Consider the following 72089-nt stretch of genomic DNA (forward strand, 5'->3'; position numbering starts at 1 on the left):
GGAACAGGACCATGAAACTGCCAACAAATAAAGACCCAGCAAATGAATGCAGCGAGGATGGAAACCGGCTGTTTTGTCCAATTGCATCAAGAAATAAAAACGTCCGTGAATCCATCTTGTCCGATTTGGTTGCCGTTCCTTTTAGAGGACATTTCCCTGGAAAGGCTAATTCTCCTGCTTTCATTCTTGCTTCTTTCTGCCACCACAAGAGGGATTGAGAGGTCTGGCTCTGTAATCTTTCCATCTCTCCCAGCTTCCTCCAATGAATGGCAGAGATTACTTCAGGAGCTAATATGCTGTCTTTGGAAAAGTCCTGCCTCATTCAGAACATGTTTGAGAAGGCTGACAAGGAAACATGATTAGCAGGGGTATTGTATAGTTCAGGAAACAACCCATCCTTTCAACAACTAACATTCCAGACACTTTAACTGAGCACATTTTATGTACCAGGTATTGTATTCGGCACAGGGCAGGGATCCCACAGCTCCAAAGAGGGCAGGGAGGTGTGGAGGGCTTACGGCATTGGGGGAATTATAAGTAGCTCTGAATAGCTAGAAGAAGGCTGCATATGATTTTTAAAATTGTTTTCCAAGATGAAAAAGACAAAAACATTTTTCCTCATGGAGTTCCCATTTTAATGAAAAGGACAGAGAAGGAAACAACCTTTATGTTCTTTAATAAAAGTAGGTGTGCGATGCTTTGGGAGCTGAGAAGAAAGAAGGACTGAATTAAATCAGCTGTGGTGGGGAGCTGGGGGTTGGGGGAGGGCAGGGAGGATGTCAGAGGCCAGAGAGGGTTTCAGAGCACAGAGGAAAACTGAACTGAGTGTAGATGGGTGAGTAGATTTTTCTCAAGAAAACAATGGCTGAGGGAACTCTAGACAGTGGAAGCAAGACATGCAAATACTGAAATGTATGAGGAAACGTGGCTGTGGGGAAATCGCAGATGTAATGCGATGGTTCTGAACAGCCAGTATGTAGACTGTGCGTCCCAAAAGATCTCGTGTGTCATGGGGCAGTAAGAGCCTTGGCTCTGGGGTCAGCACTGAGTTCACACCTGATCCGACAGTGGGGTAGCTGAATGATCTTGGGCAAGTCTCTGGGTCTTAGTTTCATCCTTTAGAAAACGGTGACAATAATGTCCACGTCACAGGTGTTGTAAGAAGTAAATGGATGCTCTAAAGTACGGGCACGTGCTAACCCCAAAGTGTGGCTTCCCCTCCCCCACTTCTCTTCCCTGGTTGTGCAGGGCACAGGTGACCCCTGAAGAAGGGCTAGGCTGGGGGCAGGCTTCCCCCCAGGGTCAGGCTGGGTCCAGGGCTGGGGCTGCAGGGAAGAGTCCAGGGGAGCAGAAAGGCAGTCGGACTGACCTTCCACCTGGGGCTTCGGCGGCTATGGATAGATCAACACCCACGGCCAATCCCAGCAACGATATCTCAGAGTTCCCCATGCTTATTTACTCTGGTGATATTCAGGGAACTCAGAGGGGAAGCTGCCAGCTCTTTAAGGCAATGCCACATTTTGAGGGGCACAGACTCTTCTGGATGTCCCCCCAGACACAGGCACTTTCACACCAAAGCCTGCAGACAATTCAGGGCGTTTGCAGACCCCTCTGAGGGACATCCTAGCCCCCAGGTAGCCTCTGATGATTTCACAAGCAGGGGAAGAACCGTCCCCCGGAGAGGCAGGCGTATTTCCCGACAGGACGACGCCTTCGCGGGTCGCAAATGCCCTTCCAGTCTCGCATTTCCCTGGACTCGGTCACCCGAGCGAGAGACGCAGCCAGAGCGCACCCGTTTCCCCGGCTTCTCATGCTGCCACCACTTCGCGTCTTTATTCGGTTTTCTGAGTGGCAGCAGTACACATTAGGTCATTGCAAGTGATTTCACTTGTGCGCGGCAAGTGATGGCAGGAAGCCGCTAAGCCGCCGCAGCCCCAAGCGGGTGTCCGCGGGCCATCGGTCCATAGCAGCTCCAGGACCTGACCTCGCTTCATGGGGTCAGGCACTGCGCTGGAAGGAGTTTTAATTAGAACACCGAAGTGCGTTTGTCTTCTAAAGCACATCAGGGATAAAATATTAAAAGGGCAAATGCTCTTTTCCAAGAGAATGAGTTTTTCTGCCAGTGTATTTTATTGGAATAATCCTGACGAAATGAAAGGAACACCCAAGTTCCTGCCAGGGGAAGCCGATAAAAGGAAAGGTAACTTTGTCATTCCTGCTATCCTTTATTCATTCCGAGTATATGCCAGCCATATTCTACATCTATTGGATTATTTAACCCTCCTGATGACCCTACCAGGACCCGTCTTACAAGTGGGGAGTCTGAGGCTCAGAGAGATTTGTCCAAGGTCACACAGCCAGGAAATGGCAGAGGTGGAATTTAAACCAGGGCCACCTAATTATAAAGCATATCATCTTTTTCTTTTTAACCATTTTAAACTGTAATCCTTTTCCCTCAAGGTAACAGATAGACATAGTCTAAAAGATCAGAAATGTCAAGCAGGCTCATAACAAAAAATATCTATCTTCTGCTGGGTGCCTCACCCCCATTCCCATTCCAGGTGACATCCACTGTATTGGTCAGGGTTCTCCAGAAAGACGGGACAAAGAGGGTGTGTCTACAGAGAGAAAGAGATTCATTTTTAGGAATTTGCTCATGCCATTATGGAGTCTGGAAATTCCAAAAGCTGCAGGGTAGGTGGCTGTGCTGGAAAGCCAGAGAAGAAGAGATGATGCAGTTCAAGTTTGAAGGCTGTCTGCTGGCAGAATTTCTTGTTTTGGGGAAGTCAGTCTCTGTTCTAGGAAGACCTTCAACTGATTGGATGAAGCCTACCCACATCATGGAAGGTAACCTGCTTTACTCAGAGTCCACTGATTTAAATGTTAACCTCATCCAAAAAGACCCTCATAGAAATAATCTTTGACGAAATATCTGAGTCAACGATATCCGATAGTTAATTTTATGTTGATACATAAAGTTAACTATCACAACCACTTTCAACTCTATTAGATGTTTAATCTGATACTTAACTTCCATATTTCTTAAAAACATACTTTTATTGCTATTTCTTTTTGCTTCTGCTTTAAATATTGCCTATTGACTTTTTACCAATACACCTGTAGACTTAGCTCTCTCATGCTCCTCCTCAGAAGTCCTGTCCCTGCATCATCCTCGCAACACTGTCAAACCGCCCTTCAAATCAAGAGTCAGAGTTTACATTCTTATGATTATTAGTCACAGATGAATCATATGGGTACTCCATTACATTTCCTCTCTCATTCATCTTTTTGCTCATTTCTGGAGTTAAAAATCACCTTGTGTTTAGTTTGCTTAGTTTACTACTTAGTACCCATCACTGATTAATCCCCGCACTGTCAGAACTGAGAATTCTCTCAGGAAACGACCTGTGTTGAAGATCCTATCCGTTCCTCCCTCCCATTCTTTTCTCCCTTCCTTCCTTCCATGTGCTGCTCACCTCTGGATTGGTTTTTCTCTGCACAGCTGTGACCCTGAAAATTCCCAGCACCACATCCTGGGAATTCCCTCCTTTCTGTGTGTTCATTCCCTACTTCCTGGAAGATGGAAATATTTTCTTCTTTCTTGATTTTTCTCTATTTTGGTGGAGCTCATTTTCTAGTAGTTTCCTGAGAAAAGGTACATGGAAGTGCATTTTTTTCAGAACTTGCATGTCTGAAAATGTCCTTCTTCTGCCCCCATACTTTACTGATAACTTGAATAGGCATAGAATTCTATATTGAAAATAATTTTTGTTCAGAATGTTTTATTTATTTATTTATTGGCCACACTGCTCTGTGTGTAGGATCTTAGTTCCCAGACCAGGGATCAAACCTGCCGCCTGCTGCAGTGGAAGCCTGGAGTCTTAACCACTGGACAGCCAGGGAAGTCCCTTGTTTAGAATTTTAAAATCTGTGTTCCATTGTCTTCTAGCTACCAGTGTTGCTATTGAGAAGTCATTGCTATTCTGATTCCTGATCAGCCTTGGAAATTTGTATGTGATCTCTTTTCCAATTTCCCCTTTCTAGAAGATTAGGATATTTTCTTTACCCTTGGTGCCCTGAAACTCCATGATTATGAACTTTGGTGTGGGCTTTGTTTTTCATTCATTACACACTTGAGGGGCCCTTTCAGACTGGAGGCCTATGTTCCTCTGTCCTGTGAAATTTTCATGTATTGTTCCGTTGGTAATTTCTTCCCCTTTATCTTCTTTGCTTTCTCTTTCTGGAATGTCTGTTATTCAAATGTTGATCCTCCTTGATGGATTCTCTCATTTTATTTTTCCTTTTCCATTTATTTGTTCTTTTGATTCTAACTTTCTAGAAAATGTCCTCAATTTTATCTTTCAATATTCCTATTGAGTTTAAATTTTTTTAAATCATATTTTTGACTTCCAAGAGCTCTTTATTATTTTCTGAATATTTATTTTTTTACAGTCTCTTATTCTCAAACTCAGGGGTGCAATTATTTTACTCTGAGGGTAATATCTATAGATTTTAGAATTTCTTCTGTTCCCTTTACTGTCTCTTCTTCCAAGTTTCTTTTATCTGCTAGTTTGTTTGGCTCTCTTTTTACATTATAGGTATTCCCCAAATGTCAGGTAATCCTTGATTGCCCATTTTTAAGACACTAAGGCATCATCAGTGTTTTAAGGTGCTACAATACAAAATTCTGTGTACATACTAGAGGCTTGTTGTCCAGGGGGCTTTGCTGCGCAGTGGTGGTCAGATGGGGCCAGGCTGCTTTGTTGGAGGTCTTCCAAAGTCAGTACCGGTAGGCATTTCCTCTTGAGCTGGTTAGTTTCCCTGGAGAGGAAGTCTTACCTGAGGAATATACGCCTGCTTCTGGCATTCTGGAGCAGAGTAGGGGAAGAGGGCTGGGGCTTACAGTATGCTGGCTTTCACGCAATCCCTGTTTTCATTAGAGAGGCTAACAGCCATCATCAGTTGGACCCAGTATCCCCAAGTTTGGAGTCTGACTGGTTCACCTTACCAGAGGGTAAATCCCCAGCCTTCTGCTGGAGTGGGTAGGGAGTAATTGTCTTCTTGGCAAGGCAAGGGAAAGGATGGGTGGGTCTAGTTGCTTCTTTCAGTCTTGTAATCACTTGTCCTTTTTCCAGCCCCACTGGAACTGGGGAGACTCCAATTCTTGAGCCTTCTAGGGATCTGCAATACACATAGGCTTGTTTCATCTTAACTTCCTCTCTCTCTCTCTGCTGGCTCTGTTCCTGGTTACCTCTGGTCGACCTGCTCTTCAGCTTTGGAAATTTTACAGACATTTTAATATCTGCTGAATTTTGTCCCCTATAATCTTAGTTTCTGTAGGTTTTTTGTTTTTAATACTATCATCTTAGTGGACTTTTGGTGGGAAACAGAGATGAAGATATGGGTTCTAGTTGCTATGTTTAACCAGAAGTTCCCCACAGCAGCCACTCTTCACTCCTGGGTATAGAAGAGGCTGATGGGATAAATGTCTCTTGGTTGTAGAACTTGAGCCCATCTTATCCCCACGCTAAACAACACTGCTCTGTTTCACAGTACGTGTGAGATTTGCTGTATTAACTAATCTTTTAGCAATGCTCTTTGTGGCTCGCTTTCTGGAGAGGTTCAAGAAGTCAGATTTTAAGCACCAGGTAGAGCACCCTTAATGGAACAGGAGTCATTTGGCCACGTTGGCTGTAAAGTGAATCCCTTTCCCCATTATTCTGTTGCCAGCTGGCTTGGCTCACCAAACACGTGGTTAAACAGCTAAAGTGGCTGGTCCATTGTAAGTGGCCAGCAGTCGGCCCTCTAGGACTTCTTGGCAGGTCTCAGAACTAGCATGTTTCTTTGGTCTCAGGGGAAATCCAGGTTTTAGCTTGGCCGAGTACGGCTTTATCCCTGAGAGTATAAAATCATCTTGGATACCTGTCTAAATACTGCTCTCTTTCTCTGCTTGTTGTCTGACAAGCTTCCCATTTTTTAAGGTCCAGATGAAATGTCAACTCTTCTACAGCACACTTCCTCTAGCCCTCATCCCCGTGTCTGCAGGGGTTTTTTATGGAGCATTAGGACAACCTTTCCTATAGGATTCATTCACTCATTCATCAGTTGCTCCCTCTTGTTGAGCAGTGAGCTCATCGAGGCCAGACATTCTGTCTTCCCTTTACCCCAGTGCTTATCAGGGCGCCTGACTCGTGCACTGTGGCCGTCAATGTGTATTTGTTGACTGACTGAGAGAAAGCTCCTCTATCAGCAGAGCCTGTGTGTCCTTTTGCCAGGAATGGTGAGGCATTTCTGTTGATCTGCCTTTTGGCTCCACACTGTAACCTCTAGAGGCAACTCAAGGTTTTCCGTGGCAACACCCCCTCCCTCAACCCACCTGCCAGGAGAAGGGGCTTGGGTATGAGTCAAGAACAAAATAGAATACCAAGACACAATTAGTCTCTGCACTGGGGGTGCACTCGGAAGGAAGGATAGGAGACTGGGGTCCACACTTTTGGTTTTCTCCTTGGATCCTCCTCCCAGCAGGGAACATGGCCTGCTCCCCTGCTGCTGGTTTGATGACACAGGCCTGGGGCTCCCTGGCTCTCCTTGTTCTGGTCCCTCTTGTGATCAGCAGTGGTGGGTTGGGATCTGCAAACATCCTATGCTCAAAGGAGGTCATCGGCCCAAAGGAGGTCATCAGCCTGTGTATCTACTCCAGTTGGAATATTCCTTTATTTCAAGACATCGGTACTGGAAAACAGATGATTGCTTTGCTCTAGCATTTGGGTTTACCTCTAATGAGGCATGCCTGTGTACAGGATCATAATGGACTCTTTGCCATTATGTTGGAAGAGGCTGTCTTTTCAAAGGGGCCCTGTAGAAGATGTTTCAAGGGGCCCAGCTGTTACTGCAAAGGGATATTTCTGGTAAAGATTAACAAAGAATATCTTCAAAGAAATGGGATCAACCTCCTCCTTTACCTAGAACATTTAAAAAAATAGGCCACTAACAATCCAAATCATGGTGAATGGATAAACACAATGTGGTATACCCGTATAACACATCACTTCTTAGCAATAAGGAGGAACCACCACCGATATATGCAACAACATGCACGGATCTCAAAAACTCTATGCTGAGTGAAAGGAGCCAGAAACAAAAGGCTACATGGTGTACGATTCTATTCATGTGAAATTTCTACAAAAGGCAAATCTGTGAAGACAGAAACTAGATGAGTGTTTGCCCAGGGCTAGAGGTGGGAGTGGGCACTGATTCCACACGGCACAACATTTCTATTTGAAGTAAGGAAACTGTCCTAAAACTGGATTGTGGTGACGGTTATGCAGCTATATAAATTAACTAGAAATTGTTAAACTGTATACCTTTAATGGGGAATTATATGATATGTAATCTATGTCTCAATGAAGCTGCTAAGTGTGAGAAAAAATGAAGCCAGACAAAAAAAATCACTGAAAAGCTCTTTTGCCAACTTAGGAAATGGATGGAAAAGAATAGTAGGGATTCCACAGCTCTCTGCTGATTTAGATTTGAGGTGTGCATCAGGCTTAAAATCTTTTTTCCTTTTCATTTAACTACTCTGTCTTCTTGCCCTTGGAGAGGAGGAAATGGCACAGAATCCTCCTTCTGCTAAAGACAGTGGAAGCAGGAAAGCAAAGCGAGAGGAACGTGTTGGGCTCCCCTGAGCTGCCTCACCCCCATGTAACCTCTTCCACTCTCGGGCCCGGCAGTGTCTTCAGCTCCTCTTTTAGCTGTGACTTTAGTCATCCGAGCACCGAGCACAAAGACCTAAATTATCAGTGCAAGCAAGTTCAACCTACACACTTCAGCTCCAGTCTCTTAAAGACCCTTGTGCTTCCTTGAGAGACAGTCCTGAAGGGCAGCCCTGAACCAGGACATGAGATGGGGGCCTGGCCAGCCTGAGGAAGTGCTTTGCTCGCCAGTTGCTGCTGTGTCTGTGCGGGTCAAGGAAGTCCAGATCACTGAGAAAAAGTCAGGCCCACCAGGATGGAGAAGGGAATAGAAATAAAGGAAGAGTAGAATAGAAAACCTCCTCATAACAATAGCTCGCATCTCTCTGTACTTTTTTATACTTTGCAGACCTCTTTCACATTATCTTACTTAACCCTCACAAACTCTAGGCAAGATTGCCATTAATATCCCCAGGAAACTGAGGGAAAGAAGTAAGAGAATCAGTGACAGAGCTGGGGACTCAAAGTCAGTCCTTTTGACAAGTACCATATGATATAAAGTATATGTGGAATCTAAAATATGACACAAATGAACTTATCTACAAAACAGAAACAGACTCACAGACATACAGAATAGGCTTCTGGTTGCCAAAGAGGAGAAGGGGTGGGCGAGGGATGGATTGAGAGTTTGGGATTAGCAGATGGAAACATGTATAGAATGGATAAGCAACAAGGTCCTACTGTGTAGCCCCAGGAACTAAACTCAATATCCTGTGATAAACCATAATGAAAAAGAATATGTAAAAGAATATATATAACTGAATCACTTTGCTATATAACAGAAATTAACACAATGTTGTAAATCAACTATACTTCAATAAAATAAATTGAAAAAATTCAGCCCTTTGGAGTTTAATTAGGTATACTATGCTGTACTATACTATATATGTTTATATATATACCTATATGGTACATGTACTATATATGTGTACGTATATATGTATATACATATCTAAGTGTGTGTATATGTATAGATTGATCTATCTGTATCTATCTATTGATCTATCATGTATATGTATGTATTAGGCCTTCTTTTAAGCCTCTTACATTGAGTCTTCCCTACTACTCTGTGAAGCTGGTACAGATGAGGAAACTGAGGCACAGAGAGATTACTTTGCCTAAGGTCACACGGTGCCCAAGTGGCAGAGCTGTGATTTGAACCTACACCCTACAGTGTGCTTTTCATGACACCATGCTGCCGGCCTCCAGACCCGCCATGTTGGTGAGTTTTGGATTTGATTTCTGGGTACAGACTGCGCTCAAATCCTGGCTCTCATCGCTCCAGCCTGTCATGCCTGCATTGCCTTCATCTGCAAGGACTCCGCTTCCTGCTATCATAGCAGCTCTCCTACAGTCAGTCTCCTAAACGCTTAGCAGTTTGTCTCACTCCCAGGCTTGGCTTCTGTTTCTGCTGCTGCCAGGATCATGGTACGGTCCCAGGAGGAACTGGAAATGCATGTGGATTTTACAAGCCTATGGATTTTTGAAGAGAGATGAGTGTTGATTTACTAGCTTCTCTGCGTGTTGAAATGGTCTTCTGAAAACTTTTACGGATATATTTACATGGAAGTCTCCCAACTAAAGAATGTACTGTAAAGAAATTTGCTGCCAATATTGTTTCGTTGCAAAGCGACATTGAATCAGGTCTGAGTAAATATTGATGATTTCTTTTGAAATGTGACAGACTCATGACATGGTAATTAATTTTACTGTAGGCCGAATTCAGAATGACTTCAGTGATATATGAGTAGGTGTGTAAAATGTTTATAGGGCTTTCAAAAGTAAGCCCAAGGTTTAAATGAAACCTTAACCAGACAACCGAGGAAGAATAAAATTGCAATTCTAATTTTGCTGGTAGAATTTCTGTGAGAAGCAAGGCGTTTTAGTGATTGATATTCATTGCAGAGAATCAGCATATCATGTATTTTATGTACTGTTAGACTAGTTGGAAACTTCAAATACACTTACTTTTCAAGAAATGCATGCCTTGAGCAATGGTTAAAAAAGAAAGGCTAAGTTTAGAAAATTGTCTTTGGTTTACGGCAAAAGCTGCAAGGAACACATATTTCATAGTTCTGTGCAGTAGGCTAAAGGGTAGTGGCTCCACCGAGGCCTCCAATTTTGGGTGTTTCTTTTTTTCACCCCACATTGAATCTGTCAGAAAATCCTGCATTTTCCGCCTTAAAAAGGTATCCAGAATCTGGCTACTTCTCACCACCTCCACCTCTCATTACCACACGTCCAAGCCCCATCATCTCTCACCTGGGTTACTGTAACATCCCCCTCCCTGGTGTCCCCCCTTCCCCACGGAATCCATGACCGACCTGGCAGCAGCACGATCGGGTTAGAGCGTAAGTGAGTTCACGTCACTCCTCTGTCTCCACTGGCTTCCGGTCTCACTCAGACTATAAGCCAAATAAGTTCAGAGCCTACAGGCCCTGCTGGATACGGCTCCTTCCTTGCTTCCTATTGTACTTCCCCCTGCTCACTCCTCCCTGTCACAGGCACCCTCCTGTCTCAGGTCTGCAGCTTTGGTCCCTCTATCTGGCGAACTCTTCTTCCTGTATCCTGCTGGCTGCATCCTCTCCTCCTCCAGGTTTTGTGCAGGTCGCCTTCCCAGTGAAACCTCACGTGACCACCCTTTTAACATGTGCAACCCGCCCCCACCCCGCCAAACTCCCCGTCCCCCTTGTCTGCTTTACTCTGTACTTTAGCACTTATCACTATCTGACGTTATACATTTTAGTTATTTATTTTATCTAGGATGTAAGCTCCATGAGGTCAGGAATTTGGGTCTGTTTTGTTCACTATTGTATACTCCATATCTACAGTAATGCCAGGTATATCGTAGGCATAAGAGAAAACACATAACTTACGGAATGGATGGATGGATGGATGGATGGAAAGGCATTTTCATCACTGCTGTGTAAGGGATAGGGGTTCTGAAAAAGGAGCCAAATGCTTAGTGAATGTTCTAGAAAGGACCATTGAAGGGGTGTGGAGACCTCTGGAATCTCAGTGTACGAGCTGCTGAATAATGGGTCAGTGGTTAGACTATTTCTATGGAATAATAGCTAATGTAGCAGCACCAAATGAACTAGCTAGAAAGGATGTTATAAAGCTGATTCTAGAATCGGGGATGCAAGTGTAGAGAGAATAAAACTATACATCTTACACCTTACCTGAGTAACATGCCATCTAATTTAAAAACAGCTTTCTAAGTACAGAGCCCAGTTTCTTGTGCAGCCCACAGAATGGTAAGAGGGCCTGTGCACGCTCGGGACTCGGTATTTCTAAGGAGATTAGTTTCTACAATGGAAACAGAGGAATTCAAAACCATAAATTAATGTACTCTTTTGCAGTGTACAAAGTACTGTTGAAAAATATCAATAAAATTGCTCACTGATTGAGCAATTCTATAATCTTACACAATAATATGTATATTTATTGAGAAATTACCCTGTGCTAAGTGCTTAACTTCTAGCATCTCTCTTGATCCTTACAGGTTATTATAATTATCCCCAAGAGTGTATTCACTCAACAACATTTATGGAGCACCTCCTATGCCAGGCACCATGCTAGGCACCGAGGCTGCGAAACTGTATTGGTTCTGCCTCAAGGAACCTGCAGTCCTGTGAAGGAGACAAATGCAAAAACATGAACTATTGTAGCCAATGGTGGTACGTGTTGTGGAGCAGGATGAGGCATAACGACATCACAAGACCTGTGGGAAAAAGGAACAGTAGCTTAAAAAAAAATCCCATTATCCCCTTCCTCAATATGTATGGTTGTTTGTTAATTTCCTTTTTTGTCTTATGAATGCACTCTTCCAGGGAAGTCAATTAATCTATAACCACTATTTTTATTTACAATGCCCAGAAATTGGATTAGTGGCTGTCCTGTGGCTAAGGGTGAGGGAGAGCTGATGGAAAACCTTGCGCATCTCTTCCTTTCCCTTCTAGAGGCTTTCCAAAGAAGTCTTTGTTACCATGATGCAAGGTTTGAGGTCTCTTTATAGGTGACCTGACTCAGAGGGGGATCAAAACCCCACCAACCTACCCACAGACATGGACTCCAATGGCACCTAAATCTAGGAGGACATGGCCCTGGTAGCCCAGAGTGGGGACTGGGCAGCTCAGGAAGGGCAAAATGTTCTATAGGGGATACAGGAAGAAAATATTGGAATGTTTGCATATATCTTAACTAAAAATAAGAGTCAAGCTTTAATTTCATTTACCACACAGAGTGATCCATACATGCTTGTTTGGTCTGTATGTCTGTTGGTCCCATGTCACACAGAACGTAAGGGGTCTCCTGAGGCACACTGAGTGTCACATGTACACATGTGCATGAACACACACACAGGCTGATGGTTGTATCTTCCTTCACTCCTCTGCTTTCAGAGTATTATAATATCCTCTTTTGCGCTCCTTGTGAGGATATACAGATTGTACTGTTTTGTTTTAATTAAATGAACCCTCACAAATGGAGGAGTAGCTTAAGAACCCTGCAAAGAAAGAAAGAGTGTGTTGAAGATAACACAAATCCAAGTCAACAACAAGAAAATGGCACTGTCCCTAATCTGATATATGCTTACTATCAGATATATTATGAAGTGAGAAACAAAGACCATCTAATCAGATCAGACAATAAGTTGGCAAAAACAAATTTAGAAATTATCAAGAGGACAGTGCCTTTTTCTCCACTGGTGTTTACGGTAAGCCACACTCTAAGTGTATATTAAGCCTTGAGATATTAGCAAATGATAGAGGTACACTTACCTATAACTTATAGATAAATAAATATAGTACTTATATTAGGTACATGTACAAATATTTTTACTGCTGAAGTTGTGTGATTGAAAAAAATTGAAGGCCACTGTATTAGGGAACTAGGCTTGCTTTAAGAAATCCTGGCCCTTTAAGATAACGTTCTCTGTCACGTGGGCAGAAGCAGATGGCTGGTCTGCGTGGACCCGAGATCAAGGACTTGTTGCTTATTTACTTACAAGCTGCATTTTTAAACAAGCTATCTGCATGCTGGTATTCCGTGAAGAAGCTCCCTGTGTGCTGTGAGCCTTTGGAAAAATAATTCCATATTTTATAACAAATAACCATTGAAAACTGTACAGTAATGGGAAATACTGAAGTGTAGTTTTATATAATTTTGTCTTCATCTTGTGAGATTTAATTTATATTTTTAAAGTCTCCTGTCTCCTATATGTGTTATTTTTGTTTGTATCTTTTCTTAGTCTGACAATGATTTTTCTTTCTGGGGAAGAAAATTTACATAACCGCTCCATATGTAAAACAGTGTTGCTTGGTGAGTCATGGTCACAAAAAGTTCCTTTGGAACATGTGACTGAATCTCTGCCTCAGCCAGTTTTTTTTTTTTTTTTTTCCCATGGCCTTCTTTGACACTCTAAGCCCAGAAGCTCCCCACTCGCCTGGCCCCTGCTCTATGAAGGCCACATCAGGTGTTACTGGCTTTCCCAGCTGCCTCCTGGCCCTCGAGGGTGAGAACAAACCTCTGGGGACAGGGCAAGAGGTCACCCTTTGAGCCATCCCTGGACCTTGTGAAGCAGGTGCCACTTCATTCTAGGAGTTGGAAGGGAGAGATGCACCAGTCTCCTGCCTCAGCCCTGGAATCCTGATCAGGGTGTGATGCGTTGCTACCAGTCTGCTCAAGAATCATCTTTCCATGGGAGGTGGGGAGTTCAGTGGTGAGTCACTCAAATTAGTCTCTCCTGTTTGGGCACGTTACTTAGGATTAAGTATTGTCAGTTTGTTTATTTATAAGTTGTTTGTTTATTTATAAGTATTGTCAGTTTATTGACATTGTATGTCAGTTTTCTCATCTTTAAAATGGGAATAATAATGCCTATTTCATGGACTTGTGAAAGATGAAATGAGAATCCATATAATGCATTTAGCCTGATGGATATAAGTTGTTAAAAATGTGCGTTACTGTCATCATTATCACGTATTATATAACCAGACTCAGTCTCCAGCTGAATAAGTGGTAGTGGGGGGAACTTCGTGACTGAAGTAGAATTAAACTCTGACCATACCTATTTAGAGGGATGACCATCTCTCACCCTGAAAATAATAGGATAACAGGATTTCATACTATTTCTCCCACTTAAAACAACCTAAATATAGTCTATAAAAATAGGCTTTGGGAGCAGATAGACTTGGATTCAGATACCAGCTCTGCCACTTACATGATCTTGGGCAAGTCACTTAGCCTCTGTGACAATCTGTACAGGGTTTTCATACAGTGATACTGAGTTTGAGAACATGATGTAAGCATGACATCCAGAAGACCGTCTGGCACTTAGTGGGATCCTCATATATTGTCCCTCTTCCCTTTCTTAATAGCCATTAAATAAATCAAGTAATAAATACCTATACTATGAAAAATGAGGATATCTTTATTGTTCAGCGTCTTGAGGCCCATTGTGATACTGTGATATAAGAAGAAATATACATTTGGTTTTTGTCCCTGGTAGAGTGTTTCCTTGGGTTCTGTGAGCCATTATAGCAAATTATCGAATCCCAGGAGGGGGGTTGAGGGAAGCCCTGATCTGTAGCCAAGTTGGGCAGAAGTGTGGGTAACCTGGGGACACACTTCTTGCAACTGGCATCTGAAGTGGAGAATAGTCTTGTGGGACTGAGCCCTTAACCTGCGGGGTCTGCACTAACTCCGGTGGTTAATATCAGAACTGAGTTAAATTGCAGGGCACCCAGTTGGTATCTGCAGAAAATTGGAGAATTGCCAGGTGTGAAAAACCCTCACATTTGGTGTTGGAAGTATTGTGAGTAGAGAAACAGTTTTCATTTACCCGTTAGGAATCTCCAATCAGATGGAGACACTTGTAGACATTGATAGAAGAATAAGCATTTACTGAACCCTACTATGTGCCATGCACTGGTTAGGCATTTTGTAATTTCATGTATTCTTTAAAACTCTGTGAGGAACATGTTAATAACACAACTTTATGGATGAGAGAACTGAAGTTTAGAGAATTTAAGACCTTATCCCAAGTCAATCTGGTGGTGAAAGTCCACGCTGTTCCTACCTCCTGCTTCCCTGCATTGCTCCAGATCTCTGGACCAACAGCTACTACATCTCTAAAGGAGAACACCCCCCTAGTTACAGGCATTGGTGGTTAAACCAGAACCAGCATGATAAAGTGGTCGTTTGGAACTCTACAAGCCTAGAGGACACCTCATGTCAGTGGCATAACCCCGGGGCCCTGGGTAAGAAGAATATGCCTAAATTTCCCCAGCCCCCAATCACAATAACTTCCAAGACACAGTCACCCAGCCAAAGCTTCTATCTAGCTCTCTTATTACCAACCCAGTGATGACCCTGTCTATTTGATCCTTTAGTGGTGGAATTTGGGGCCAGTTCTCTTACTAGGGCACAGAATCTTGCTGTCAGGACCAGAGACAGCAGTTCTCTGGGATTTCATTGATGAAGTTCAGTTGGTAATCCAGGGCAGACTTTGTCAAGAAGAAAGATGGAGAGAGAAACTTCTGTAATGACCTCTAGCTATTAAATTTGACCACCCGCTGAAATCAATATCCCCTCAAGTTAATCCCAGACGGCCTAAATCAGTTACAGTCAACTACAATTTACGTCACACAACAGCCACTGGGAGGTACAGAGAAGCAGGGTGCGGGGAAGGTAATGAGCACAGGCCCACATCAGGACCCAAGCAGATCATTTCTACACTCCTGGGACTGTTGCAGGATGAAATTCCCAGCCTTCTTTTTAAAGATGAAAATACCCTTTTCTTCTGATTTTAAAATAATGCATGCATATTACGATTGTTTTTGTTTTAAAATCAGACAATAAGAAATGTTTAAAAAAACAAAAATTTAAAAAAGCAAATGAAAATCTCACCCTTACTCCTGCCAACTAGTAATAACATTCTGTAAATCCTTCCACACATTTTTTTTGTTCGTATACCTCTAGCCTCCCCCTCCAATAATTGTTTTAAAAATAGGACTGTACTGTGATTTTATTTTATCACTTCTAACATATCATAAGTATCCACCCAAAGAATACAGATCTCTGTTGCTGTTTTAATGGATTTATGATATCCATTATAGAGATGTACTATAATTTGCTTAGCTATTCCTCTCTTAAATGGTTTCCAGTACCATGATGATAAATAAAGCTGCAACAAACACACTGGTACATCTTTGGTAAATATTTTATGTTGTGTTCAGGTCATTAACCCTGAACTTAAAATTCCACAAGACTTCAGGAACCTCAACCTTACTTTTGTGCACTCCCTTGATAAATTATGGCTAAAACATTCATTCACTCATTCATTCATTCAACAAATATTTATTGGGTGAACATGTTCCAGACACAGGCCTATGCTCTGTGGAGATGCAGTGAGTAAAACAGACAAAAATCTCTGCCTTCAGAAAGCTCGCATTTAGAGGGATGAAATTAATGATAAACAAAATAAATGATCTTGTGCAACAAGGTGGCAAGTGTTAAAGAGAAAAATAAGCAAGAAAAGGGGAATTTCTTCTACAGTCATTCAGCATTTATTCTCTCTATCATCGTGCTATTCAGTTTAATTCAATAAACATCTGTCGAACCCCTACGTTATGTTCTAGGTTACTGTTCTAGGTATTGGGAATGGGGCATGTAGAGCTGAATGAAGTATGAGTCCTAGTGTAGAGAAGCTCACAATTATTTTCTTCCTTGTGACTTAACCATTTCATCTGTGTGTGTTTTGTCTTCACAACTAGATTAGAAAACCCTCAAGGGCAAGAGTCTGTGTTTTATACTTCTCTTGTGTTCTCTTGAGCTTTTAGCATAATGTTTCTTTTTAACAGAATTAATGGTTAATAGGTGCTTGTTATGTACTGTACTTGTGGAATAGAAATGGCCTTGGTCAGTTCAAACTGATATGGCTCCTGTGAGAAGGAGTATAAAGAGCTTTTTAATTTTTATTTCAAATTATTCTGATGCCATTAATGATATATAGAAGGCAAAACACATAGTAAACTTAGAGAAGATAGTAGAGCCCAGAATCAAATCGAAAATATTTTTCCACTTTTAATATAAACCGTGTTTTCCAGGAAAAAAACACACACACACACACACACACATAAATTGGGGAAAAAAAAAAAAGAAATGGTGCTGGTGGTTTTGAGAGATGACAAACTGGGTTCTGATGAACCAAGAAAGATTCAGGGTGAAAAAAAGGCACTGATTAACATCCAAGGTTAATGAGAAAGCTACCTATTTAGATCATGATGTTGGCATTAAAAAAAAAGAAACTTGCTCTAAATCATGCATTAATTAAGTATAGTAATATAGATATGTTAATGTTAAATACAGTAATTTTAGCTCTATTGTGCAAAGCTGGTTGAATAAGTAATACCATTTTTGAAAGAAAAACAAACAAAGCAGAGACACGTGCTGGGATTTCACCTGGCTCTGTGTGGCTTGTTTAAACTGCCCCCCACATCGGACTAATGCACACCAAACCCTGCCTGAAGGGGGCGCTCTAACACTCACTTGCAGTTCAAGGCCTTCGCTCTATAAAGTCCCTCAGTTCTTCCAACAGACCCTTGTTTTGTGCTCTTTCCCACTTCCTGGCTATCTTCTGGCTGTTTCATCTCTCATTAAAAAAAAGAAAAAAAACCCTGCCATACAAAGTAGGTAACTCAAAGTATGAAGTGCTGCAGGATAAGACAGGCTTTATATCTATCATGATGGAATGCCTAATATTTGTCAGGGATTGTATCCTGCCAGCTACATATATTATTTCTAATTCTCAAAGCAACCTTGCAAAAGGAGCAATATTGTCCCCATTTTGCAGAAAAGGACTCTGAGGTTGAGAGATGTCACAGTGTAAGTATGCACACTGCTCCCTGTAGCTGCCTTTATTTGTCTGTTTATTTATTATTAGTACCATCATATTATTGTCATAGTTGATGTCATTCTGGCAGAAGTATAATTTTAAAATATTTCTCTTTAAATTTAACACTCATTTCTCCCCCATGGCTTCTCTCAACAAAGACTCTGCCCATCCAGGCTTGGAGGGTTTCAGTGAGGACCTGTAGGCTCTTTCTGGTATTTTCTGGCCTAGCCCTTTGAGCTGAGTAAGACCTGGAACAGGTGAAGCTCCCACAAGGCAGATCCCAGCTGCCTGCAGGACCAGGCAGGGCTTTTGACTCAATTCTCATCCTTTAAAAACATTTTTTTCCTAGCTTTATTGAGATTAATTGACATGTAACATTATGTAAGTTTAAGGCATACAATGTGATGATTTAATACACATATATATTGTGAAATGATTACCACAGTAAGGTTAGTTAACACCTTCATCATTTCACATAATTATCTTTTTTGTGGGTGTGTGTGGTGAGAACATTTAAGATCTACTCTCTTAGCAACTTTCAAGTGTATAATAAAACAGTATTGTTATCTCTAATCACAATGTTGTGCATTAGATCTCCAGAACTTATTCATCTCATAACTGGAAGTTTATACCCTTTGACCAATATCTCCCCATTTCCCTCGACTCCCAGCCCCTGGCAACGACCATTCTACTCTCTCTTTCTATGAGTTTGGAGTTTTTAGATTCCACATATAAGTGAGATCATACAGTATTTGTCTTTCTCTGTCTTATTTCACTTAACATAATGTCCTCAAGTTCCATACATGGTGGCACAAATGGCAAGATTGCCTTCTTCGTTGTTGAGTCATCCTTTCTGATTGCATTTCTCCTGGCACATCCCAGATGGAGAGTGATGATATAAAAACCTCAGAATGAAATGGACCTTTTCCCAGTGTTCACCACAGCGCTTGGGGCCCAGTAGGTACATAATGATTTTTGAGTGGACGAATGACACTATTTACAGACGTGTCTTACTAACTTTTGAAGCCTTTCTCACAGAATACAAACATAAATTTCAGAGTGGCTATTGTCTGGACTGACATGGAAAACTATGAAGACAAAATTATTGAGTCAAATCAGCAATGTGGCTGACTATGCCGAACTGAGGCCTAATTTAGGGGAGAATTCCTTTAAAAAATTAGCAAAAAGTTATTCTATTTAGTATAAAAACTTCTGCCATTTCCCTAGAGTCAATCGTGGCATCAGGGAGAAGTCAACCCTATATTTTTGACCTCTGTGATTCTATTATCAAATCCTTCTTTCTTAAAAAAATTTTAAGATTATGTAATACATATGTATTATAAAAATAGTAGAAAATACTGACAAGTATGAAGAAGAATTGTACATCACTAATAATTCCACCACCCATAAATAATCACAACTAACATTTTGGTGTATTTCCTTCTCCCATTTTCCCATGCATGTAATGTATATGCATTACAACAATGAAAACACGCACAAAGTTTTGCATCCTGCTTTTTTCACTTATAATAATACAGTATTTCCCCATATCATTAAATATCCTTAAAATCTTGATTTTAGTGGATGTAGAATATTTTATTGTATTTTTTTATTTTATCGCATAATTTATCATGGACTTCGTCAGGCATCGTTCTGACTCTTTGCCTGTATAAAGGCCCCACAATGGATAGCTTAGTGTGTAGCTACTGTACACACCCATGGTTACTTCCTTTTGATCTTCTTCTCATTTTTAAACTCCACGCTCAGCTACTTCTAAGGCAATAATTTTTAACCAGTGAGACATGGGCCCTCGGATGGGATGGCAAAGAGCAGGATACATATAATTTGAAAAGCCTTACTTGAAATTTCCATTGCATTATTTTTTTATTAAGATATTTAACTGTTTGGAAATTATATAGCAAAATGTGGGATTTTATTTTTCTAATGGGGGAATGGGTTAAAAATGGACATTCATTCAAAAATACTTATTGAATACTTACCGCATGTGAGGCCCTGTGCTAGACCCTGGGGATCGAGCCATGACGAAGACAGGCAGGCTGAGAATACATACTACGGTTTGCATAGAACACTTTTAAAGCCTCTAATGGCCTGTACAGATCATTTTTCTTTTCTTTGTCAATGTTGTTTGGAGCAAATCAGATTTGTGCTGAGATTAAAAGGGACTCTATATGTTCAGTGCCTGGCAGAGTGCCTGGAATACAGTAAGTAGGTCTTCAGTAACTGCAACTGCCCTCCACCTTCCCATCCCCTCAAAACAAAGGTTTCATTCATGTTGGTGGTTGTGTTGAGTCTCACGACTCAGTCTGAGACCCAGCATGCAGGGGATGGCTGCTGGCCAGAACTCTTCCCTACAAACATAGAATCTTGGTATCATCAACACCAGACTCTTTCTAAGCTAAAATCAATATGACTTGGTTTGAAGGGTCAGTCATTTATAGACTTTGGGGTTCAATACTAGCCTGTGATCCTGGGTGGTCGGGCTTCTGTGAAATGTTCTCTTTGAAATCATAATGGAAATGTGGGGGTCATTCAGTGTTACCTTTGCATTTTACATCACTATTAACTCTCCCTTTAAACCTCAGAGTTGCTGATGCTCAGTTTCCCAAGATCATTTCTTGCCTTGGGAACAACTTCTCATAACCTTGAAAGAGATTTGGCCATTTGGGGGAAGATGGAAAGGTGATGTGATGGAAAAGGAGGATGTAAACTGTCCTCCTTTGATAGGCCAACTCTCCCCACTCCCCACAGAACTCAGGGGAGAAATACAAGATTATTGGGGAGAGTCAAGTTCTCATTGTGAATTTTTTTCTTTTCCTTCAGCATACAACCCATACATTTTCTCAGAAGGAATCTTGTCTCTTATGTACATTGTTTTTCAGTGTGGGTCTGCTGCAAACACAGCTGGAGCTGGATAGCCAGACACCCCTGCAGAAGTTCACCCAGAAGGTTAGTGGCTTATTTTGTGAAAGTTCTAGTTGGTCCTGGTGACCCATAACTTCTTGAAGATATTGTCCTTAGAGACTGAAAGTTAAAAAAATCATTTTCTGGCCTCGATGAAGTGAACCAAAGACATATGTTTAGAGAGGCTGTTGAACTCAGAGCCGGGTTATAAGTAAGGAAAAATGTTATCTACCTCTTCTTACCTCCTCTATTACCCTTGGTATTCTAGATATATTTGTTTCTCTTTCTTCAGGGTATTTAAAATTTAAAAAAAAATCTTTTTGAAATCCCATCATAATACCATGTTTCCTAAAGTAAATCTAACCTAGCATGAAGAAATTATTAACAAAGTTTCTTTTATCCACATTAAAGAGTATTTGAAACATTGATCTTCTGACCACCCTTGATAAATCACGGCCATCTGGTAAGTCTCCAAGGTGGACTTACTACTCGTTGAATACATGATATACTCTGTACTTCAATAGAGCAAGTTTGGACAGACACAGAGCTGTAATGGAAAATGAAGCAGAGGGATTTATATGCCTAATTAAAGTAGCAAACTCTCAAATCCAGACCCATAAATTGACTTGTAGAGTTCTGATTGCTGGAAGAGTTGCAAATAAAAGCAGTTTGAGGTGAGAGATCATTTTTCTGGAAGCAGGTGAGCCCAGTGATTTAAAAATTGAAAGCTTTTACTCTTAGTAATTCCACTTACAACAAGAGTGTAAATTTTATCTGAATTATAACTATATATAAATCTGATTTATGAAAATCTGTCAAAAGAATCCTAGACTCTAAGAATCAGTGGCAGCTATAGCTTGAGAATCATAGGATTATTTAGCTAATAAACTCTAAAGTATATAAGACATAGAATTTAAAATTTGTTGTGTTTGGATAAAGTTATATATAAATAAAAAAAGGAATCTGGAAAAATAGTGGACCTCAAACAAGAGTAACAATTTGCATTCACTGGTGTCATCCACACAAGGCCATAATACATTTGTTTTCTCTTTCATTTTGTCATTCTGAAAATACTTTTCTGATTGATAGCTGGTTATCATGTCCTGTGTTGCTCCATTTTATTATCATTTGGGGCCTTTCAAAGGATAAAAGTGCTTTTTAATCACATCGGTAACATAAACCATAATGACATATTTTTTTCCTTCACAAATGCATAAAGACTGTGAGTACCTTACTATCCTGTGAGCTCCTTTCGGACAGAACCATGCCATTCTGCCCTGGGTGCCCAGCTCCGAGCTCAGTGTGTGGCTCCGTAAGCATGAGTTCACCCTCCTACACTGTTGGTGGGAATGTAAGTTAGTGCAACCACTATGGAGAAGACTATGGAAGTTCCTCAAAGAACTAAAAATAAGAGTTACTGTATAATCCAGCAATCCTTCTGCTGGGCATCTATCCAGACAAAACTATAATGCAAAAAGATACACAGATCCCTACATTCATAGCAGCACTACTCACAATAGCCAAGACACGGAAACAATGTAAATGTCCATTGACAGATGAATGGATAAAGAAGACGTGGTACATATATACAATGGAATATTAGCCGTAAAAAGAATGAAATAATGCCATTTGCAGCAACATGGATGGACCCTGGAGATTATCATACTAAATGAAGTAAGTCAGACAGAGAAAGAAAATATCATATGATATCCCTTATATGTGGAATCTAAAATATTACACAAATAAACCTATCTATGAAACCGAAACAGACTCACAAACACAGAGAACAGAGCTGTGGTTGCCAAGGGGGAGGGGATTGCGGGGGATGAAGTGGGCCTTTGGGGTTGGCAGATGCAAGCTATTATATATAGGATGAATAAACAACAAGGTCCTAATGTATAGCACAGGGAACTATATTCAATATCTTGTGATACACCATAATGGAAAAGAATATAAAAAAGAATGTATATATATGTGTAACTGAATCACTTTGCTGTACAGCAGAAATTAACACATTGTAAATCAACTATACTTCAATAAAAAATAAAATAAAATAAAAACACGAGTTCACATGAATTAAGGGAACCAGAACATCCTGGGCATTCCTTGGTCATCCCTGAGCCTGAGGAAAGCAATCGATTGGGTTGTCCTGTCAGGTGGGAAGTATCAGAAACCGTGCTGGGGACAGTTGTGGAATTTGGAGGTTTCGGATCTTCAGTACCACAAGGGCCTCATTTTTTGTAAAGTGAGAAAGAGATTTGGAAACAGAGAACCTGAATAGACAAAAATGTAGAACACAGGAAAAATTCCTAGACAGTCGATAAACTTGGTGGCAGGAAAGAAATGTGATCCTTCCCATACAGCAGAAAGTCTTCAGCTGTTCTCCTTCAAGGTTGAGCAACTCCCTGACTGCCGGAGGGAAGAAGGATAACTGGGGGGAGCTAATGGGCTCCCTATTATCAGCTGTAAACTAAACACGTATTTCCTTCCATAAGTATTTGACACGTAGTAAGCAGGGAATAATGATCGGGTCCAAATTACTCATCTGTTCCTCTGTAAGTGGTAAAGTTAGCATCAGCTGATGCAGTCAGTGAGAATCAGGTCTGATACAATCAGCAGGGGACACACCCTTGGTGACTGCAACAAAAAGTTCAAGGTGGCTTGTTTGGGATGAAAAGAATCCACTTGAGGTTGTCTTCTTGCCCTTCAGCACTGTCCCCTCTGTAGTTAGCCCTCAGACCAGCTCCCAGCCCTGCCACCTGCAGCTCTTTAAACAGCCCTCCTCCTCCGCAGGACCTCATAGCTACCTCTCATCACCCTGGCAATTGCAATGAGAACCCATGAATCACTTGCCGGGGTACGCCACAGCCTTTACCAGAGCGCCCTGGACAACCCCAGTTTCTTTTTCTCGAATATTCCAGTCTGTCCTGTTAATACACTAGTTCCATACTCTAGACAGACTTGGATTTGAATTTGCAAGACAAGTTGAAGAAGATAACGAAGCTCTTTAAGACTCAACATCCTCATCTCTAAAATGTGGGGTGACCACCCATCATGGGTTTGCCTAGGATGCAGGACTTTTAGTGTCAAAACCAAGAATGTCCCAAACAAACCAGGATGAGTTGGTCATCTTACTAAAACAGGAATAATAACACCTCATTTCTTGTGTAGATGAAATGTAATATTGTTTGCAGAGTATCTGTCAGGAGTAAGTATTCAATACATGCCAGCCTCTTACCTTCCTTAATCAATTAAAAGTATTTGTGAAATAAGGGTTTGTGGAATACCTGCGAGGTACCCCTCTAGGCACCAGGGGGCTGTGATCAAGTGAGGTCTGAAGCACAATTTCTATCTTCAAGGTGCTCACAATCAGGTTGGAGATATAACATTAATGCATATGAAACTGATATTTTATTTACTTATGCTCTGTTCCTTTCCCAAAAAAGACTGGAGGAAGCTCAGAATAAATGATACAGATACATGAAAATAAGAGTTGAAGGACGACAGCCACATAATTAGAGAGACAGTGGTGGAACAATTATACTAGAAACCCAAGGCTAAGGAAAGCTATTCCGACTGAATCCAAAACAGCCAGGAACAAAACAAGAATAACACAGAGCAGACTGAATTAAACAGTAAATTATATGGTATCAGTTTCAGAAGTTCAAGGTAGTGGTCTAAAAGTTCAAGGTGGAGTTCAGTGATGATTTCCCTCAAACCAGCTGCAGTGATTATGGGCAGGATGCCTCCTGCATGCTTCCGTTTCCTCTCAAAAACAGGGAGAATGCTTCTCGTGACAAGACATCAACTATCGATAATGCATGTGTGTTTCCAAACTCTCCCCTTCTCCTGCCCACTAGGGAGGCTGTGTTGCCCAAGTTTCTCCCAGGGCACAGGAAAAAGAGCAAAGGCCTGGGGGCAGACTTTAGAAGAAATTTTTTCTCAAGAATTTAGGAGAAGAGAGAAGAGAGGGAAGGCTGTGGTGGGTGAGGGAAATAGATGAAAGGATTTTTAGGAAGTGTTGTCCAGAGTCATATATTCCCTTTACGGTGCTTGAGTAATTTTGGAAATTTCTTTTTAGCTGGCAGACTGTCTTTCTTTGATCCCAGCCCCACTCTGAGACATGAGCTGATGGGTGAATGAAGGAGAAGGCACTTTGCAAAGGCCACGTTTGAAGCTGGATCTGAATCCTCTCCTAGCAGCTCAGACCCTCTGCTTTTGCTCTTCAGTCAAAAAGGAAAAATGCAAAAGACTTGGACAATTGGGATTCTGGCTCATTGGTTTCATAGTTGTACATCTTTGGACAAGTTACTTACCCTGCCAAATCCTCAAATGCCTCGTCTGTAAAATGGATTATTTGAAGAGAAATAAGATAATGTATTTGCATATAAAGCCCTTAGCACAGTGCCAGGCCCTCAGTAAATGTCAGCTCCCTTCTTTCCTTCCCCTTTTGCAATCCCATCTTTTTATAATGAGAATTGACAGTAGGTGGGAAATTCATTCCTCCTGGACCAGCCCTATGCAAAGCTGAAAGTCCCATGTCTCTCTCCTACCTAACTCTTCATCCAGTTACTCCCCATACCTCCCAGGTACACCCACCTAGGAGTCTACTTATCCAGAGATCTGCCTTTCCTGTGTCTGTCCCTTGGGTTTGCAATTGCTCCTTCAGGGCAGTGACCACAGCTTTCTGACTTGATGGGTAGTGTAGAGCACAAAATCAGACAGATGCTGTAACAGAACAAACCCTTCTATTGCTCTGCCATTGTTTTACAACTCTCATCTTTCCTCTACTTCATTCCCATGGTCTGGATCTAACACCTAGAATGGCTCCAGTTCTGAAGCTTAACACCCAACTTTCTTTCTGATAACAGCATCCCACCCTTGCAGCTCATTCACTCCCTTAACACACACTTTCAACCCCAGTGTGACCTCTGGTTCCAGAACTGCTCATTTGGCCCCCAACTCTTTTCTCCCTTTGGCTCTACTTCTTTTCTTACCATGATCCATCACTTCGGTTGTTCTCTCACCATTTCCCTTTACCTTCGTACCCCATGGCTGTCCATCTACTCCAGAACAGTCAGCCCTGGATCAATCCAGCCACTTACACTCAGACCAATGAGCTCTGCTAAGGAAAATCGCATCACCATACAAATTCACACTTTCCAACCTCCCAGGGCTCAGTGCTGCTGGAAATCCTCCATGTGTCTTAGTGTTTCTCCCATCTCCTTAGCAACTACTCCACATTCCACTTTTTTCCCTTAAATCTACCCTTCCATCTTCCTCTGTCTCCTCAATGACCTTGCCCCTTAGTTCTACGGTGGGAACTGAGGGCTTCTTTCAAGGTCTTCCTTGCACCCCTTAGCTGCTCAGAGATTTCAGCCTGGACCATCCTTTTCCTCTTCCTAATTCCCTCAGTGGAAGATGATCTCACTCCATCAGTCATCCCAGATTTCTTTATTAAATTTCAGATTGTTCCACTCGATTGGCCCTGTTCCTTCAGTGTGTAAATTTGCTCACTTTTTTCTCCTCAAAAAAATTCCTGTCACCACATTACTTACCCTTATCCCCAGTTATTGTATTATGGGTCAGGAGTAAAAATGTTAACAAGTGAATATCCACAGACTCTTCCCTTCATCCACCCTCTAATGAGAGTTCTGTCATTGCCATCTTGGCCTTTCCTCTCCCTCCTTCCGCAGGGGAAGGATTGCCTTTGTCTTTCCTTCTGTTGCAGAATCTGGGCAATGAGGTAAGAGGGGACTAGAAGGAACTCAGAGTAGCTGAGTGGATCTGCATGGTAAACAGCTGTGCCAAAGATGAGGAGGAAGATAAGAGAACTTGCCTGAGTGGGATTTCCATAAGTATTTTAGGGGAAGAGATGGAGGTTTTAAAAAATGTAGGCTCTCAGGTACCACCACAGTAGACTCACTGAACCAGAATATGCATTTTTTTCTTCATGACATGGATTTAACAAGATTCCCTAGGTAATCTGTACATTAAGGTTTGAGAAGCACACAAATTAACTAAAAACAGACCATAGGTATAAATATGAAAACCTAAGAATATCAAACTTCTAGAAGAAAATATAGGGGAAACACTTATGACCTTGGGTTGGGCAAAGAGTCCTTAGGTATAACAAAAAACAGAGCAAACAAAAAACTATGATCCATAAAAAGAAAAAAATAGATAAATTGAACTTCACCAATATTAAAAACTCTTTTACACTTCCAAAGACATGGTTAAGGAAATGGAAAGACAAGCCACAGATTGGGAGAAAATATTTGCAAGTAACATATCTGATAAGAGACTTGTATCCAGAATATATAGAAAACTCTCAAAACTCAACAATAAAAACAATCCAAATTAAAAATGGGCAAAAGATTTGAATATACATTTCATTAAAGAAGATAGATGAATGGCTAATAAGTGCATGAGAGCAAACTCAACATCATTAGTCGTCATGGAAATGCAAATTAAACCACAATGAGATACCACTACATACCCTCTAGAAGAGCTATAAGCAAAACAATTGAAAAGACCAAGTTTCATGCCAGTGGGAATATAAAATGGCATAGCCACTGGAAAATAGTTTGGCAAATTCTTCAAATGTTACATATAAACTTAAGATAGAGTCCAGAAATTACACTCCTAGGATTTTACTCAAGAGAAACAAAAGTGTGTATCTACACAAAGATATGTATATGATAATAGCTCATAGAGGCATTATACATAATAGCCGAAAACTTGAAACAGTTCAGTTGTCTATGAAGGCAGGAATGCATGAGCGGCAGTGACTCTAGAGGTCACTGTCATCAGTAGCCAATCAGGACAGGTGCACAGGTGCTTAGCACTTTCCAGCATGCCTTTGCTTCCTCCTCTCCATGTCCAGCACATGTCCCCAACTGCTAGCCTCACTGACCAATAGTGGCCCCAGGCCCACCACAAGACACTTGACTGGACCCATGGAAGCACCAAAGCTTCCCCTAGACCTACCCACGAGGCTCCCTTCATAAGTGGTTGGACGTGTCTGGCTTCTCAGATTGATTGAGTGACTCTTCCCCTGATCAGCCAATATCACTTTCAGGCCTTTACTTCCCCAGCTCCTTGCACAACTGTGCAAGGTCTTATTCCTATAATAAGTCCTTCGTCCCATAACACCAGTCACTCCGTTCCCCTGACTGAACACTGTTATTGGTGCCAAAAGTGGTTCCAGGGGAACAGAAGCTTAAGGATAGGAATATGGAATTGGTTGACTGATCTGACTAGATTTAAAGGCTTAAAGACTCTGTTGCTAATGGTAAAGTGGACACTGGTAGTCCACGGCATTTAAGTGGCAAACTTACATGACCACCTGTAATCACCTACAATCAAGCTCCTAGGAAAAACAAGGCATTGAGTATTAAGTGGCTGCTTCCACAGAAGATTATAGTGCAAATAAAAATTGTAAAGAAGTTGGTTGCCCTTAAGTACACTGGAGAGCTTGGGTAAAGAAAACGATGAGCTCAATGCTCTATATGCCCAGATCCAAGTGATAAACCAGAAAGCCCTGAAAGAAACTTTGTCTTCTGTGGGTTCAAGGCCAAGATTTCTGAAATCCAAACCCAAGGTCTAATCTTGAAGGTGGCTGAATTACAAGGCAAAAAGAATTTACATCAGTGAATGTACTGAAAACCATTGAATCGTATGCTTTAAAGGGGTGGATCATACAGTATGTGAATTATTGGGTTGGCCAAATAGTTCATTCGTTTTTTTCCTTACGATGGCTCTAGAGGTAATTAGCTGTCTTTAACTTCATTGAAAAGTTTTGTTAGATTGGATTGTGACAGCTGTCACATCAGCGTGCATTTAAAAAAAGACATCAAAATTGGTGAATTTTTGTGTAGCCAGTTTAATATTGAAGATGGAAGAAAAAAAGCAACGTTTTCAGCATATTACGCTTTAGTATTTCAAGAAAGGTAAAAATGCAACTGAAACACAAGAGAAAAAAGATTTTTGCAGTGTATAGAGAAGGTGCTGTGACTGATTGAACGTGTCAGAAGTGGTTTGTGAAGTTTCGTGCTGGAGATTTCTTGCTGGACGATGCCCCACACTCAGGTAGACCAGTTGAAGTTGATGGCAATCAAATCGAGACATTAATTGAGAACAATCAATGTTATACCTTACAGGAGACAGCCGACATACTCAAAATATTCAAATCAAGCGTTGAAAATCATTTGTACCAGCTTGGTTATGTTCATTGCTTTGAAGTTTGGGTTCCACATAAGTTAAGCAAGAAAAACCCTTCTTGACTGTATTTCCGCATGTGATTCTCTACTTAGACATAATGCAAATGTTCAGTTTTTAAATGTAATTGTGACGGGCGATAAAAAGTGGATACTGTACAACAATGTGGAACAGAAGAGATCATGGAGCAAGTGAAATGAACCATCACCAACCATACTAAAGGCCGGTCCTCATCCAAAGAATGTGATGTTGTGTATATGGTGGGATTGGAAGAGAGTCCTCTATTATGAGCTCCTTCTGGAAAACCAAACAATTAATTCCAACAAGTACTGCTCCCAGTTAGACCAACTGCAAGTGGCACTCGATGAAAAGCATCCGGAATTAGTCAACAGAAAATGCATAATCTTCCATCAGGATAACACAAGACCACATGTTTCTTTGATGACCAGGCAAAAGCTGTTACAGCTTGGCTGGGAAGTTCTGATTCATCCACCGTATTCATCAGACATTGCAACTTTAGATTTCCATTTATTTCGGTCTTTACAAAATTCTCTTAATGGAAAAAATTTCAATTCCCTGGAAGACTGTAAAAGGCACCTGGAACAGTTCTTTGCTCAAAAAGATAAAAAGTTTTGGGAAGATGGAATTATGAAGTTGCCTGGAAAATGGCAAAAGGTAGTGGAACAAAAGGGTGAATATGTTGCTCAGTAAAGTTCTTGGTGAAAATGAAAAATGTGTCTTTTATTTTTACTTAAAAACCGAAGGCAATTTTTGGTCAATCCAATACATCTTTCAAAAGCTATTACCAAAAACCCCCACAAAATTTACAATCTTGCAAGTTTTTCTGTTAAAATTAGGGCATTGATTGGGAAGAGAAGGATTCTGAAAATTGGGAGGGGGACACATGGGCAGTTTCTGATGAACTTGAGGACTTCAGACTTTAAATTCTGCCAAGCCTCCTGTGTCAGTAGAAGCAATCCTTTCTTTCCCTGTCTGAGGAGGTCAGCCTCCCAATCTCAGACCCCATAATGATCTCTCCTAAAGTGGGTGACTTGCAAGGGACTGTTGATTTCCCTTAGGACCTACCCCTACCCTAGACCCTTTCCCTGTACCTCTACAGTCACTGATGATCTCATGCAAGCTCATGGCTTTAAGTGCCATCTCTATGCTGATGACTCAAATTTATAGCTTCAGTTCAGACCTCTCTCCTGAACTCCAGACTCATATATTCAATTGCTTTCTTTAAATCTCTGCTTGGATGCCTAACAGGCATCTCAAAATTAACTTGTCACAAGGGAGACCTTTTAGTTTCCCTCCCCCATCTTGCTCCTCCACGGCTGAAATTCTTGGTGTCGTTCCTTCCCTCTTCTCTTTCTCTTACACCCACATCTAATACATTAGTCAATCCTTCAAAAATAGCTCCATTAGTTACTACTTCTCGCGGTCGCCGCTGCCATCACCTGGCCTGAGACATTTTTTTTATCATCTGTCACCTGTGTTTTTGGAGTGGCCTCCTAGCTGGTCTCTTGCTTCTAGCTCTGCCCTCTTTCAGTCTATTTCCAACACAGTAGCCGCGGTGATCCTGTCAAAATGCAAGTCATATAGCATTACTCCTCTGCTCAAAACCATGTAACAGCTTCCCAGTTCCCTCAGGGTAAAAGTTAGAGTTGTTACAATGGTCTACAGGACCCTAGATGATCTGCCCTCCCCCACCACCTCACTCCACCCAGCCACACTGGCTGTTTCAGGGGTTCTTGAATGTGCTGGGTTTACTTCACCCCAGGACCTCTGCTCAGAATGCTCGCCCCCCAGATAACCATGCCCCTTGGGTCTCAGTGTTTCTCAGCACTTTCCCAGTGAGGCCTTCCCTGGCCACCATATTTAAACTCTCAAACTTTCTCCACTCTTCATGTTCCTATCACCTCTCCTGTTCATGTCTCTTCCTATTACTTACCACTCTCCCACATACTACATATGGGCGGGGATTTTCATCCCCCCGCCACTGCTATATCCCCAGTGTCTAACACTATGGCTGGCACATAGTAGGCTCTTGATAAAAAACTGTAGAGCGTTGCATATATCCAGAGAAAACTCTAATTCGAAAAGATACATGCACCCCAGTGTTCACAGCAGCACTATTTACAATAGCCAAGACATGGAAGCAACCTAAATGTCTTTTCCTATAATGGAAAAGAATCTGAAAAAGAATAGATTTATATATATATATATATATATATACACGTGTATATAACTGAATCTGAAAAAGAATAGATTTATATATATATATATATATATACACGTGTATATAACTGAATCACTTTGCTGTACACCTGAAACTAACACAACATTGTAAATCAACAATACTTCAATTAAAAAATAAAGGGAAAAATCAATATAAAATCTAAATAAATAAAAACTCGGAGGATGAAAGGATGCAAATAATTGACATGGGGTGTATAGTAGATACTCAATTATGTTAGTTGTCACTATTTACCTGGTTATTTCAAGTACAGAGTCAGGAGGTATTCTAGACTGTTTCTTCCTTTTCTTCCGCCCACTCCCATTTCTAAATAGTCACAAAATTCTGTAGCGTCTACCTTAGCCTCAGCCCTCATCATTTCTCACCTGGATTATTGTAATAGGCTCCAGACTGAATCCTGTCCTTTTCCCCTCTTTCTTTTCTCTTTTGCTAGACATTGCTGCTCGAGTTTCAAAATCACAAATCTGAGCACGTCAGTCCCCTGCTTAAAATTCTTCAGTGGCTCCCCGGCCCTGTCAGAGTTTACGCTTTTTCACTTAGTACACAAATCCTTTCGTGACCCAGCCCTCTGACCCCCTTTCTGGCCTCTTCTCCTGAGATTCTTCTTCACACCTTTCGCTTCAATCCAACAGGGCCACTCAGTTTCCCATAGAGCAATGTTCTTTTACACCTTCTTGCTTCTGTGTATGCAGTCCCTGCTGCCTGAAATGACTTTCTTTTTCCTCTGTCTCTTTTTAAACTCTAGCGAATCCTACTCATCTTTCACATCTCATCTCAAGCATGACAGACTCCAGAAATTCTTCCTGGACTTCTCAGTCTGATTTAGGTAGCACTTTTCTGTACATTGCCCATCACGGCACTACAGTCCTGCAGTGGAACTGGTAGTGTGCTGGTTTGCCTTCCCCCCTAGTGCATACAAACCTGGAGGGTAGGAGAGGCGTCACACTATACTTAACACCTCCATGTCTAGCACAGAAATGAGGGGGCTGGAAGTGTTTGCTGAAATCATGATGGTTGTAAGGTTAAGACTCTGCTAGCTTCCTGAGGCTGCCTTGCCTAGAAACAGAGAGGCAGGCTGGAAGCCAGGAAGCAAGATATTCATACAAGGGACATTTAGAGTAGGTCTGCTCTTGGGGTTAGAGAGTAACCACTTCAGAGAGAATAGGGAATGGGCCAGGCTCTATAAAACAGCAATGGTAGGAAAAGCACTTTGTATTTTGCACACTTGATTTGAAGAATGTTTCTGACATTTTCTTTGTGGCATTTCCTTTGTATTATCCCTTAGTATGTAACAAAGTCTAATGGAAAATTCCAGTCTGCCTTAGCTGTTCTAAAATAATCCATGAAAAACAATTTGGGTCCATGATTGAGCCGCAGTATTAAAGGTGCAGCCGTTCCCCTCTTGGTGATGGCAGCAAGAATGTCTTCCAAACGGAAGAATTTTAATTGATCTATCACTTTGGAGGGCTTAAGGCTTCCCTCTCTGCTTTCACCAAAGGGAAGGTAAAATTTGCAGCACACAGTCCTCCCCACCTATGGATATTCTTTCCTGAGCTGAAAACCTGAAGCTTCAGAGTTTTCTTTTAGGAAAGAGGCTTTCCCCCTTCACAGAGACTTAATAAATACTTGGAATGAGGACGTTTTCTGATTGGTTGTCCAGACATACAGAGGCATTCTGATTGGTCGGTGCCAAGGTGGATGGAGTGGGTGAAGGGTAGGAGGGTGGTGATGGAAAGGCGCTGAAAGCCCCCTCTGCTCAGAGCGAGTACAAAGGCGCAACTGATGGTGAGCACATAAACATATGACTCAACAGTGAGAATTTCATTCTTTTCAAATAAGCTGTTGTAAGAAAGGGGCAAATATTTAAGCAACAGTTGGAGTGTTTGCAATTGCAACTCCCACGGATGAATTTAAGATGGTAAAAGGGCGACAGGGGACATTGGCTCACAACAGAGCGTTAAGGCTGTGGTAATAGAAAGCAATCTGTTCAAGGCGAGGTCTTGGAGGGCAGAGAAAACAAAAATAAAACCAAGCAAGCGAAAAGGGTAAATAATGGAGAGGCAATAACAACCACCTTATAATCACTGAGAAAATACCGACATTAATAAATCTTGAAAGGCAGATACGGATGCTGAAGTTGAGGGGCCGGACTCTCTCAGAACCCCGGTGACGCTGGAAAAAGTGAAGGTGTTAGAGGAGGGGTAAAAGTAATAAAAATAAGTTAGAAAAACTATGCAGATACTAACCTGCTCTTGTTTTACGTGGGTATAGAGCACATCTGTATACTTCCCTTCCTTTAAAACTGTCAGCCATTCTTATAAATCTTCATCTTCATGTAGCTAGGAGAGAGTGATTTTAGACTCACAAAATTTTAGTGCTGGGGCTTAGAGACAATCTCTTCCAGCCCCCATCATTTTACACATGAGGATCCTGAAGTCTAGGGAGGGGACGCGATTTGTGCAGGATCACACTCTCAGACAACTTACCTGACTTCCCTTCCAGTGTACTTTCTGTGACGTCAGGAGTTTCCAAGTGTTTAAAGTAAAAAGACGCCCCCCCCCCCCTTTTTTTTTTTTTTTTGCAGTACGCGGGCCTCTCACTGCTATGGCCTCTTCCGTTGCGGAGCACAGGCTCCAGACGCGCAGGCTCAGCGGCCATGGCTCACGGGTCCAGCCGCTCCACGGCATGTGGGATCCTCCCGGACCGGGGCACGAACCCATGTCCCCTGCATCGGCAGGCGGACACTCAACCACTGTGCCACCAGGGAAGCCCAAGACCCCCTTTTTTAATGTCAAACATGTTGAACACTCTTACATGACCAAAGCTGTGCTTTTAGTATCTACTGATTATAAATTTTATATGCAGTCATGATAAAAAGCAACCATGAATTCAGCAAAGCTTATAAAGTATCTTGTATTACTCATGTACATTTGAAAATGCAGAATATATCTATGAGTGAATGACACATGATAGTTTCAGTCTCTAGGCAGCTTGGTGCTCAAAAGGACCATAACCCTGAGGCCTCCCAGGGTTGGCAGCTTCCAGGTTGGGAACAGGGTTCTGCACCAGGATGAGCTGGCTATTTCCAAACCCAGCATGAAAAGAAATACTTCCATTCTCTTAAGAATAAAGCAGGTATCAAGTGAAATCAAGTACCTTAATTTGAAAAGAATTTCATAAGGACTTTGGGTAATTTCAGACCACAGAAGAAGAGAGTCCTATTCTGTGAGCCTGGCCCAGGGCTCATCACCAGATGAGCAGAGCAGAGGGGCAGGGGCTGCCCTTCTATCTTCATGGGTAGGAAGGAAATCCATCCCACAGTGGGAGAAACTCCGAGTGTTACAACAGTCCTGGGAGTTGGAGGAGGGTTGGAGCGGTGGGAAGACTGAGGGGTGCAGTGCTCCCCAGATGGGAGACTGCTGAGTTTGGCAATCTGTGGATCACACAGGTGGGGGTACTCCCAGGAGAGCCCTGGGTCAGTTACCACTTACTGAACACCTACTCTGTGCTAGGCACTCTGCTAGCTGCTTCACACGCACCATTTCTTTTAATAATCGCACTTCAAGGCAGAGGCTATTCTAACCCCCACTGTATGGTTGAGGAAAGAAAGGCTTAGAGAGGCTTTGTAATTTGCCTAAGATCTTGGGGCTGGAATTGGAACCCTGCCAGCTTGATTCCAAAGTGTCTGTTCCTAGCCACAACCTTAGCCAGCAAGAAGGTAGTGAGCTGTTGTGAGATTCAATTGAGATAACCCATGTAAAGTGTGTCTGAGCTTATAAAAAAGGCTTATTACATGGTGATGATGATTATCAATATTTTCAACATTTTTATGTTGGAAATGCAAATAACATTAAAAGGATGAAAACACTGGGGTGCTGTAAGAAAATCAAGAGTGTGAAACCTTCCAAGATGGGATCTTAAAAAAAAATGAATTGTGCCCTTGGGTAAGAGAGGGAAACCAGACTGTGGACCCAGAGGAATGGCCAGGGTACACAGGACTGATGTGGATGGACATGGATACCTCCCAGGGGTGACGAGGCTGCCTCCACCAGGATGATAACAATTACCATCAATGCAGGGGCGAGTCCTGAGACAGGCAGAATGTGGTGCGGGACCCTGTGTGGAGAAGTGTGTGATGGGGAGGCAAGTTCTTGGGATTTGATTGGTTGGGTTCAGAGACAAGAATATTTCATCACATTTACTCTTATTATTGCCCATTTCCTTGTGTCCAGGTGGGTATGAGGGGGACATTTGCTAGCAATGACATTGTAATAGGTCAATGGTCAAAATGACATCCGAGTAGAAAAACCTAGATATGGTCAGGATCCAGAAAAGTTGAGTGTCAGTGGTAGGAAGAGTCTGAATAAGTGTTAAATTTAGCTAATCCACTTACTTAATCAGAAGTGGTCCTTTGGAACAGTTATTCAAAGTCTCCTTTGAAAACATGGAGCACTTCAAAAGAGTTCTGCCATGGTACGTAAGAAAGAAGGCATGGTTTGATAGCGTACATTTTCAAAAATTATCAGTTTCATTTTAGAGGATTAAAATTGTATATGTGTAGCAAAAATAACTTCCTTTAAAATTTCAAGCAGAGCTTTAAAAACCTCACACTCAATTGAGTTTATTCATTCTCTAGGGAGAAAAATTCTTTTGCAGAGAATGATTTAATTCATGAAACGGGCTCTTACTGTCCCTGTTAGAGGATAAGATTTTCTACTTAATTTGAGCAAATGATTGAACAAGTTTTGTGGAATTTGGCAAATTTTCCTCTAGAAATTGTCATTTTTTTCCTTTTGTTGACTGAAAACGGAGAGGTGTATATGACAATAGCCACCAAAGAAAATGCATTGTTTGCAGTGATTGGTTAATTTGAGGAGACTCAGATGGTATATTATCCCAGAAATTGCTCAAAAATGAGACTGCTGTATCCTGAAAAGCCTGATGAGATCAGAAACACAGCATTTTGAAGGTCTTTTTTGGTGCGCTGTGCCCAAGGTTTATTGTGAGAAGGAGGAAATATGTTAACACATCAGTATTTTCAGGTGACACCAACACTAATTGTCTAGAGAATGACAAGACTCAGCATATCATATAAAGAGACTGGCCCTCTGATGGCAAGACTCCCAAGCAGAAATGTATCCTAATAGGGACAAATGGGTGTTAATAACATAAATAGTCTGGGACAGGCGCTCCATGATAAATAGGGCTATTAAACAAAGCCTGATCAGGATGTCAGACTGGTGAGGACAGAAAATGTTGCTAATTCTTCTACATCATACCAAAGAAGGAAAGCTGGTCCGAGGAGAAGTTTGCTGTGGAACAAAAATACTGTGTGTTTCTCTCATAAGCTAAGATTCTCAGACTGCACCAGTCTGGGGTCTACTTTGCAGAACAACAGCTTTCCCCATGACTCAAGCTGTCTTCAGCCATGAGGTCACTGCTGGCATCCATGGTTCTGCGTCCCCTGGGAGGCCTGGTTGGTGTCCCACACAAGGAACCCCACACCTGTCAGCTCCAGTGAGACACTCCTATTCTCTCAAAGAATCCTAACAGACATTGGGATCATTATCTGTGATGATTAATTTTATGTATCAACTTGACTGGGTCATGGGGTGCACAGATATTTGATCAAACATTAGTTCTAGGTGTTTCTGTGAGGCTGTTTTTGGATAAGATTAACACTTGAATCATTAGAATAAATAAAGCAGACTACCTTCCCTAATGTGGGTGGGCCTCATCCAACCAGTTGAAGGACTGAATTAAGAAAAAAAAAAGGCTGCCCTCCTACACTGTTGGTGGGAATGTAAGTTGGTGCAGCCACTATGGAGAACAGTATGGAGGTTCCTTAAAAGACTAAAAGTAGAGCTACCATATGACCCAGCAATCCCACTCCTGGGCATATACCTGGAGAAAACCATAATTTGAAAAGATACATGTACCCCAGTGTTCACTGCAGCACTACTTTCAATAGCCAGGACATGGAAGCAAACTAAATGTCCATTGACAGAGGAATGGATAAAGATGTGGTACATGTATACAATGGAATATCACTCAGCCATAAAAAAGAACAAAATAATGCCATTTGCAGCAACATGGATGGACCTAGAGATTGTCATACTGAGTGAAGTAAGTCAGACGGAGAAAGACAAATATATGATATCGCTTATGTGGAATCTAAAAAAATGGTACAAATGAACCTATTTACAAAACAGAAATAGAGTCACAGATGTAGAAAACAAACTTATGGTAAACAAGGGGGAAAGGGGGAGAGAGATAAAATGGGAGGTTGGGATTGACATATACACACCACTATATATAAAATAGATAACTAATAAGAACCTACTGTATAGCACAGGGAACTCTACTCAGTACTCTGTAATGACCTATATGGGAACAGAATCTAAAAAAGAGTGGATATATGTATATGTATGACTGATTCACTTTGCTGTACAGCAGAAACTAACAACACTGTAAATCAACTATACTCCAAAAAAAATTAATTTTAAAAAAAGGCTGATCCTCTACTGACTAAGAGAATTCTTCCTGCCAGACTGCCTTTGAACCGAGACATCAACTTTTTCTTGAACTGAAACATCAACTTTTCCTGGGTCTTGAGCCAGTGACTTTCAGATTGGAAATTAAACCATTGGTTTCCCTGGGTTTCCAGCTTGCCAACTTACTCTGCGGTTCTTGGGACTTGCAGCCTCCATAATCACATGATGCAATTCCTTATAATAAATCTCTTTCCATATATATATTTACATAGGCACTGTATTGATTCTGTTTCTCTGGAGAGCTCTGAGTAATCCACTGTCCATCATCTAATTCCCTCCTTCTCTGGTTTGGGGAGTTTCCCAGTGAATTAGTCAGAGTCCTCCAGAGAAACAGAACCATATATATATAAATGGCTCATGTGATTATAGAGGCTGAGAAGTCCCACAACTTGTGGTCTGTAAGCTGGAGACCCAGGAGAGCTGGTGGTGCAATTCAGTCTGAATCTGAAAGCCTAAGAACAAGGATGCACAGATTCCAACCCAGGTCTGATGATCTGAGGGAGAGCTAGGAGTGCTGAGGGCAGAAGACTGATGTCCCAGCTCAAGCAATCAGGCAGGGAGGACTGAATTCTTCTTTCCTCTCCCTTTTTGTTCTATTCAGGCCATCAATGGATTGGATGATGTCTACCCATGCTGGGGAGGGCAAGTTGCTTTACTGAGTTCACTGACTCAAATGCTACTTTCATCCAGAAACATCCTGACAGACACATTCAGAAAAAATGTTTAGCCAAATATCTGGGCATTTTGTGATCCAGTCAAGTTGACACATAAAATTAACCATCACACCCAGTGGGTATCTTCTTGGTGGGAGGTAATGCTCCATTTCCTGCTACAGAAAGCCAAGAGTTAGGTGGTCCCTCTCCCTGCACCTTGGCTGCAGGATGCAGGCACGTGACCTGTGCTGGCCCAATCAGATGTTCCTGCCTGGGACTTTGCATCTGAAGAGGGTGAGCTAAGAGGAAGTGTCAGTTAGATCTCACTTCCGGTTGTGGCAGAGAGTGGCTGATAAAGATGGTCATCTTGTTTCTCCAAACATGCTGCTTTTCTTCTCATTTTCTGAGCCTGGTTCTCCCATCATCAGTGGCTTCTGAAGGTCCTCTGCATCTTTCCAATAAATGTTGTTTTCAACTGAAGAGCTAAAGTCAAGCTCTGTTCCTTGTAACCACAAACTCTGACTGGTATAGAGGTGAGGCCCATCTTTCAGGCTGGACACTTGGAATCAAGACACCCCTATTCCTGTTTTGTGTCATGTGTAAACTTACAGGCAGATGGCTCTGGCTGCCACTGAGCGGGTCAGCCACAAGAGGAGTGCCGAAGCCAAAGGGCATAATCACATCCATGACAGTGACCAAGTATCAAACCTTTCCCATGTGCCAGCCACTGTGCCATGAGCTTCTCTTACATTATCTCAACTGATTATCACTACAGTCATCTGTGGTTGGCAGCATTATTATCCCCATTCTTCAAATGAGGAACCTGTAACAGAAAGATTAAGGAATTGGCCTAAGTTTGTACTGTCCTAAGTGGCAGAGCTGGAATTCATGCTCAGGACTACTGGTGCATCCAGATGTGTAACTAGCATGGTAGGTGTAGTGAGACTCTGTGAGTCCTCTTTGGAAGGATTGAAGGAGGCGTGTAGAGAGGCAGGAGGTAGGGAATCAGCCAGGAAGAATAAGGGCCCAGCATGTTGATAAGGGCCACCTAAGCGTCTGCTTTGGTGTTTCTTGGCCACCGTATTCAGGCAGCAGAACTCATCCTCACTCATTTAAACAGAAGGGGATTTGTTGCAGGGTGTTGTTTAGTTTGTAGAATTTCCAGAATTGGCTCAAATCATGCTTGATTGCTACAAATTCATGGATCATGCAGACAGGGGAAATGATGAAGCAGAATTCCAGACTGTTCTAGAGGAAACCCACTGTTGCCATTGCTGACCACCCAGAGGCTATGATGCTAAAGATAGAATCATCTTCCCAGCCACTCCATAAAAGCTAATCCCTCTGCTGCCACCCTTGCTGGATGGTCCAACCTCTCATGGCACATGGCCACTGACCCAATTGCTCAACTTCGCCTTCCAAGTCTCATGTGGGTGTCTTGGCTTGGTGGACCTAGGTCATGTGGGGAACGCTGGTGGCAAAGAATCTGCAAAATGTAGTTTTTAGCTTTTCAGCATGTTTAGTCCAGGAAGGCACTTTAGAAGGGGGTTGGAGTGGACGCTGAATGCCGAATCAATGGTATTGTCCTGCCTCAGCTTCATTGCTCTCTGTACACATGTGTGGTGGAGAATGTGTGTGAGGTCCTGATACTCCAAGTTGATACCATACAACTTCACATCTGGAAAGGAATCTGGGGTTTTCAGGTCCTAGGGCTTCCTGAAGGGGTGTTAGGGGACTGCCACAGTGATCAAGGAGGGGGCTGGGTGAGGGGCAGGGCCAACACATTTTACAACAGCTCAGCTCTGCTATGTTTCAGATTCTGTGCTAAAAATATATAAACAAAATAAAAGAGGTTGCAAATCACTGGCTAATCTAACTTTTTCATTTTTACTGATGAGAAAACAGGGACTCAGAGATGCAAATGCCTTGTCCACAGTCAGAACTAGCAGAGGGTAAAACAGAGGACAAAACTAGAACTGTTCCTTTCTCTACTGCACCATGATATCTGAAAGTGTGTTCATTCAAAATTGTATCATTGCCCAAGATGCACGACATTCTGGGTTTAGCACAAGTGGTGATATGACCTGATTTCAACTTCAACATCACTGCCCCAGAGAAGTCTGCCTGGATCCACCAGGCCAAGCCAGTTCTTTCTGTCATATGCATTCTTGGAGCCTATACTTTTCCCTTGTAGCACTTAGCACAATTATAATGAAGAATTTAATCACTGTATTGCTTAGTATCTATCTCCCTTATTAGAATGTAAGTTCCATGAAGTAAGGACTTTGTTGGTCTTGTTCACGGCTATATCCCCAGAATATGACAACTTCCAATGGACAACCCAAACACTAAAAAAGACTGGAAATCAGGGCAGCTAGGTCTAAGCCCTGCCTCAGTCTTCCCCAGGGGGAGGGACCAGCGTTTGCTGCTCATGAACATAGACTGCAGAGTGAGACAATCTGAGTTCAGCCCTGAGCTGCGTCTCTGTCTCCTCATCTGTTAAATGAGCCTAATAATTCCACTCTCCTTTACTGTTGTTAGGAGGACAGGAGAGAATGACTAAAATTTGGACCTGAAATTGGATACACATTTCCCATGGCTAGTCAAACTATGGTAGGAATTATAGTCCATGCCTTGCTATTCTGAAGCCTATGGAAAGAATACCCTAGAATGTGAGGACTGAAACTGTTCCTGAGATCCTTGGGATTTAGCTTCCTGTATTTACAGGACCTTCATTTCTGATTGAACAAAATAATAAATGTAAATTATAGAAAAAAATAGAAAATATAGATAATTATAAGGAAGAAAATTTAAAAATCACCTCATGATCTAATATTTTGGCATACATCATCCCAACCTTTTTTATGTTCATATTTATATATCATAATTTATACTGCTTGTAATCTGCATATTTTCATTTTAAATATTTTAAGACCATTTTCATATTTTAAATGTTCTTATATAATACAATTTTTTTTCAGATATTCATTTTTAATTAATTAATTATTTTTAGCTGTTTTGGGTCTTCATTTCTGTGCAAGGGCTTTCTCCAGTTGCGGTAAGTGGGGGCCACTCTTCATCACGGTGCACGAGCCTCTCACTATCATGGCCTCTCTTGTTGCAGAGCACAGGCTCCAGACGCGCAGGCTCAGTAGTTGTGGCTCACGGGCCTAGTTGCTCCGTGGCATGTGGGATCTTCCCAGACCAGGGCTCGAACCCGTGTCCCCTGCATTGGCAGGCAGCTTCTCAACCACTGCGCCACCATTTTTTCTTTTTTTAAATTTTGATTTGAGACCTTTTCTTTTCTAATGTAAGCATTTAACAGTATAAACTTCCCTCTTGGCACTGCTTTAGATGCATCCCACAAATTTTGACATGTTATATTTTATTTTTCATTAAGTTATATGTATTTTTATTTCCTTTTTTGGGACATTTTAATTTTGCTAACTAGCCTTTTTAATTATGAAGTTAATTTATTCATATGGTAAAACAATCCAAACTTTATGAGTTTTCAATAAAAAGAAAGTCCTTCTCTCATTCCACACATACCCCAGTTCCTTTCATTAAGGTACACATAGTGAACAGTAACTTTGCGCACCTGACAGAAACTTTCCACTTACACACATGTTTGTGTGCATGTGTGTGCGAGATAATATGTGTCATGTTTTATCTTTTATTGGACAAATAGGAGCACACAACACACACTTGTGCACCTTACATATGTAGTAGATTGATTATCAAAATGGTCCCAATTATTCCCCGCCTTCTCATATTTCTTGCAATATAACTTTGAAGCTACTCCCATAAGAGAGGGAGAATAATGTAAATCAATGAAGTTAGAAAACTCCCTCACACCTTACACAAAAATAAACTCAAATGGCTTAAAGGACTTAAATATAAGACATGACACCATAAAAATCCTAGAAGAGAACATAGGCAAAACATTCCCTGACATAAATTGTAGCAATGTTTTCTTATGTTTCCCAAGGCAAAAGAAATAAAAGCAAAAATAAACAAATGGGACCTAATCAAACTTACAAGCTTTTGCACAGCAAAGGAAACCACCAACAAAACAAAAAGAGAACCTATGGAATGGGAGAAAATATTTGCAAACAATGCAACCAACAAGGGCTTAATTCCCAAAATATACAAACAGCTCATACAACTCAATATAAAAAAAAAAAACAATCAAAAAATGGGCAGAAAACCTAAATAGACTTTTTTCAAAGAAGACATACAGATGGCCAAAAGGCACATGAAAAGATACTCAGCATTGCTAATTATTAGAGAAAGGCAAAACAAAACCACAATGCAAATCAAAACCTCACACCAGTCAGAATGACCATCATCAGAAAGTCTACAAATAATAAATGCTGGAGAGGGTGTGGAGAAAAGGAAACCCTCCTACCCTGTTGGTGGGAGTGTAAATTGGTACAGCCACTATGGAGAACAGTGTGGAGGTTTCTTAAAAAACTAAAAATAAAGTGATCATATGACCCAGCAATCCCACTCCTGGGCATGTATGTGGAAAAAATGAAAACTCTAATTTGAAAAGATACATGCACCCCAATGTTCATAGTAGCACTATTTACAATAGCCAAGACATGGAAACAACCTAAGTGTCCATTGACAGATGAATGGATAAAGAAGATGTGGTATATATGTACAATGGAACATTACTCAGCCATAAAAAAGAATGAAATAATGCCATTTGCAGCAACATGGATGGACCTAGAGATTATTTTACTAAGTGAAGTAAACTAGACAGAGAAAGACAAATATCATATAATATCACTTATATGTGGCATCTTAAATAAATAATACAGATGAACTTATTTGCAAAACAGAAATAGATTCACAGCCATAGAAAACAAATTGATGGTTACCAAAGGGGAAAGGAGGGAAGGAGGGATAAATTAGGAGTTTAGGATTAACAGATACACACTATTATATATAAAATAGGTAAACAACAAGGACCTACTGTATAACACAGGGAACTATATTCAATATCTTGTAATAACCTGTAGTGGAAAAGAATCTGAAAAAGACTATATATATAAAACACTGAATCACTTTGCTATACATCTGAAACTAACACAACATTGTAAATCAACTATATCAAAAAAAAAAAAAAAGAATTAAAAAAAAGAGGGGGAATACTTCCTTACCCCTTGAATTTGGGTTTGCTTTGGACAACAGGATGTGATGGAAGTTATGGTATACCAGTTCTCACTCTAAGTCTCAAGAAGCCTTGCATGCTTCCACTTCCTCCTTTGGAATTCTTTCATGTGAACAAACCTGGGCTAACCTGTTGGAAGATAAAAGTCCATGTGGAGGTTAATTGTCCCAGCCAAGTCAGTTCTAAACCAGTCTACACTGGCTGACCTCCAAACATGTGAGAGCCTGCTGAAGATCAGCAGAGCTGTCTACCCAACCCACATCTGACTACAGAGTCAACCAAAGGTCAACCAACAATGAAAGATGCTTATTGCTTTAAGCCCCTGAGTTTTGGAGCAGTTTGTTATGTGGAAATAGCTAACAGATACAGTGATGTTTTCATATCAGTACATTGAATAAATTAACATGTGTAAAGCATTTAGAACAGTGCCCAGCCCACAGTAAGCTTTCAAACATGTTAGCTCTAATTATTATTACATACAAATAATGCCTGCAAAGTATTCCATTGTATGATGTACTGTTATTTATTCAAAGAGTCTTCATTTGTTGAATATTTATATTGTTTCCACTTTGTTTCTACTGTAAAGAATGCTGCAATCGTCCTAGTATATAAATTTTTTTTTCGGTCTATTAATGGGAAAGAATTCTTAAAAATGTAATTACTGGCTCAAAGTATATGTACACTTTAAAAAACGACGGATAATAAAAATTTGTCTTCCAAAGTTACTCAATTCTTTTCCACCAACATTGTATGAAACGACTGTTTCTTCTCAGCCATCCCCAGACCCAATGTTATTTTAATGACTGCATAATAGTCTATCATAATATGTGCCACAGTTTATTTAACCAGTCTTCACTGTTGAACATTTAGATTGTTTCCTTTTTCCCCACATTATAAACAAGACTGTGGAGAACATTCCAGCAGATAAATCTTTTCACACATTCATGATTATTTCCTAACGGTAAATTCCTAGAAGAACTTTTGAGTCACAGGATTTACACATTTTTAAAGGATTTTGAATATATAATACCAAATTATTCCTCAGAAAAATTATACCAGATTATACTCAAATGCAGCATTTACAAGAACCTTTATTATGGAAAATTTTAGAAATATACAAAAGAATAGAGAACATTACGACACCCCCAGATAGCCATCACTCAGGTTCAATAATGATCAACTTAATGTCCAATCTATTTCATCTACAACATATTTCATCCCAATTTGGCTAGATTATTTTGAATCAGATCCAGAGGGGATGTTTTTAAAACTTTCATTTAAGCAGGTGAGGATTCGGAAGACCGATGAAAGTCTCCCTCTTCAGAGGGGATCCTGGTGGGAATCTCTTGTGACCACAGCCCAGGCCTGTAGCCAGGGGATGGCCTCACTGAGGGGCACAGGGAAACGGGGGAGCCCTGGTGCATTGCGCTTATCCCCTGCCCTGTGGGAGCCAATGATCCTACAGTAAGTGACTAGTCCAGCCCACTTCTGAGGGCGTCCAGGGTTTTTACTGAGTCTCTGTGTTCCCCAGCTGCACGTCATTCACCATTTGAATAAAGCAGAGGTAGATAATATAATCTATCCATGGTTTACGTAAGAGCAAATATTATGAGTCGCGTTTACAGTGATTGCAGCTGAGTAGGAGGCTCTTCCTTGGCCTCTGCTGACATTTTCCAGGCTGATTGAATTTTGTAATACTAGTTGGTTACATTGCATCAACTACAAGTCACACAATCTTGGGACAGAAATACAAGCAATTTCCTTTAATAAGAAGGTACGGTAATGGCTCAGTGTCTTCCCAACTCTCAGGGCATGTTATTACAGGACTGTACCATGAAGCAAACTGCACTATCGCTGAGATGTTGCTCTGAGGGGAAAGAAACATAACTTGAAGATGCATGTCAGTCAATTTGCAGATAAAGAGCAGCAGGAGACCTGTGTTCTAGACCAGAATAGTAAGTGGAAGGAAGATGAATACTCAACATTGATTTCAAAATGTCAGATTCAAAGCACCCTCAAAAGTTCACTGCAATGATTCTGTAATTGCTCTAGAGGTCATCCAGCCTCGCTTTAAATAATCCACATGATAATGCTTGTGTCATCAGAATGCAAAGGAAAGGCCACAGGCTTTGAGGCAAACAGAACCAGGTTTGAATCAAACTCCCCCATGTACTTGCTGATCTGGGGCAGCTTCTGAGAGCGGGGAAGGCAAGCACAATGTACGTTCTAAGGACAGGGGAGGGTGGGGAGGGGCCTCCAATTGCCAGGGTCCAGCCTGCAGGTGAAACCAGTGGTCACGTCTTCTTAAAGACTACCCCCAACAATCGGAAAGAGGTCAGAGGTCTTCCTAGAGGAAGTGGCATCTCAGCTGGAGTCAGAGAGCCAGTGGGCGTCAGCCAGCCGACCTGAGGGTAGGTGAATAGGAGATCAGCATTTGTGGGTGGGAGGATTCCAGACAGAGGGAACAGCCTCCAAAGGTTTGGAGAAAGGAATGAGAAGCACACTCTGGTAATTAAAGTCGTCAAGTGCAGCTGGAGTGCAGTGTGCCAGGAGAGGGACAGGGTGACGCTGAGGAGGAGGTAGCAGGAGTCAATCTTGAAGGGACATCCAAGGTAAATTCAGGAAACAGTAGAGTTTCAAGCTTGACAGCGACAGGATCAGAAGGCTGAGATCTCTGATCTCAGCTGCCGCGCAGAATAGATTGGAGGGGGTGATCCATTAGGAGACGGTTGTGACAGTGAGGTTGTCTGGACCAGGGCAGTGGCCGGGGGATGACGAACCATGGACGGCGCCCAGAGCTATTTCACAGGTAAACAACTGGATCTGGTGATTGGGGGATATGGTAGGTCAAGGGAAGAGGGAGGGACCCAGGGTGGTCTCCTGGCTTCTGCCTTGGCCTCTGGTGGGTGGTGGTGCTAGTCCCAGAGATAGGCGATGGTCACAGGGGTGGCACGGGGAAAGATAGGGAGTTTGTGCTGAGTTTGAGGCCAAAGAAGTTCTCTGGGCAATTGTGTAAATACACTGGGGACTGAGAAGGGTGACAGAGCTCGGTTGTGAGCTGTCAACGCACGGAGGGTCACTGAAGCCACACGAGCAGAGATGATCTCCGGGAAGAGCACTTAGTCCATGAAGAGGAAAAAAAAAATCTCCTCATTGATGAAACGGCCAAAGTCTCATGTAAAGTGCCGAGCCTGGCCCTGGGTGGGGTGGCAGGCGATGGCAGGGCCCCCTCTTTGTCTCCCTGTGGTGTGACGGGGCAGCCTTGTCCCACCCCAGTGCCATTTTCACAGTCTTACGTGATCTCCCTCTTCTTGGCGGCCTCCTTGGTTTAATACCAGCTATGAATATCCCAAGTCTGCCCCCCTCCCTACCCATGTTCCAGAAAATGAAAATGGACCACTTGATACGCAAGCCCTGACCTCAATCCTATAGTGATCAGATTTTTCCCAACCAAGCAGGGTTCCAGTAAGAGACCGCAGCTGCCTGCTACTCCGCGAATGGATCTTAAAGCCGTGGTTTGCTTCATGATATACAGGAGAGAAATCTGGTCAGGAAACTCCAGAAAATCGTTTCTCGGCCATCTGTCTTCCCCTGAATGGCAGCCAGAGATCGCTCACCAAGTCGTGTGTATGGCAGCTCCGCAGCTCAGTTGGAAAGGAACCGCAGCCAAGGTGCCAGGGTGCGCGTGCTCCGTGTTCCGTGACGGCAGCTGGCTGGCAGGCTGCTCCCGGGGTCAGCAGGACCAGATTATGCAAGGACAGGAAAATTAGCTCCCCAAGTCATCCCAACAAAATTAATTTCGTTGTTGCAATTAACTTTCCATCTGCTGGAATGTGGTTATGCTGCAGTGACAGCCAAGCCCTGAGTCCGGGTAATGGCAGGCCCGCTGGTGCTAGCTTTTCCACTTAGTACTAGTTTGAGAGGAAACGTGAACTGAATAGACTTTGCTGGAGAAGCCTCAGAGAGAGTCTCCCATGCCTAGCTGCCCTGAGGGCCTCACAGCAGATGTTAACTCTTCTTCCTTGGAGTCTATTGAAAGTGGGCTGACTCAGTGGAAAGCCCGAATCCATGAACTGTGCTTTCCAGCGGAGCAAAGGGAAAGAAAGAACAAAGAGGTGGTGCTCTCCAGGAGCGGCAAATTTTGTATTCATAAGAAGAACCCTTTCGGACTTCCTTCTCACCACTCTCCCCTCCCCACCATCCAGGCTGCAGCATCTCTGACTCTATTCTGGGCATAGTGTACCCCTTTGATTTAGAGCCACAGGGAGAAGGCCGGCGTCCTACTCTTCCGTTTATGAAACTGGATCATTTTTCATTATGCGTATCAAGGGGCAATTTTGGCTGAGCTAGAACTTAGTCATTGCATGTTATTATCCCCCTCTATCTATTTGCACCCATTCCTATGCATGGGGTGTAGACTTTGTAGTTGGGCGAGGAAAGAGGCAGGGGTTTTAGAGATCTGTCTTCCAGCGGCCCCCTTGGCCTGGGGTTGACCTCTACAGGGATAAGGATTTGAAACTGATGGAGTTATTTTCATGGAAGACTCTGTAAGATTCTGGGATGCTTAGGACCCAGGTGACAAAGTGTGGCCTGGGAGAGGAAAGCGGCCATTCTCCTTCTGCTGCATAGAACCCAGCGCCATGCTGAGGAGGGTGGTCTTGGAAAGCTTCTTCTAACAGCTTAACGGGTGAGTGGAAGCCAGAGAAAGAGGTCATGCAGGGCAGCCCCAAGTGGTTGCTGCAGCTGGTAGCCTGGCCTTGAACCCAACAAGAGCCTCTCCTACAATTTACCAAGTACCTCTTGAAAGGAGCTAAATTCTGCATGGGCAAGTGAAGGCCTTGCTCAGGATCATTGTATTTGGGGCATAAACAAATATACTCCCAAACTGGGAGGCTCTGGGGCACTTGGGAGAATTTGTGTAGGCAGAGTGTTAGCATCACTCTTTCTTGCCACATCCCTGGCTCCAGCTAAACTTAGCGATGACTGTCCAGGACCTATTCTGGAAGAGCAGGAGGCATTTCCTCCAATCACTCAGTGGAGGGATTTCTTAACCAAGGCCAGGACCCAGAGCATGCTGCCTCTATGGGAGGTCCCAGGGGATGGGAAGGAGGTGGGAGTAGAGAGGCTGGTACTGGGAGTGGGGTCAGTCGGGGGCAGGAAGAAAGAAGAGGTAGGAAGAAATGGTCTCAGGTGGTTACTTTGAGCACCCAGTGTTGCCACGGACAGAATTTCATTTTCTTTACAGCAGAGCAAATTGACATGGACAATTATGTGATCTTCTAAGGAGAAATCAGCAAAGCCAGAAAATCTATCTCTAGGAAGTGTTTCTTTTATTCTGCAATTTCAATAGAGTGAGAGTTAACACAGCAAGTTCTAGCTTAGGAACCAAAACATTCTAAATTTTTAAGAAGGCCTAAGACCAACAACTCCAAGATACCCTAACACCCATTTAACTGCAACTCCCTAAATATGGTCCAAATGCCAACCTGTATAAAAAGCTCTTGGAGTGCTGGTTAAAAATGAAATTCCTTAGTCCCAAAGCACTAGATCAGATTCCCTTGGAAAGAGCCCGGGATTCTATTTTTTGGACAAGTACCCAGGAAATTACTATGCACATTAAAATTTAAGAACACTTTGTTTTTACCCTCACTGTCCAATATAGTAGCTACTTACCACTTGTGACTAAATTAATTAAAATTAAATAAAAATTTAAAATTCACTTTCTCAGTCATCCTAGCCATATTTCAAGTGTGCAGTAACCCCATGTGACTAGTGGCTACTCTACTGGGCAGCGCAGAACATTTCCATCATCACAGAAAGTTCTATTGGACAGAGCTGGTTGTAAGGAAGATTGTAAATAATGAGTTAGAAGATTATAAATGTTTTCATGTTAACATGTGAAGTTTAATCATTTTTTTTCTATAAAAATGCTGTTTCCTCCAAAACAGTGAACTTTGCATTGGTTAGTATTGATCTGTGAGTATATCGTTGTCCCTGTGGGTCACCTCTTTTCTGCCTTTTGGCTGGGCCATACAGAGCCTCTGCAGGAGTTAGACGGGTATAGCCAAATACAATTCTGGGTGGGTATAGTCTCACAGCCACCCCTTGGTGGGACAATGGAGTCAGTGCAAAGCCAGAGTCTCCCATGGCTCTGGGCCGATGCAAACATGGGCCAGTGCACACGGCTGGCCAAGTCAACCGTGGTTGGACTTTGGCCCCAACTTGCCTTCTCAGCCAGGCACCTTTGCACAGTGTACAACCTATAAAACCGTATGCAGTGGCCCTGAGTGGGGAGCAGCGTTTGTTGAAGTTGCAGATTTTTTAATTCAAAAAATACAAAGCTTTAGTGTCCTATTTTTTTTATTGTTCCAACATATTTATGAATTAAGGACATGTTTAGTATAAATCTCTGTAGAGGTTTTTTTTTTTTTTTTTTTTTTTTTTTTTTTTTTTTTTTTGGTACGCAGGCCTCTCACTGTTGTGGCCTCTCCTGTTGCGGAGCACAGGCTCTGGACGCACAGGCTCAGCGGCCATGGCTCACGGGCCCAGCCGCTCCTCATGTGGGATCTTCCTGGACCAGGGCACAAACCCGTGTCCCCTGCATCGGCAGGTGGACTCTCAGCCACTGTGCCACCAGGGAAGCCCTAGTGTCTTATTTTAAAACACCTCTTAAGACTGGACCCCATGCTGGGCACCGGGGACCCAACAGCCAAAGAGAGAAGGTCACTGCCCTCAAGTTGTTTGCAGTTAAGCTGGGAAGGGGCTCAGAGCTAAACAGCACTTCGAGTGCAGCATGGTGCAGTGCAGTGGTGGAGGGATCTCTTTCGTCCAGGGAGATTAACCACCTTGGAGGGGATAAGGAGGTCCTCCTGGATGCCTAAGATGACACAGAAGGAAGACTAGAGCCAAGTGAATGGGGTGAGGGAAGGCAGCATGAGCAGAGGGAACTGCAGGATCGAAGGTGAGGGGAGAAGCAGCACGGTGCTTGGGGAGCTACGCATCTGAGCTGCTGTTGCTGGAGCTGAAAGTATGAACCAAAGAACTGGAGAGGAGGAGGGAGAGTCAGGCAGAGGCTGGGGTGGGAGCCACAAGTCTGGGCTTTATCCTGCTTCAAAGGGGTGTCATGGGAAGGCTCTCAGCTGCTCAGATTGTCAAAGATCGACTGCTTTGCAAAACATATCAGAAGTTATATTCATAGGCTGCATTTTATTTTGTCTAATTGCATTTGATCCTTACAACACCCACTGGAAAATCAAGATAGACATTGTTTACTATTTTACAGAGTGGAGAGTAAGGCTCAGAAAGGCAGCATCATTTGCCCGAGGGTTACACGACCCCATGTCAAGCATTAAGATTTTTTTAAAAAATGATTTTAACTTTGTTATTTCCTAATTATAAAAGCAGTATGTGATCACCAGAAAATATAGGAAACTATATAAAAATATGAAGAAAATAAAAACTCACCCATAAATCCACATTTACTATTACCAACTTACTGCATTAACTTTCAGTCACGGACGCGCGTGCACGTGCACACACACACACACACAATACTCTTTATGCCACAAATATAAATTCTATATCTACATATAACATATAAGATATTATACATCCTATATATGTTATACATACTATTTTAATACATTAGGATTTTGTATCCTGCTTTTTTCACTTTACAGCTTTCCATGAGCAATTTTACATGTCTGTAGTGTTTGGAAGTAAGATTTTCAATGGCCTCATGTATTGACAATTTCTTTAATTAGTTCCTTGTTTTGGGACATTTTTAGGTTGTTTCTGAGCTTTTGTTAATATAAATGTGCTTTAAAGAACAATACTATTACCTTTGGAAAAATTTCTTTAAAAAAATTACTGTGTCTGGGCTTCCCTGGTGGCGCAGTGGTTGAGAGTCCGCCTGCCGATGCAGGGGACACAGGTTCGTGCCCCGGTCCGGGAAGATCCCATGTGCCACGGAGCAGCTGGGCCCGTGAGCCATGGCCGCTGAGCCTGCGTGTCCGGAGCCTGTGCTCCGCAACGGGAGAGGCCACAACAGTGACAGGCCCGCGTACCGCAAAAAAAAAAAAAAAAAAAAAAATTACTGTGTCAAAAAGTATGAACTACTTTAAAGCTCATGATACATGTTGCCAAACTGCCCTTCAGAAAGGTTGGACCAATTTACTCCCCTGCCAGCTGGGTGTGACAATGTCCTCTTTACCAACGAGTTGCCGGACTACAGGCTCTGGTCATAGTTCACTTCCCATGACCCTTGTTGTGAGGCTCCAGAAGGAGAGGACAAGGGAACCAGCACAGGGAAACACACATGCATAGGGTCTGCCATCTAGGCAGAGGGTTGCCAGAGCAACCCCAGGACGTGGGGATGGAGAGGTGATGGTGAAAACAACCACACCTGGTCAGGACTCTAACAGGGACGCTTGGCACGTGGCGAGAGGACAGGAGACACCCGCCTTTCCTTTCAGCAGGCCACGCGGGTTAGCCCTTCTGTCCAGCATGTTCCCAAAGTCAGCATTCCTTAGTGCTTGGTGTTTCATGAGGGGGCGTTTAAAGCTTCAGATGAACATGGGAGAGAGAGATTTCTGTTCAGAGCTGGAGAAGAGCTCTTGTTAACCAAACGAGTCCCATGAAATGCAGTCCATCCATCTGATCCTCAATCCAATTTAAAGTGATTTTACTAGATTTGAGGGTGTGTTCGATCACTGCATCTTAACTTGGAATGAAGTGAAAACCATGGTTACCAAGGGAAAGGAAAAAGGGCTTGCACTCAAACGTGGAGAAGACCATCCCAGGCCTCCCAAACCACCCTGTGGGTTCGGATCTGATCTGTCTGCCCCAAAGCAAAAGGACTGTGCACCAGTAAAAACGCCATCCTGGGGCTCCCTGTCACTGCTGTAGTTCCCTGGAGGAACTGCAAGCCAGAGAGCACATACATGTCCCTCCAGGGTTGCCAGAAGGACTAAAGGACAAAGTGAGCCTTGGTGAGGCCCCAAGGCCCTTGGAGTTGCAAGGAGCTGGGAAGTGGTCGCTCTAGAAGGTGGGGTGAGAGGGGTGGCTGTGGGGTGGCATGGGTCATCTCAGGGGTGTTGGAGGACAGAAAGGAAGCAGTCAGATATCACGGGGATTGCAGGATAAGGACCTGAGGCCCCCTTGTCTGCCTCCCAACGGCCACTTCTTTTTCTTTGCTCTCTCTCTTTTTCTTTTTCCTCCCGTCTCCAGTTTCCTCTATTTAGTCATCTTTCACGTGGCTCCCAAAGAGCCACCTCAGTCCCCAAGTCAGCCTGAGCTTTCAGCTTCAGGACTGTCCATCAATCTGACAGCACCCTCTGTGTCTCTCAAATCAAATCACTGAAGTAGAGAAGCTGAATGGTCCGGAACAGCTATGGATGGTCTCTGCCTCTGGGTCAAGGGACCACCCTGGTCCCTCAGTCACAGATAGTCATTATGGGGGGACAGGTGGGTCACATGGCATAGAGGAGTGCAGGCTGGAGGTAGAGCTGCCATGGTCAATTACAGAATGTTTCAAGTGGAAATAGAATTGCAGTTCCTCTTTTAAGACAGGCTCACACTGCCCATGAGACCAAACAAGGGGAAGGAAGAGACAGAGGTCAAGGGTCATCTGGGCACAGAGGTAAGGTTCACAGGAGCAGAAAGAGCTTTGGGCTTGGAGTCAGAGGACCTGGGTCCAAATCCTGACTGATTTGCCTGGGAGTTGGTCTGGGACCAGGTATTATACCTGTCACAGTCTCAGTTCCTCCTCTGGGAAAGGTAGATCCTGCTGCCCTCCCAGAGAGGGCTTGAGGATAAACTGGTATCATATACATGAAAGTGAATTTTCAGTTGTACATCATAACCTCTACTGTAGCCCCCTTATAGTAGAATTAGTGGCTCTTAATGGCTGTGATCTTTCTGGGCTCTCTAGAGAATCAGAGTAAGGCATGTAGGACTCGTTCTAGATTAAAGCAGTTCTCAAAATTCACTGTCACATGACCCTTTTACACTCTTAAAAATGACTGAGGACCCCAAAGAGTTATTAATATGGGTAATAGTTATTATTCTCAAAGTTAAAACTAAGGATTAAAAAATATGTACTTAGTAATTCATTGTAAGAAAATAACCCATTAAATGTTAATATAAATTCATATTTTTATTTTAAATGGTGATATTTTCCAAACCAAAAAATATCAAGTGAGATGAGTGGCACCCTTTTACATTTTTGCAGCCCTCTTTAGTATCTGGCTTATTGCATTCAATCTGTTGGGATACGTTGTTTTGGTTGAAATATATGAAGAAAATCTGGTCTCCATACATGTATAGTTGGAAAAGGGAGGAGTATTTTAATAGCCTTTTCAGATTATTATGGATGTTCTTTGATGTCACACCCACTCAACAAGCAGCAGTTATTTAAAGATAAGTTGCAACATGGAATCTGAAAACCAATGAGTTTTTCGTTCTTTGTTACATTAAAATCCATTGGTCTGTCTTGCACTATGAATGGATCTTTTACCAAGCACGGTTTTGTCGCATCATGAATCGGTCACTTGGAAAATATTGGTTCAAAGAGTTATGCAGATCACCTAAATGTTGACACATTTCCTTAGATGATATCCAAAAAATCCCATTCATTAATTTGACCAGTCTCATCAGAAAAGTCTTAGAACTGGGGGAAGCTGTCAAGCTTACAGGTGTGGATGCAAAGTTTTCCAAAAATTAAAAATTTTTGTTTAAAAGCTCAAATTCCACCATTGGCAACATATACTGTCAGTTGATATCTTTGACGTGACAGGCTCACTTTGTTCATTTTAGAAAGTTTCTGCCGAACACCCTATTCTGAATAACCACATTGTGTCTGTCAGTGCTTCTTTGAAGTAAAAATGGTGTTTCACTTTTTTAAAAAGGCTAGTTCAGCTCACAACTCAAACCCATTACACAGTGCTTTTCTTCAAGCACTTTTCTTCGTCCATCATACTTTGGAATACAGCAGAACTGCTTTTATGCATAATTCTCAGTTTGTCACACAGAATATGGAAATACATGAACTCAGGGTCAAGATTAATAAACTGAGTAATTTTTACTGCTTCATCAAAAACATTCTTTAGTGAGACTGGCCATTGTTTTCCTGCACGTGTGTGACAGTGCAGAACACAATGACTGCTAGGACATCGTGTTGCCTTGACTCATGGGGAGGGGCCAGCAGTTTCACCCACAGCCTCTTTTCTCTATCAGTACACCTGACCACAGTGACACAAGTAAATGACATCTTGGTATGATTATGAAAATACTTTTGGGGCTTCCCTGGTGGCGCAGTGGTTGAGAGTCCGCCTGCCGATGCAGGGGACACGGGTTTGTGCCCCGGTCCGGGAGGATCCCACATGCCGCGGAGCGGCTGGGCCCGTGAGCCATGGCCGCTGAGCCTGTGCGTCCGGAGCCTATGCTCCGCGACGGGAGAGGCCACAGCAGTGAGAGGCCCGCGTACCGCAAAAAAAAAAAAAAAAAAAAAAGAAAAGAAAATAGTTTTGACTTCAAAGACCTTCTGAAAAGGTCTCAGAAACCCTCAGGGGGTCCATAACCTATATTTTAAGAGCCACTCTTCTCGAGCTTTGGGGTTGAAAGAAATGACACATTCCTTTATTTCCTTAATAAAATTAACTCTGGTTCAAGGAAGTCCACTGCTCCTAATGTTCTGGGATTCTTTCCTCCTCTCCTGGGTCAGACCCTGGCACAGAAATAGGCGAAGGCCTTGGTCCCTCCTGGTTGATGCTGACACTGCTCCTTGCCCAGGCCCTCTGGGTGCCTGCAGTGGTGAGTGGCTCTGCTGGTAGCCCCACCACCCCAGGGCCATGCTCAGCAGTGGGGTCTTCCTGAGACCCTCTTGGCTCCGGCACTGGTGCCCTGCCCGACCCTTGTCCCAAGATCTTGCCTCCTCAAGATGTGTGCTCTGCATTGGCTTAGGTCCCTATCACTCCGGAACCTGCCACTCTGCCTGTCTTCTAGTTCCTATGTCTCCAACCAGGCTTTCCTGGATCAGGTTTTCCCTTTTCAGTCCCTGAATTCTGAAGCCTTCAAAACCCTTCTCTTTTCCAATATTCTGGGTTAATTCACTCAGTGGACCTAAACCAGAAGTCTGTGGTCCTCAGACTGTGCATGAATTTGACTACAAGTGTTTCTAGTTTTTAAAAAATTTGAATAAAGTGCCAATATTTAAAAATCAGGATATTCACAGACAATTATGATATCTGTCTTCTCCTGAAGCCTTAGATGGTCTGGCAACATGAGGCCTGCATTTTCACATGGCAACTGTCGGCTGAAGGTGAGAAGAATGCATTGTTCATTTTGTCAAAGACCCTACTGCTCCCTCTTGTCTCCCAGCAGCCTTCTTTACTCATTCACTTACCTGCCTGACTTCATTAACATTTGAGTTTGTCATCCCTGTCCAGCCCTTTGAAGGACAAAGACTTTTGAGGGTATATCTTCTCTTACCTGGCAAACCATATGCAAATTTGTTTTTTAGTCATCTTTCTATGGCCAAGAAGACAGAGCTAAGCCTGTCTGACAAAATTTTATGAAAGATGACTATGTTGTCTTAAGCCCAGCTTAAAAGTGGAGCTTCTCTATTTGAAGTTTGTAGCAGTTTCAGAGTATTGTCTGCTCAGGAGCCCTTGAGCCTCCTTCGCACAATCCATGGTGTTCCACAGAGCACCACTGAACAGCCACAGATCTAGCCCATGCAAAGCTCATAAGAGGAAACACGGAGACCTTGACTGAGCCCAGCTAAAGAAAGGGTGTTAGGTATCAGTAGCTGACACTGCACTGTTGAGGAAGACCCCAGCTTGGTGGATGTAGAACAAGGGTTGGAAATCATCATTGACTTCAGGGGTCTGCCTTGCCAACTGTGTGCCCAGGTAGATCACCGAACCCTGTCTGAGCATGTCGAATTTAAAGCCTCCTCAACACAAATTGTCACTCACAGTGTAAGTCATTTTTGTTATTCAGCTGGGACTGGGGGGAACAATTTTGACCAGCTCCTCTCTGGGTAGAAGCAGGCCCTGTCTGGGTGGTGTGTACTAAGTTCATTGTCTTGGTGAAACCACAGGGCATCTCTGGCCATCAGCCCCTGCTGTGGTCTGTGCCTGGGTTAAGGTCAGAGCTCAAGTCTGACTTAAGCCATGAGCTGAGGCAGCTTCAGGAAATTGGGGGGCAGGGCGGTCATTCAAACTCAGCATCACTGTTGCTTTTCTCTCTTCTTTTGTATAAAAAGATCAATCTCATGTCTAATTCATTGGAAAATTCTCCACTTCTCTGTGTGTGTTTTTGATAAAAATAGAAGTCTCTGAGGACTGCAGGCTCCTGCTGAACTTTATGAGCAACTTCTCAAAGCTTGGTCACCAGAATCTTCTAATCTTTCCTTGAGTGAATTAAGCATCAGCAGGATGCTAGCTTTCCGGGTGACTGGTTCACGTAAAAGACTTCTAGGGTTGGAGGCAGGAAGTTTTAAGGTCATTTAATCAATTTGCACAAAAAACACAACAGAGTGGACAAGTTGGCAGGAAGTTGGTCTCATAGACTCCCATTTCCATTTCTCTCCTTCCTTTCTCCTTTCCTTCTTCTTCCTTCCTCCCTCCCTCCCTTCCTTCCTTCCTCCCTTCCTCCCTTCCTTCCTCCCTTCCTTCCTTCCTCCCTCCCTTCCTTCCTTCCTTCCTTCCTTCCTTCTCCCCTTCCTTTCTCCTTTCCTTCTTCTTCCTTCCTCCCTCCCTCCCTTCCTTCCTTCCTCCCTTCCTCCCTTCCTCCCTTCCTTCCTCTCTTCCTCCCTTCCTCCCTTCCTCCCTTCCTTCCTTCCTCCCTTCCTCCCTTCCTCCCTTCCTTCCTTCCTTCCTCCCTTCTTTCCTTCCTTCCTTCCTTCCCCTCCTTCCTTCTCCCCTTCCTTTCTCCTTTCCATCCTTCCTTCCCCTCTCCATTCCTTCCTTCCTCCCTTCCTTCCTTCCTTCCTTCCTTCCTCCCCTCCTTCCTTCTTCCCTCCCATCCTCTGCCCCTTTTCTAGTCCCAGCCATCACCATCTCTGCAACAGACTCCAAACTCACCTCTCTGCCTGCAGACTTGTCCTCTTCCAAGACAGGGAGTGCTTTCCAGAGGACAAATATGATTGTATTTCCTCCCTGCATAAACCTTCATTGCTTCTCTGGTTTAAAAACTTCTATGGTGTTAGAAGTCAGGATAGATGTTACGTTTGAGGAGGAGAACAGAGCTGATGATAGAGAAGGGCATGAGGGAGGCTTCTAGGGGGCCAGGGATAGTCTGTTTCTTACCTTGGGTGGTGGTCACATGGATAGTCATATTGTGATAATTTATTGAGCTGTGCCGTGATGGCGTGGGCACTTTTCTGTACACGTGTTATACTCCTATAGAAATTTTTATGATTCAGTGTTTAATATCGCCCTCCTGTGCTTTCCCAGGTGAGGGTGAGGAATGGCTGTGAATGCTGGGGAAGGGGACTTCTGGGATTCCTTAAGAGGGTCACTGAATCTTGTGGCAGCTTTGAAGCTGGAGTATCAGAATAATGAGCTAATTTCAATGACTGTGGGTGTGACAGACTTGTAGACTGTCTGATGAATGGGGTCACGGAACTGCAGAGTTCTGGGATAATGATGGTTCAGAGAAGCCTCTAGAATCCTTTACAAATGGTTATGGTTTGGGGCTGAGCAGGAAGAATTAATCCTGGCCCAATTCCCATCCAAGAAAGGGTTTGTTTCAGATGGAGTTTGATTAGGCACGGGCTTGGTGTTGCTTTTAGCAGAGGTGTGAGGGTGCTCCACTGAAATGCTTTCCTGAAGTTTGTGATCAGGGCTCCAAGGGGACAGGAGGCCACAGGACCTGGGAAAGATGCCAGGCCTTCCTCAGAGGTAGGCTGCAAAACTCTCCCTGAGAAGCGTCCCTTACAGTGGACCAATAAATGGGCCCTGGAGGAAGGCTGGGGGTGCTTCCCTCCCATGGGTCCCTTGGCAGAGCTGAGGAGTGTGGCAGCCATGGGTCTCGGGGTAAAGAAAGAATTGGTGTGTGGTGAGTGGTGGGGGACAGGCAGAGGGGGGGCTCCCCCCCATCCTGCAACTGAGTCACCAACTTGCTGAGCTTCTACAATCATTGGACATTTTGTTCATTGCATTTTTAAAAACCTACTCTTCCTGGGCCTGTGTCTGCCTCCACCTAGCACTTTGTCTATTACATTGACATTCGCCTTCTCCTGTCTTGGCCTTTTTGCTGACCATAATGGCAGAAGTGGCCCTTTATGATGTCCTACTCATCCCCAGCACAGCATCTGGCACCTTGCAGGTGCCCAGTGAGCATCTGTGGAACAATCAGAGGTGTGTGGGTCATCGGAGGGAGAGCTTGCTTACGCTCTGCAACCCCCCTGAGGGGTGGGACCTACCATCTCTCGAAAAACCGCGGCTCAGAGTTCATTTGGAGCACATCACTCATAAGGGGTAGAACTGTGATTCAAACCTTGGCCGGTCTGTCACCGAACCCCTTGCTCTGAATCTCTGTGCAGTGCTGACCCCCATCTACACTAGCCTAGTTATTCCCCCTTCAGCACTCCTATCACTTGCCGACTTTTTTTTGTTTGTTTGTTTGTGGTACGCGGGCCTCTCGCTGTTGTGGCCTCTCCCATTGCGAAGCACAGGCTCCGGAAGCGCAGGCTCAGCGGCCATGGCTCACGGACCTTAACCGCTCTGCAGCATGTGGGATCTTCCCGGACCAGGGCACGAACCCGTGTCCCCTGCATCGGCAGGCGGACTCTCAACCACTGCGCCACCAGGGGAGCCCTCGACTTTTTATTCAGGGTAACTCAACCCTCTCATCAATGCATCCCACATAACCCAAAGATTGGGTTCCCCAACAAAAGTGTACAAGTCCCCCTGAGACCTAGCCCTTACCTACAGCTCTGGTCCCATCTCTAGCCACATGGCGTCCTGAACTTCATGCATTAATCATACGGAAATACTCCTAGTTGCTTGCATATATCATGCTTCCTTGATGGGTTCCTTTTTCTAGGATACTTCTTTCCCATCTCTATTGGGTGGGAAATTATAAATAGATATAGACAGATATATAGGCGGATCTATCATCTCACATAGTAAGAAATTCTGGGGGCGAGGGTGCTGCCGGTGCAGGACCTCCAGCTCCTCTGCTCTGTGCTCTCTGCATTGGCTTCATTCTCAGGCTGGTAACAAGACGGTGGTTCCACATCTCACTTCCAGACACATCAGAGTCATGCATAGGAAGATGGACTGTTTGTTCGTGGGTCTGCCTCCCTGAGCCCCCAGCACATCACCAGCCTGGCTCACTGGTCAGGCCTGACCACAGACTCACCCTAAACCAAGGGGAATGGTGTTGATGAGATTAGTTTAAACTCATCAGGATTTACCCCCTGGGGCTGGGGATTGGGTTGTGCTAGGGTGAGGTGTGTTCTTTAAAGAGTGGAACTCTGTCTGCAAGGGAGGTCTCAGGATTGGAGTGGATCCTCAAAGGTATCCAGCTCAGCATTTCTAAGGAAGGCTCCTCCTGGCTAGCATTTTAGCCTCCTCCCAACTCTAATTCTCCACCAGCCTTTTCCCCCACAGCCAAAATCCTCAGCCTCGCCCCGTGCCCTTCTGCACAGTGGCCCTCTCTGTGGGCCTGGCCTCTCTGCCCAGCCTGGCCGCATCTGCTTGCTTTCTTCGCACATGCCTTGCTAACTCACTTGCACCGTGCTCTTCCTACCCGGAACACTGTGCCTTCTTTCTAGCCAGTCTGTGTGCATCTTGTCTGGGAGGCGTGCCTGGATTAACCTCCCCACCTGTGTCACTCCCATCCTTCTGCAACCCTCTAGCCCTTGGGGATTCTCTCCCTGAGTTTACTTGCTGATGGTTTGTTTGCAAACTTTCAAAGTTCTGAAATCACTTCTGCATTTCACAGACATGTTTTTCTCCCAAGCAAGGGTGTTTCTTCCTTGAAAAGAGTGATGTCTTCTAATTCTCTGGCAATCCCAGGAGCGACAGCCTTCCCCCCAGACCCCGCCCCCCGCCCCTGCCCCTCCACACAGGCACACACTCCTCATCTCTTTGATCTCCACAGTCCCCCCCCACCTGCCACCTCATCTCTTTGATCTCCACAGCCCCCCCTCCCCTCCCTCCCCCCCCACCTCATCTCTTTGATCTCCACAGTCCCCCCCACCCGCCACCCCGAGAGAGTAGGCAGTCAATTAATGCTTCTAACTAATTAGCCAGTTTGTCCTCAGCCTGGCCTCTTGCCCTTGCCCTCTCCCCTCTGTCTGCAGTGATGGCAGCCGCCTCTAGAAAGGCACAGCTTCAACATTTAGGGCCAGAAAATCCTAGGAACAATGGCTCTTTGGGGCTAGGATGTTATGTCTCCAGAAATAATTTAAGCTCTATGGTGAACAAACCACCTGTCACACTGCTAGGATACAGCTGAAGGAAACTGGAAACTGTAGAGCACCTACTATGTGCCATGTCCTGGTTCCCCGCCTCAGATGTTTGTCCCTTTCAGCTGTGCACTTACCAGAGCTGCCTCCTCTGCCTTCCTTCTTCGGCAGCTCTCTGGAAGGTTCCACATACCCTGCACAACTCAGCTCAAATAGCACCCGTGGTGAAGCTTCCCTTGATCCCCCAGAAACAGTCCCTTCTCCTCCTTCTCTGTCGTCCTTACACTCTGTGCAAACTCTGCATGGCCCCAGCGCAGTATAGAGAGTTCACTGCTCACCTGCCCGCCTCTCTACTGTGTGTGAGCTACGTAAGGCCAGGAACCAAATTTTTCTGGATTTTTGCATCCTCTGAGGACAGATTCATGCTTGTCAGGTAATAATAAATAAATCCCTGTTAATTAAATTAAATTAATAGTTGCTTAGGTCAGTAGAAAGCAAGATTCTGAAAAAATGAACATGGAACTTAATAAATACAATGACTTTTTTTTAACATCTTTATTGGAGTATAATTGCTTTACAATGTTGTGTTGGTTTCTACTTTATAACAAAGTGAACCAGCTATACATATACATATATCCCCATATCTCCTCCCTCTTGTGTCTCCCTCCCACCCTCCCTATCCCACCCCTCTATGTGGTCACAAAGCACTGAGTTGATCTCCCTGTGCTATGCGGCTGCTTCCCACTAGCTATCTATTTTACATTTGGTAGTGTATGTATGTCCATGCCACTCTCTCACTTAGTCCCATCTTACCCTTCCCCATCCCCGTGTCCTCAGGTCCATTCTCTATATCTGCATCTTTATTCCTGTCCTGCCTCTAAGTTCTTCAGAACCTTTTTTTTTTTTTTTTAGATTCCATATATGTGCTCTAGCATACGGTATGTGTTTTTCTCTTTCTGACTTACTTCACTCTGTATGACAGACTCTAGGTCCACCCACCTCACTACCAATAACTCAATTTCGTTTCTTTTTATGGCTAATATTCCATTGTATATATGTGCCACATCTTCTTTATCCATTCATCTGTGGATGGGCACTTAGGTTGCTTCCATGTCCTGGTAGAGCAACACAATGACTCTTAAATGTGTATTTTCTTTAATATGGTTCATGGTTAGGGAAAGAACAAGAAAAATGAAAGGAGAAAGAAGAGCAGTGTTGAGAAGGCCTCTCTCCTTCTTTAGGTGAGCTTCCTAAGAGCAAGAACTATTTTACATCCCGTGGCCCAGCCCAGAGCCTGGAATATAGAAGATGATGCATAAGTATTTGATGAATAGATGAGCAGGAGATGGGTCAGGCTGTGCTTTGGGGTTGGACGCTGAGCGCTGGCTGGGGTAGGGCATGAGGAACCTGGAATCTGGGATGGGACAGGGAAGCCCCCAGAAGGGAATAATCAACTTTGCCTATTTTGCCCAGGGCCTCAGACCTATGGTTGATCGATCAGCTCCTCTCTCTCTCTTCAACCTCCCCTCACCTCCTGCTCTTTACCCCTAGCTGTAGCACCTACATGGTCCCATTTAAGACTCTAAACTGAGGCCTCAGGTCAAGGGCATGAAACCAGACTTGTCCTTCATGCGCATGTGCCAGACCCCCGGCAGAGGATACGTGGAGGTCCAAGGGCTATGCGTTTGTGTACTAAATAAAGCTATAAACCAATGAAAAAAACCGATCAATAAAATATATTCTACCTCCTACTTTGGCAAATATATCTTCAAAACAACAAAATAAAAAAATATATAAAGCTATAATTTTTATATGACTGAAATTTAACCAAATGTCATAAATGACTGACTTGAATTATTATTGTGCACATCTCAGACAGTGATATTGGGGTAAGTAATAAAAGCACACATAATTAATAAATTAGTACATCTTTATTTCATAAATTGTATTTTCACGTTTTCGTTTCAACAAAGTCACTAACTGTATTGTTATACAATCAAGATAGTCACATCAAGTATGTTCTATTGATGGTGATAATTTGGATTTTAAAAATGTGGTGCTGGGCTTCCCTGGTGGCGCAGTGGTTGAGAATCCGCCTGCCAATGCAGGGGACACGGGTTCGAGCCCTGGTCTGGGAAGAACCCACATGCCATGGAGCAACTAAGCCCGTGCGCCACAACTACTGAGGCTGCGCTCTAGAGTCTGCGAGCCACAACTACTGAAGCCCATGCGCCTAGAGCCCGTGCTCTGCAACAAGAGAAGCCACTGCAATGAGAAGCCCGTGCACCGCAGAGAAGAGTAGCCCCAGCTCGCCACAACTAGAGAAAGCCCGCATGCAGCAACGAAGACCCAACGGAGCCAAAAATAATAAATAAATAAAATAAATAAATTTATAAATAAATAAATAAAATTAAAAATGTGGCCCTATTCAAAGTTTCCAAAATCTCAGCATATTTCCATCATAAAGTGTAGATCAAACTGAATGTAAATTATTTGAATATACAATTTTCATATAGGTTTTCAAAAAAGTAATAATTCTTTTACTCTATTTTACTGTATTAAAAGGTAAAATACAAATTATAATTAATGAATATAAAACATTTAGCCAAAATTATCTAAGTTAAGCTAAAAAAATACTATGCCTACAATTCTAATATGTAATAGTCGTGCAGCTGCCAGTGTAAAAAAACAATATCATTCTTTATGTACATTATGTCCAGACCAGTGGCTCTCAACAGGGGGTGATTTTGCTCCCCATGAGCATTTGGTAATGTCTGAAGACATCTTTGGTTGACCCAACTTGCTACTGGTATCTAGTGGGTAGAGGCCAGAGCTGCTGCTAAACATCCTGCAATGTATACATTGCAACAAAGAATTAACCCTGGTTGAGAAGCCCTGGTTACACACACACACACACACACACACACACACACACACACACATGCACGCATGAGAGTAATATGAACTGGTTAATATTGCAGAATGTCCCTTAGCTGCGAGGTACAATTGTTGTGAATACTACACTAATTATGGGTAACTCCAGAATCCCAAATTGGAACACGAAGAGAAGCGAGAAAATGGACATGCGACACAGATTGCATTATGGAAGCATCGATTGCATTCTTGCTGTGCGAGAGGAAGGATTTGACATTTTAATTAATTTGTCTTTTCTTTGATCCTAGTGCTTCTGCCAGTCAATCACCTCCCCCTTCCGCAGCTAACACACATTCTGAAATAATGTCCATCTCCAACATCAGAAGCAACAACCCACAGATCCTGGTGTTCAGGCATAATCACCTTTTGTTTCAAGGACATAGAAAAGAGATGTGGAGAAGCGCTGTCCTGAGGCCTGAATGGTGTCATTTCAAGTGAGGGTGTTTGAGGTTATGGGTCACGCTCTACCAGAGTCTAGAAGCAGATCCCTAGTGACAGAGGTGCCCACGCTTTCCTTCATAAATATAGTTTCTGTGTGCTTGTGACATGGGGGAGGGGTTCTAAAGCATGAGGCCCAGGGAAGGGGCCTGGAGACACCAAGTCCCGTTATCACCCTTGGGTTCTGAGCCAGAACATGGGCGAGCTGAGAGGCTGTTAATAGCAGATCATTAGCGTTTCCCAACTCTTTTGCAGAACAGCATGCTGTTTGGCTGCCAAAATATTAGGACTGAAAGCAGCTGACAAAAATGTTTAGTGAAGAAGTGAGCCTGCTTGGAGAAGCCAGAGGGAAAATTCCTCTGGGACTGTGACCCGAGAAGGAACCTGGCTCTCAGGTCCTCTTTTGGAAGCCTTCACTCATTCAGTGGGGGCTTCACTGCCCCCCGCCCACAGGGCTCCTTCGAAGAGGTGTGCTCTGGGGCCAGTGCTTATTCCAGGTCCTTTCTGGGCGATGGCTCTGAGGAAGATGAGTGCCCTACAGAAAGTCTAATAGTAAATTTATTCTCAGCACATGTTTAATGAATTTGGAAAATAAAGAGATGTAGACATAAAAATTCCCCTCCTCAGAAACTCAGCTAATATTTCTAAAGAGACAGGTCCAAGGGGGCATCAGATGACAGTCACCTGTGTAGGTGAGGGTCGAGAGGCAGAAAGGACACGTGTCTTTACTAATGCTGCGTCCTTGCATCCATCCATGTGTCCCTTCACAGTCTACCAGGGAATCCTCCCTGCAGCCTCCACACAGGTTCCAGGCAGCCTTCCTATTTCCGCTTTACAGACTTTGAAAGTTAGAGCAACTTGCTTGGGGAGGCACAGCCAGTAGGTGGCAGAACCGAGAGTGAGACAGGGTCTTTTGGCTCTAAGAACCATGCTCTTGCCAGTGACATCAGTGCTTTGGTCTGTGGACCAGGCAGTTTCAGTTATTGTAAGGTACTCAGGAATCCAAAGTACAGTAAGTACCACCGGTAGCCTCAGTTAATAGATATAAAACCACTATCATGGAAAGGGGCCCCAGAGTTTTTGACACTGATACAGATTCTACAGAAGAGTGGGAACCATTACCTCACCCCACACTGTCAAAGACCTCCTGGCAGAGATGTGACATGCTTTATCACTAGGGACACTGGGCACAAAAATTCCTAGGAGCGGGGGAGAGCTAGGATTGTGGCGCAAATTTTTGGTCTGTGTTTTGTGGTGCACAATGGACTTATAATTCAGATAGAGAACCCTGCACATAGGACATAGTAGGTGCTCAGTTTTTATCAGATGACCAAGTGACTGGCTGAATCTGAGAAGAGAAACAGATACCAAATGCCAAAGGAAAACCAGCCTCCTGATGGTGATTAGAGTGGGGCCATCAGCAAGCAAATCCCCTCACCTGTTAGGGGAAAAGGGATGGAAACAAACAGCAAAAGTATTTAGCACATTGTTTAAGTGGTTGCTTTTGGAATAATAACACAACAGTGCAGTCTCATCAGAGGTTCTAAGGGGAGCGGACAAGAAATACTCACGGCCAATTCCCTTTCTGTTCCTATTATTAGTAGCACATTTTTAAAGCACCGAGTAGGATGTTAAGTCCTCTTCTATTACTATGAGTTCATTCATTCATTTATTCAACACGACAAGTGTTCGGAGTGCCTGTTGTATGCCAGGCGTTGATCTGGTGTCGGGGATGTAACAGGGAACAAGATAGACAAAAGGGCTTCCCTGGTGGCGCAGTGGTTGAGAGTCCGCCTGCCGATGCAGGGGACACGGGTTCGTGACCCGGTCTGGGAAGATCCCACATGCTGCGGAGTGGCTGGGCCCCTGAGCGATGGCCGCTGAGCCTGCGCGTCCGGAGCCTGTGCCCCGCAACGGGAGAGGCCACAACAGTGAGAGGCCCACGTACCACCAAAAAAAAAAAAAAAAAAAAAGATAGACAAAAGACTGCCCTGGAGACTGGCCAGCATGGTGGGGTAGAAAGGCCCTGCATTCACTTCCACTTATGGGCACACCAAAACTGCAACTATTTGCAGAGCAAGCACGATGGAAAAGATTAGAACCTGCCAGAAAAGATCTTCTACAACTGGAGATATAAAGAAGAGATGGATAGGAGGGGCAGACTATATTGACTCACAATATAGACAAGTCCCATCCCCGTCCCGGGTGGGCAACCCACAGACAGTAGAATAATTACAATTGCAGAGCATCTCCCCAAGGAATGAGAGGTCTGAGCCCCACGTCAGTCTCCCCAGCCCGGGAGTCCTGTACCAGGAAGATGAGCCCCAAGAATGTTTGGCTTTGGAGACCAGCGGGGCTTACTTTCAAGAGACCCAGACTCTGTGGGGAACCTGGACGCCACTCTTAAAAGGGCCACACAAAATCTCACATGCTCCAGGACCCTGGGCCAAAGCAGCTATTTGAAAAGAGCTTGGGTCAGATCCACCTACTGATCCTAGAGAGTCTCCCAGAGAGGCAGGAGGCAACTGCAGCTCACCCTGGGGACACAGACACTGGTGGCAGCCATTCTTGGGAGCTCCTTCTACCACAGCAGACACTGGTGCTGGTAAGCTCATTAGCACCAAGACCTGGCCCCTTCCAACAGCCTGTAGGCACCAGAGCTAGGCCAAGCAACTAACCAGTGCTAGGATGCCTCAGGCCAAGCAACTGTGGGGACACAACCCTGCCCATCAGCTGCCTTAAGACTCCCTGAGCCCACAGCTGCCTCTGGACATGGCTCTAGAAACAACCCTGCCCACCAGAGAGCTCAGGTCCCAGCTCCACCCACCAGTGGGCAGGCACCAACCCCAGAATCCCCTGAGCCCTCTGCTCTGCCTGCCAGGAAGCCTGCTCTGGCCTCTGAAACAGCCTCACCCACCAGGGGTCAGACACCAGACCCAAGAAAACCACGGTCCCATAGTTTGCGTATGCAGCTTGCCTACTAGCAGGCCAGACCCTGCCCTGGGACAAGCTGGGCTCTGGCCCTGCCCACCAGCAGGCCAACACAAGCTTTGGAATACCCTGGATCCCATACCCAACTGTATCAGGAACTGGCCCCCTGCCACCAGTGATCCGACACTAGTTCTGGGACCCTTGGATCCTACAACAAGACTTCATCCAGGTCCTGGCTCTGCCCACCAGTAGGCCAGCATTTAACCCCAGGACCTGGGTTCACTCACCAGTGAGTAGGCAACAGCACTAGAGTTTTCTGACCCTGACTTTGCCCACCAATGAGCCAGCACTAGCCCCGGTGCCCTCTGGATTTCCACAGTCAGGGGTCCTGTGACCAGCCCTGCCAGCTAGGGGCAGCAGCATCCACATAAGGCAGGGCCTGGTAACCAACTGGACCAGGGGCCAACCAAGCATACCAGACCACCCATATAGTTGGTCCACCACAACAGAAGGACCCATGCAGCCCTCATAGCAGGAACCCCTAGAGCATAGGAAGTCTCCTACAAAAGGCCACTTTTCCAAGGTTGGGAAATAGAACCAACCTACCAGATACATAAAAATACAAACGGTAACTTAGGCAAAATGGGGTGACAGAGGAACATGTTCCAGACAAAGGGACAAGATAAAACCCCAGACGAAGAACTAAGTGAAGCAGAGATAGGCAATCTACCCAAGAAAGCGTTCAAGGTAGTGATTGTAAAGATGATCAAAGAACTAGGGAGAAGAATGGACACACAGAGCGAGAAGTTAGAAGTTTTTAACAAAGAGAAAATATAAGGAATAACCAAACAGAGATGAATAATACAATAACTGAAATGAAAAATACACTGGAAGGAATTAACAGTAGACTAAATGACAGAGGAATGGATCAGTGAGCTAGAATAAAGTAGTAGAAATTACTGACGCTGAACAGAAAAAAGAATGAAAAGAAATGAGTACAGTCTGAGACAGCATCAGGGACACTAATCTTCCTATTATAGGGATCCCAGAGGAGAAGAGAGAGAGAAAGGGTCTGAGAGAACATAGTTGAAGACATAATAGTTGAAAACTTCCCTAACCTGGTAAAGGAAGCAAACATCCAAGTCTGAGAAGTGCTGAGAGTCCCATACAGGAATAACCCAAAGAGGAACACACCAAGACACATTGTAATTAAAATGATAAAAAGTAAAGATAAAGAGAGAATATTAAAAGCAGCAAGGGAAAAGACACAAGTGGTGTACAGGGGAACTCCCAGAACTATCAGCTGACTGCAGGCCAGAAGGGAGTGGCAGGATATATTTAAAGTGATGAAAGGGGAATACCTACAGCCAAGAATACTCTACCCAGCAAGGCTCTTATTCAGATTTGATGGAGAGATCAAAAACTTTAGGGACAAGCAAAAGCTAAAAGAGTTCAGCACCACCAAACCAGCTTTGCAAGAAATGTTAAAAGAACTTCTCTAAGCAAAAAAGAAAATGTCAAACTAGACACATGAAAATTACAAAATGAAAAAGCTCATCAACAAAGGCAAACATACACTATGGGTACAAAGTCATCCACATGCAAAGCTAGCAGGTTAAAAGACAAAAGTCGTGGGCTTCCCTGGTGGCGCAGTGGTTGAGAGTCCACCTGCCAATGCAGGGGACGCGGGTTCGTGCCCCGGTCTGGGAAGATCCCACATGTCGCGGAGCGGCTGGGCCCGTGGGCCATGGCCGCTGAGCCTGCACGTCTGGAGCCTGTGCTCCGCAACGGGAGAGGCCACAGCAGTGAGAGGCCCGCGTACAGAAAAAAAAAAAAAAAAGACAAAAGTCGTAAAATCACCTATACCCACAATAAGCAGTTAAGTGATACACAAAACAATTCAATGTAAATTATGATATCAAAAACAGTAATTATGAGGGAAGGAGAGTACAAATGCAGGGCTGTTAAAATGCATTTGAAACTAAGAGATCAGCACCTTAAAACAATCATATCCATTTACATATTGCTATATAAAAACCTCACGTTAACCACAAAGAAAAAACCTATAATAGATGCACACACACAAAAAGAAAAAGGAATCCAAACATAACACTAAAGATGGCCATCAAATCACAAGAGAAGAGAGCAAAAGAAGTAGTAAGGAACAAAAAAGACCTACAAAGGCTCTGCCTTTAAGGAGTATACATTCTAGACGACAAAGAAATGAAAAGATAAACTACACAGTATATCAGATGGTGATAAGAGCTATAGAGACGATGAGGCAGGGGAAGGGGACATGGGGGAAAACCTGCCATTTTAAACAGGATGCTCAGGGAAAGCCTCATTGAGAAAGTGATATTTGAGCAAAGCCTGAGGATATAAAGGAGCAAGTCGGGCAGATATCTGTGGGAGGAGCACGCCTGGTATGTTCTAGAAGCAGCCACAAGAGCATTGTGGAGAGCAGAGTAAGCAAGGTGAGGCTGGAGGAGGAATCAGGAGCCCAGGTTACACAGGACCATGTAGGCTATTGAAGGGACCTGGGCTTTCACCCTGCGTAACATGATCTGACTTGTATTTTAGCAGGTTTCCCTGGCTAATACGGGAAGCAAGGCCATGGGGTGAAAGTGAGGGGCAGGGAGAGGTGTCGGAGGTATGAGAAGAGACATTCCTTCCAAGTCTGTTATACGCATTAACTGAGATGACACAGCAAGGGGCCTGACACAGAGGAGATGCTTATAAATATTAGTGCCTTTCCCTCGAACAGAAAGGAATTCCTCTACTGTCTTTGTGATTGTTGTTCATAACAATACGTGTTCTTTAATCACATATATTGTTTTTATTATTATAATAATATGTCATGGTCAATATAGAAAATTATAGAAAATGCAAAAAATAGAAAGAAAAAAATTACTTATAATCTTTCCTCAAAGAAAACAGCTATTAACAGTTTAATGTATATCCTTTTAGCCCCCTTTCCTATGAATATTTATTGTATATATACTTTCTTGTATGCGGCTTTTTCCACTTCTCATTATATTTCACTATTTTTTCATGTCATTTAGTAGGGTCCAAAAATATCATTTTTTTTTTGGCCACACCATGCAGCTTGAGGGATCTTAGTTCCCTGACCAGGGATCGAAGCCATGGCCCCTGCTGTGGAAGCACAGAGTCTCAACCACTGGACCACCACGGAATTCTCCCAAAATATGATTTTTATTGAATATATGGCATTCCATCATGTGCTTGTTCCACCATTTATCTTAAAACTTCCCTATTTTGGACATTACAGTTAATACCAATTTTTTACATTTATAACTAACACTGCAATGGACATCTTTGCAGAAAAACCTTTATGCTCTGGTAAGTTCTTTAGAGTAAGCTCTTAGCAATGGAATTATTGCATCAAAGAGTAGGAATATTTAAAGTCTCTCGGTATGTACAGACAAACTTCCAGAAAGGTTACACTAATCTACATTACTTCCAGCAACATATGGAAGTGCCCTGGCGTGATCATTTTTAAAACCTTTGCCAAGTTGGTATTGATTTATTGTTTTAATCTACATTTCCTCGATGAATATGAAGTCAAACATCTTTTCATATGTTTACTTCCTTTGCATTACTCTGGAATGCCTCTGTGCAGGGGAATTTGGCTTGAAGAAAAGCCTCTCGGTGGAAATACTTTTGAAGCTGCTGGAGTGGTCTGGGCTGATCCCTGGGTGAGGACCCCAAATCCAAGAGCTAGCATTTGGGACACAATCCTCCAGCCCCTTCCTGCCCCTAGGTGGCATCTCCCTGTCAGGGTGATTTTATCAGTTGCTGCAAGATTCATTCCAAATCCTAGGAGACTCAAAAAGTCCTTTTTAATATTCCACAAAGAGAGAATTTCATCCCATCCACGACCTGGCAAACAGGAGCTATCACAGGAGCGGAGATGAATCTACAAATAAGGTGGTGTGCTTGTCTCATTTCCCTCCCGGTGTAGCATTGGAGACGCGACTTGGTTTTTAAAATTAAATACTCTTCTCACCCAGTGGAAGGAAACTGAAACCACTGCATTGTTAGCGCTGGGTTTTGTTTTGTTTTTTTTAAATGCTTCTCCCCCAAATATCTTTAGCACTCATTTTATTTGGTTGAAGTCCAGCTTGTCCTCTTTTATTCTGAGCACCAGAGACCCTCTGAACAGAAGCTTTAGCCAAAAAGGAAGATACCCTGGCAAATTTTTAGGGAATAGAAAAACTCCCTTTTCAAGCAGTTTATTTTGTTGGAGACAGCTTCACTCTCTGTCTGTCTTTATACACCCACACTCACACACTCACACACACACACACACACACACCACCACCACCACCATCACTACCACTACATCTGTCCCCTCCACACTCATACCACATCACGTGCACCACACCATGCACTTGACTGACACAACACACATGACATCACACTACACACCACACTGCACATGAACACACACCCATACACACAAACATACACACCACTGCCGTAACTACTGCCACATAACAGCCCCCTCCACACACATACACATCCCTTCTCCCTCCATAATTCCTCCCAGCCAGCCCCCCACCCTTGAGATTTTAAAAACAAATGTGGTTCCGTGATATGAACCAAATGTGAAGATGAAAGGGATGTACGCTGCCCAGCTTGTGTTTCATTTTGCTCCCTGCTTGTGAGGAGGGCAGGGAAGGGGCACAGCATGCTCTAGCCAGGGCTCTGGGATGGCTCAGAGGTTTAATGAGAAATTAGTGCGTCATTTGTGAGGCAATAACTTTAGTCCAGAGCAAGCCTTGGGTGGAGACCGTCTCCCTACTTGCTCGTCAATAGGGCTCATGCCATCTGGAATAAATCGAGTCTAGGGCAGATGGTCCGGTCAAGACGATAAGAACCTTGAAGCATCCACCTTTCTAATTTT

General features: G+C 43.3%; 1 long non-coding RNA gene across 1 annotated transcript; it reads left to right on the forward strand.

Moving 5' to 3' along the window:
- The first annotated feature begins 12768 nt into the window (after positions 1-12768).
- On the forward strand, positions 12769-30597 carry LOC109547335 (uncharacterized). The gene is made up of 3 exons (XR_002173044.3): positions 12769-13473; positions 20550-20616; positions 24653-30597. It is a non-coding gene; the product is annotated as an uncharacterized lncRNA (long non-coding RNA).
- Positions 30598-72089: the final 41492 nt, after the last annotated feature.

The sequence above is a fragment of the Tursiops truncatus genome, chromosome 1 (assembly GCF_011762595.2).
Source record: "Tursiops truncatus isolate mTurTru1 chromosome 1, mTurTru1.mat.Y, whole genome shotgun sequence".
Lineage (NCBI taxonomy): Eukaryota > Metazoa > Chordata > Mammalia > Artiodactyla > Delphinidae > Tursiops > Tursiops truncatus.